Below are 72089 nucleotides of genomic sequence, written 5' to 3' on the forward strand. Positions count from 1 at the left end.
TGTAATTTTCAATCACAGTCCCCAGTCGGGGTAATGGACCAATTTGGTGTTTCCCCACGTTCAGCGCCACCAATCGCTGTAGGTTTCAGGTGCAACGGCGTGAAACCTGCAACGGCATCCAACACATAGTGATGCTTGCAGGCCAACTTAGCACCTTATTCACTGATGCAGGCACTGCTGGGAAGGATGCCAAACCGGCAGAACCTCTCATCCTTTCTTTATTTTTCAGTAAAATCATATCCGGATTTTAATTTTTACTTTAAGTTTTATTATTTTTAAAGAAATAGCACTGAAATACTTTTGGGCAGACTGTCATTAAAAATTGAGTCTGCAGTGCTACCTCCAGGGCTAAAATCTATTATTATTATTTCTGACATTTAAAGCTAATTCACAAATTTTAGAAAAAAGCTCTGCATCCAATCCACTCTAGATATTTTGACATGTGTAGTTCTCAGAACATCATTTGCGGCGACAAAGCGTCTGCACGGAAATTAAATACAGTCTCGCCGTGGCTGCCCCATCACTGCAGGGTGTTTTAATTAACGCAGCGAGAGCTTAAGTTATTCAGTCAGATAATTCTGTGTGATGTGCTACAAGGCAAGAAATTCGTACACAGTTCACCTGAGCAAACGTGCACAGAATAGGTGTTTATTCTGTCAGTGTGCGCGGATGGATGCACAGACCATGGTTTGACCAAAAAGGACAAACAAAACAGACCAACTGATGTTAGCTTCCAAGCGGTTTCCTTCACGCCATTAGCGCCCGGCTTGGAGAAAGTAGTCTTTGTTTGCGACCCTCCAAATCACTTTCCCCTCCTGGAGACAATCAATAGAAAGCTTTCTCTTTGCTTTGCAGCGGACACCCAGACACACAAAAGACTCACGGGTAATAAAACTCTTTCCCTGATGTTGCAACTCCAGTCTCTCAGCTGCTAATAAATGCTGTTGATAAATATATAAAGACGCCAATCCTCTTTGTGCAGGTCAAGGGGCTGACTTTCATTAATTTCATTCTTTCTTTTTTTAAAACAAAAAACAGTCAACAAATGTGATTGCCTGTAGAAAAACTAGATCCGCGTGGAACAAATATGTGCAAAAAGCCTGAATGTTAGAAGCATCCACTCTAGATTTGTCATGTAAGGTTTTCTACAGAACTCTCTAGCCTTCACAATAAAAGTGCAGTCTCCTCTATTCTTAAAGACGCTCAAAGGCATCGTTTCTGTCATGAATCTAAAGATCTTTGTTTTCCATTTATCTGTACTGACGCCCAAGGTGCTGGAAAACAATTTCAAGATGAGTCCTGTTTGATTTCTTACACCCCTTTCTGCTTTCTAATAAAAAATGCCGTAAAAATAAAAGCTTCTTTACAAACCCTTATGTATGTTTGATAGCACTTTTTGGACTACAACTTTTTTTTGTCATTCTAAATTTACACAACAAAACAAATCTGAGAAGAAAATAGTAATATATTGTATTGTGAAAATCCAAGAAATGTTTTAAGAGCCTTTTTTTAAACTTTAAATAAAAACGCATAGTGTAACTTTGAAAATATGATGTGACATTTTTACAAACAACAAATATATATGCAGCTTTTTACATTGAAATGTAATCAAAGTTACAGGTGTTTTTGTAATGACAATTCTAAAACAGATTTCAAAATAAAACCTTAGTCAAAACTGGACATGGGCTCTCTGTTGGCGAAAAATGGGCAAACCTGTAAGACTTTCACAGATGTATAACAAATGAACCATGTTTAAAACCATAAAAGAAGTGTGGATAAACCACACAAAGAACACAAATCAGTTTAAAATCCAAATCTGGTCCAAAATTCACGTGTCAATTACATAATTTTTAAGTGTTTAAAATGATGTGCGCCGTCTACGCAACACAAGTTATATACACCAGGGGTAGATGCACGAAAAGGACAGACCCATCGGCTGACTTCTTTGCAGTGTTAACTTGATTTATCGCGTGGACATGTCACATTGAGTGTAAAATAACATTTGATAAAGTATTACTCTAAAAATACTAATCAATTTTGAAAGTGAAACCCGTGTTTCTCGTTTCTCCAGCTTTTTGCTGCAGCATGGACACGTCAACGGACTGGAGATAGAACTCCTGCGTAAAGCAGGGACAGATGTGAGATGCAGACGTGACGGAGGCGATGTAAACATTCTGATTGATTAATGAACATTCGCAACAAGACGCAACACAGACAGACCAGTGAAACCAGCCTTTGGTATGAACTAGACTGCACGATTGCGATACAATCAGTGCAATTCGATGGTTAATCGCTCTAAAGTAGAACTGGGCATCAAGGTGGTGGCGCACGACCCACCTGTGCTCCCTTTAACCCTTGTGCTATCCTAGGCACTTTAACATTGGGAGTTGGGTCATCTAGACCCACTAGACAGTGCTCTGAACCTTTTTTTCTTCAATGATTTGATCATCACTGGTGTCCATGGATTACATGAAATCTTTCCACCTTTATCCACCTTTGTCATGGTAGGGAAAACACGTCAATGTAAGGGTGGGGTCATCTAAGATAGCACAAGGGTTAAGGTGCCGCCACTCCTCTTTACGACCCCCTATAGGCCTTGACTATCCAAAAACCTGCAGCATCCATACGAGTCAAACCTCATATAGGTGCTTTGGACTAAGGCTTAAGACATATACAAATCCATTGAGGCTCCTATCAAAAAACACAACCACATCACGAGCAATTCCTGGTTCTCATTCTGACTGTTTGATAGTACTGTCTACTTTTTGCTAGAGCTCCTGATCAGTGATTTCTTTGTTTGTTGTTGACAGACTGTGTAACTGCATGCATGCTAACATAATAATGTTATTAGGACGCCATTAATCAGCAAGTCTCTCCAGATGATTCATTGCCACAACGAGAGAATTGGTAAGTGTGATAGCGAGGAGCTCACTGTAGGAGGAGGTTTCTGCCAGAAAATGCCTCATGAAGTTGAAATTTTAGTCAAGAATAAATGATTTTATTAGTGGATTAAAGTACACACACAGGTTTTTCTGTACTGAGGAGCATGCATTTAAGCCTCGTAAGGCTAACCATAACAGATAAAGTGCTGAGTTATGGTTATTAACTTTTTGAATTTGCTTTCACTGTATCATCCATCTCCTGCTCTGCTCACCAGCTTTATGCTCACCAGTCCAGGACTGCACAGTCAAATCCTCCAGCTCCAGCTTTAACTCTTTTCTACTGAGAACAGCTTCTCTGTTTTGGATCATATGCTTCCATGACGACAGCGTTTGTTTTAATGTGTGTGTGTGTGTGTGTGTGTGGGGGGGGGGTATGTATGTATGTGTGTGTGTGTGTATATATATATATATATATATATATATATATATATATATATATATATATAGTGATTTGGTATATAATAGAGCTTTGGTACAAGAACCAAATTTTACCGTAATATACATTAAATATATAGATAGGATTCTGTAGGTACCCCTTACATTTAAGGATTGCATTTTGTGCATGAATAGCTCATATCTTTGAGCCTGGGGCAAATAGAAATCAAAAACTTTAATAAATATTTAGTGTATGGCCGCAATATCTGCAAATGGTCACCATGTTGGATTTTTCTTGTGGCTAACATGCTTTTCTAAAAGACGGGATGCTTGGGTACATCCATTCCAAATTTGGTGCTTGTACCATAAAATGGAGAATCTGTCCGAACCTAACCGGCTCTGCTTTAAAAAGTTCTTTATAAAAGTAATATGTTAACCAATGTACAAAATATAAAAATATGACAAAATAAATCGGATAGATGCCAGTATAAAAATCATCAAATGATAATCTGATTTCTCTTTATCAGATAATTGCTGCTATAAGACAGAGGCAATAGAATGATCCAGTTCATTCATCTATCGTCCAAACCCGTTTAATCCCTTTTGGGGGTCACAAAGTTGCTGGAGCCTATCCCAGCTACTGCTGGATAAAGGTAGGGTCTTCAGATGACACTAAAAGTCAGATTTAGTGGATGCCAAATGATGTATGTTGCTATCAGCCTACCTGTGTCTCTCCAGGCTCTCCTCAGAAGTCTCTGCAGGATTCCGTCAGTTCTGATTCTTCTCTGAATTGTCAGTTGAGATCCAAAAGATTATTTTTGGGGTCCTCATTCTTGTTGGAGTGTCTTTATAACTGCCTGAAAGCTTAAAAAAAAAAAAACACAAAAAACACAAATAAGGATACAAAAATATTTGGTTACTAATCTAGGAAATTTCCTCAGAAAGAGGAACGTTTTACCTGGGTTCAGTGATAGTTTTCTTAAAATGGGGCACGTGTACCCTTGGGAGACTTAATGGTCTTTCAGTGGGGAGGGAATTAAACAAATTAACCTCTTGACAACTATTGACTCAAATATGCATCAAACAACTTTGGCTCCAAAATTACTTTAATTAAGAAGATACTTGTAAGCAAAAACACAAGTGATTCTTTTTTTACAGCTGGCAATAAGTCCTGCATTAACCCTTGTGCTATCTTATATGACCCCACCCTCACTTTGACGTGTTCTCCCTACCATGACAAAGGTGGATAGATTTCATGTAATCCATGGACACCAGTGAAGATCACAAATCATTGAAGAAAAAAGGTTCAGCGCAGTGTAGTGGGTCTAGATGACCCAACTCCCAATGTTAAAGGGCCTAAGATAGCACAAGGGTTAAGGAGTTAAAAAGGAAAAAGAGACTCACTGGTTTATCTTGAGCCACTTCAAGGGAATAGAAAATCCATTTCCGAAATGGAACAGGCCGGGTATTGAAGTGGAATATTCCACTCTCACCTGCTGCTAATTGAACAACCGCGCCCCCATTTTTGAACTCAACCCATTTCAGGCTCAAATTTGACATGAAATAACAAAAATTTACACGTTTGAAAAAATAGAACTTTGTCTATGTTTAGGCAATTTTATTTGCCCTGAGGTGTAAACAATACACTCATTTTCAAGCACCTAATTATACCGTTTGTTTTTTTTTAAACTTCACATTTAATGGATTCAATGTGTCAGTTAATGTATGTATGAGCATACATATGTCCATTTATGATATAGTGTAATTTTAATGGCATAATTCACATTTGTATCTGGATGAGATTTATATACATATGTGTATCTCTTTTACTTTTTAATATCTATATATATGTATATATTCATAGGTTGTCTGAAGTAACCTACAAACTTACAAAATAATGATAACTGCCTGATTAATTAGCCACAAGGGGGGCCAAGTCAGGGTCTCCCTGTGCTGGTCCCCAGCCTGAATAAAATACAGGGTTGTATCAGAAAGGGCATCCAGCACCCTGTGGTGACCCCCAAAGGGATAAGCCAGAAGGCGAACAACAACATTACTCTTTTTGGGACAACATTTAGAATTAAATGGTTGCAAGAATCTCTTATTTTGTGAGACATACAATGTTTCCAGAACAGATGTTATCAATACCAAAATATATTCATGTGGGCAAAGAAAACCTTTTGAAACAAACCTTTAAGTCTTTGTTATTTTGTTTGTTTACTTTCTGACAACAAATCATTGTGGACGTGCATATTTTACATTCATGAGCTGGTAAATATGAGGACATGGCATAAGTTTTCAATCTATGACCACATGAAACATGTAGGATAGGATACCTGAAGGATCCCAGCAGGTGGAAGAAATACTCAAGTGCTATAAAAATGTTCAAATTTAATAATTCAAGGTAAATATCTTGGCCTGTTATTATTATTTCTAATCCAACAAAGCTAGTAAACAACCTGCAGAGCATTATCCTCCCTGCAAACCAAACCTAAAGAGGATTTCTGTCGACTTTTTCTCAAAAACATAAAAGCTGAAGGACACTTTCGAAGGAATCACAGACAAAAAAAGAGGCCATTTTTGAAAATACAGTTTGTTTTATTTTGAAATCCCACTTTGGTCCATTTGTTTAACCCAAACTTGATCATCTGAGAGGTCATAGAACATCTAGCTAGAGGAGAATCAATAGTAAAAAAAAGAAAGAGTCTGGATGTAGATTAATAAACAAAACAAAAACAGTTAAAAAAAATATGTACGAATGCAAAAAACAGATAACACTAGAGGCTATCAGCACATTCTTAGCTATCTAACAAATGCTGCTTTTGGAAGATTTAATATAAGCTCTTTGTTTTGATTAAGAAAAGTTGTAAATATTGAGACAATTTTCCTTCCAACAACCCGGTCGATTCTTTAACAAGAAACAAGCCTTTCCTGCATGGAACGATTGGCAGCTTAATTAAAATAAAAAGCTGCTTTTGCTAATTTCCCTCATGACGTGTCTATTGTTTCTATTCAAATCTGAGTAAAAATGAACAAATTTAAATTCCTAAACACTTCCTTGTGTGGTAGAAACAAGAATTTGGAGGAATATAACCATTGGGAAAAATTGGTTTCCTTCTACGTTAAAAACCCACTCCAATGAAAATGGTGTTTTTTGGTGATTTAACATGTTCTTGTAGCATTTCTCTGATGATTGTTGCCATTTATAAAGAAAATTCGGTGTAAAATCCCATTCCTGTGTGTTTTATTATTCGAATCATGGTGAACCAGGGTCAGACTAGAAAATGCTTTTTGAATAAGATCGTATTTGTTACATAGAAAATATGATGGGAGGGCCAAAAAGCTCCTTGCTTTGAGCTCTCAGCAACTTAGAGGGGAAGGGGGGTTGGGGTTACTCCGTGTCATCAGTCCCATCCACAACTCATAGGAGAATTTCTATTGAACCACTGCCTCTCTGCAGAAAATATGTCCAGGTTTCTTTGTTTTGATTTTGATGTGAGACTTCCCCCATTACAAAAAGCCCTCCTCTGTATCAGCTTCCCTCCTGTGGCCTGGTTTTTAGGAATGCTGGGATACCTTTGGCATTAGAAAAAAGCGCAAAGAGAATACATTAAAATGATAAAAGCTACGAATTAATTGTTTTGCTTTAGAAATTAAAAAAAGCAGTGCTGCAAGTGACATGTTTTACATTGCAGCTGCCTTGCATCACTGCATGTTGCAACATTCCTTAAGCATTTGGGAACTGACACATTTTATTTTGGAGGCTTTAATGTGGGTCATAGTTGTTGAAGAGTATCTTAATTTGTAGAGAATGACAGACTTGTGAACCTGTGCTGCTTCACCAATTTGAAGAAATTTCACTTAAATTCATCCTAAATGACTAGAAAAGATCTAAAATGGCTTCTTTTAAACAAAACTTTTCAGCCATTTTTGATGTAAATGTCTGATTAGCAGCTAAAAGTGGCTAAAATGAGGATCGACCATAAAAAAAAGGCTTCTTATGTATATAATGAGTGGCTTCACCTTTTTGGGGGATTTATGCATCCTGGTAATTTTTTTTGCTTTGCTATCTATAATGGCTCAGTTCTCTGTCTGCATTCTTGCTGTTGCTGAACTGCTTCAGGGTTCACTTTTGCCAAAAAAACCCGAGCTATCGGCTTCATTCAGACCATCTTAAGCTGTGTGCACACCAAAGACGATTCGTGCATCAGTGCTTTCCAGTTTCAATGGTTAGTCAATGTGCAGACACACTCATTTGGGCATCATGCCGCGATTTGGGCAATGTGGCGCTCAGAGTTCAAATTTCTTACTGAATTTTGTACTATTTTCATTCTTTTTGTCCTGTTTATGTGTTTTTGGCATTTGCTGTTGTTGACAAACCAACAACATTCAATGATGTGATCATTACATTTTTTTTTGGTGTCTCAATCTGCAGATCGTAAGGTTCTTACTATATTTTATGACTACTAGTTTCCACTTATTCACACACAGCAATGCAGTATTTTCATATTCATTTTGACATAAAAGCTAAAGGCATGCAAGCTGTTCTTTCGTATGCTTATCCGTTCATGGTCAACCCACCCCCCCACCCCCATTCCTCGAGTTTTTGTGTCTTCTCTTTTCTTTTGCAGCCTGGCTGGCTGACAGCAAGAGCCAGCAGAGGGGCTGCAATCAAAGAGGCTCCCGCCAACCCCTCCTGGAGTTCCTCTGGCTACACACACAAACACACACACACACACACACACAGAAAAGAGGAGAAAATGAGTGCATGGCCTTGCTTGCACTTCAGTATGGAAATTCTGAAGACCAGGATTTCATGGACAAATGCAAAGTCACTGATAAATGCCAAGATATCTTGTCTAGCTTAGGGTATGATTCTGGTTTGGCTCTTTTCACTAAAGGATCCCACTATTATATATATATATAAAAACGTCTGATTTTTCTACTGGTTTTTCTCTTTGCCTCTGGAGTAAAGTCGTGGCATGAATTCAGAATGAACTGCATGCAGTGTGGCTTGGACCAGTTTTCAGACTGTAAATTTGTTCATCAGGGGAAATGAACTCTGGTTCACTTTAACCCTTTGTGCTATCTTAGATGACCCCACCCTTACATTGACGTGTTCTCCCTACCATGACGAAGGTGGATAAAGGTGGAAGGAGTTCATGTAATCCATGGACACCAGTGAAGATCACAAATCATTGAAGAAAAAAGGTTCAGCGCACTGTCTAGTGGGTCTAGATGACCCAACTCCCAATGTTAAAGTGCCTAAGATAGCACAAGGGTTAAGTGTACCAAATTTGTACAGTCTGGATACATCCTTAGTGACATACAGCCGTCATGAAGAGGTTGGCCCCTACTGGTGCATGGGTCGTTGAGAAGAAGCGGCCATACCTCAAGGGAAGCGCAGGTGTGTCTTCCAGTTCTCTTGAGGGTCATGCGGCCACCTCTACGGACATTAAATCAGAGCTTGGCAGAAAAAACAACACAACGTAAACCTTTGCACAGAAGAATAGCCGTCAGCCCTTACCACCCTTCAAAAGTTTTACACCCCCTGTCCCGCCCCCATGAAAAATATTCTAGTTCCAGCTCTGTCATCCAGTAGCCCACCTAGCACCAGCACTGCATCATCTACAGACAATTTGGAGGCACCATGGGAGTCTACAGAGAAACGCCGCAGGGCGCTCGTCTTGAATGAATTCTCTATGACTTATTCTGTTTAATAGATTTTTTTGTTCAGGTGCCGCACACAACGGCTCTGTCTTCATCTGTTCCCCAAATCCACCCAAATCTGCAGAGAAGCTGCTTCTGTACTTCAGTTTGGTTTGTGTAGTTTTAAACTCTATGCAGGAGTGTCCTTTATTGAAGTTCTTGTGTGGTTACAAAGCATCCTCCCTGAAAATACAGGTACATTTATTTTATGACTGGTAGAGGTGGCATGCCATGAAATGGGTATTTCTACATTATATGGTGCTAGTGCTAGACCTAAATATGGAGATAATACTGTTATTTTATTATTATTATTTATTTTCTTTAAATTGCATTTTTAAAATAAAACAATTATAATGCAAATTAATTGGTTGCACATATTGAAAAATGTGATTTTTATGGAAATAAATTTTTATAGTAATTGTTATTGGGATTCGGTTATAGATGAACATCTGGATCACACAAAATTGTATCAGTTATTAACTTGATTTTATAGCCTCTAAAATGAATTAGCTTGCTTCATAAATTCGTAGCAGAAGTTTGTCTGTATCGCGGTTTACCTTTCGCTGTCTCACATTTTCACTGATTTTCTCTAGTGCAATTTAAATGGCCTTTTTCTGCATCCTGTTTGGCTGCAGAGGATCCTGATTGGCTGCAGAGGAATGTCAATCAATCTGATTGGTCCTGGGTCTCCTGCACAAAAGAGATTTAGTTTGCAAAATTTACATAAATATTCAATCACGATCAAACTGGACTTATTTTTCTGTGAAGATTCGGACTTTGAGAGTTTAAACAAGAGTTTCAATTTCACCTATCGCAGGTTATTTTTTAGAGCATAACACCCACGATAAACAAGGGAACACTGATATCAAAGTGTACTGATATACAACTTTGTTTCTGCTCTTATAAACTGTATTTTGGATTTTGATATTTTTTCTCAGCTCAAGTTTATATAAACCTTTGGAGGTGGGGCTCCACCATCAGGTCATCTTGGGCTACGGACACAGTTCCGCCTGTATATGATGCCCTTGGTATCTTCCTTTCAGAGCCAGTTTGTAGTGTTTTTTTGTTGTTTTTTGTTTGTTTGTTCCAGCCTGTAAGTTTAAGTCAAGTCCACTATGTTGACATTTCTATTATCTTTCCCATTTCAGCCCCATTACCAACTTGTCTTCAACCACACCTCAACCCAAGCCTGCGGCCAAGAATACATTTACGATTGTTCTCCAGGTAAAGCCTAATTTTATTCCTTCCTTTTGGACTCTGCAACAGTCTGGTGACTTGTCTCCTGACAGTGGATAGGACCAACCAGGGACTATAATTTGTTAGCATCTTTTTCATAACACAAGAGTTCCAACTGTTTCAAAATTGATCATGCAGGAGAAATTAATAACTGCGATTTGTATCCAGCCAGAATATTTGACACAGAGTCTTCCATATATCGGAATAGAACTGTGAAAAAAAAAGTCCTGGAGAAAGAATTGCGAGATTTGCACCACTTCAACATTTTGCACCTACACGCCGTTCTTCTCCTCCTGCCACCTTCTTTGGGAGAGACGCTGTCCTCAGTCTGCCAGTATCCTGTTCACATGTTTTATTCAGGATCACCAAGTAAGAACTGGATTCACCCAACTTAGTCCTTCTACGTTTACTCTCAGTAAACTCTCATATTTCAGTCTCCAGTTCTTCCAGCAGAGAGATGGGGTTGTTGTTTCATCCATCGCTCTGTCCAGTTTACCACCATCATCCTTCAATAAATAATTGAATTCTTACTTACCCGTACTGAAGTTGTTTCTGGGTCGTCTATTCATTAATGGCATTCTGAATGTACATTAAATATTGAGATGATCTGAGTGTTTGGTCATGTGACCCAGCTCCCTGGCTGTTTCCACTTTTGAGATCCATCAAAGGTCTACATCCTGTAATATGTCCAAACCATACAGCTGGACTAAACTGGTCAAATAGGAGACATGCAGTTTTTTGGAACATACTCAGTTCTAAAACTGTGGATTTGATGGTTACCTGGAAGTCATAAGATCTAATAGACCAATGAAAAATAAAATAATGACATTTGTGATATCTTTCTTTTAAATATACATTTCTTTAAAATTGATTTTCTTTTTTACATAGAAAATGTAACCACACAGATAATGCAAAAAACATTTGGAAACTTTCCAAATATGTCTGTTTGTTGTACATTTGCAGTATATTGTTTTGTATTTGGTATCTGAAACAGTTTTATGCTTTCATAAAGGAGGATTTATTTATTAAAAAATGTGTACTTCTCACTAAGAAACATAGAAAATGAATTAAACTGCTATTTATAAAAAAAGAAAGGAAAAACGAGGCAAGAAAGTCCTCATAGATGTTTTCACGAGGCTAAAAAGAGTTTGTGTTTTGCAGAGGTATGTCAGTGCAACGATCCTACAGGGTTTAACCTTGGCTGACTCGAGAAGACATCTGGTCCTCCAGATGTGCGGTGAGAACAGAGAGGCTCATCAGTTTCAACAGCTCTGCAAAGTCCCGTCCCGTCCCGCCTCAACCCGACTGTGACAACACACTTAATTACCGAATCGCCGATCCCACGCAGACCGCTGACAGTCTTGTTAGCCCCCCATTTACGCTTTTAATTAAATCCGGCACCTCTGAATCATCTCCCTCATACTAAATATATCTGACTGCTGTTAATAACCAGCTGCTCAGATAGATTTCCAAAGAGTTTAAGAATAATTCAGATGTGAAAAATACAAATCCGGATTGCTGAGCGTGGTAATCCAAGCTGGTTTCGTAAAACAGCATCGCAGGGTTTAGGTGAAAATGGGGCCAAGACAACAATGGAACAAAGCGGCCCACAGAAAATACACTTAAATCCTTTATACGCTTGTAATCTTGACCTTCACTTCACAAAGCGCCATGTGTGTAATAACCGATGCTTCGAGGTCTTCATGGCCTGACCCCACTCCTGCCTCTGCTCATAAATCCTTGCCTAGAGTAACTTCAATTCATAATCTTTTCCCATTTCTGCTTGAATTTCATAATCTACTTTTGTTGTAAGATAACATTTTTCTGCTAACAAAACTTTTACTTCGTGGGGCAGCGAGAACCAGACATGCTGAAAATGCTACAATAACAAAACAATAAAAAGTTGTGTGTTCGGTCAGATAAGATGAGCTACATGTGATAAGATGAACACACCCCAGCGGCAGGGCAGCTTCTCCAGTGTCTGTTATCCCCCATCATATTAACCCTTGTGCTATCTTAGATGACCCCACCCTTATATTGACGTGTTCTCCCTACCATGACAAAGGTGGAACGATTTCATGTGATGCATGGACACCAGTGAGGTTCACAAATCATTGAAGAAAAAAGGTATAACGCACTGTCTAGTGGGTCTAGATGACCCAACTCCCAATGTTAAAGTGCCTTGTCTGACATCATAGTGTTCCGTAGTGTTAAAAAGGTTGGGGACGACTGCCTTAGGAGACATTAACGCTTCTACAATATGATCAAACAGGTCTTTTGTCTTGCAAAGACACTTCTTTTTTTTATTGTTTTAGGTAAAGTGGAAGTTTTAGGAAGGAGTGCACTCAATGCTGTGAAGTCCCCCACACCTACTTTGCCAATTGGGACTTTTCCGGAACACCTCCCCAGGGAGACGTCCAGGACGCCTGTACGTCTCATGTATGAGACAGTTAGTTTCAGGTGATGGTTACTAGCACCCCCGTAGTTAGTATAGTCAAGTTTTGCTTCACCCAAGCCTACCCATGTCTCTGACCACAGAAGCTGTTCCAGTATCTATGAACACACGCAACTTCAACTGGACAAGAGGTGTATTTTCTTTGTATGCAAGGTCAGAAATTTGAAAGTCCTTAAGTTGACACCCTGTTTTAAATGTTGCGTTTTTATTTATGTGCTTCTTCAGTTGATTAATTTTCTGTAATTAATTGAAGAAATAAAAAACACCCCACACAGAATTATTACAAGGTGGCTCCAAAATAACAGCACTATTTCCATCCCAAAACCCAGCTATGGCGAAAAACGAACAGAGCAGAGAAGCAGGGAATTGATGTTTCTGCATGTATCTATGCCAGTGTGTGTGTGTGTGTGTGTGTGTGTGTGTGTGTGTGTGTGTGTGTGTGTGTTAGTGAGCGCGAGCTGTGGTGTCTGACTCAGCTAATCCACATGGGCCTCAGAGGCGGCTGACTGATTTATTACCTAATCCAGTTTAAGAGATGAATCCGGCTCGTAATCTAATGTTCTTCTAAATGATTCATCCTCCATACATGAAGCCCTGACCTTAGCTTTTAACTGTAGCTTGTAGGCCAAAGGAATGAATCAAAGTGCACCAAAAGCCACCATTTAAATGCTTTTTTTCAAGTATATGTGACGCTTACAAATACAGCATGGGCTATATGTGAAAGATTTAATTGAAGGTTGGTAATGTTTGTGGGCTTGAATGAATGAATCCGAGGGAATGAGCTTGAATCCTTGGCTTGAAGGTTCGGCGTGGTTTAAGGGATTCGGGAGGAAGATTTCCAGAGCGGCGAGGCAGTTGCAGGCGGCTAGACATGGAATGAGAGCTGACCGTGGAGACCAGGTGGGTACCCGAGGACGAGTGACCCTGTGGGCGAGGCGTAGCGAGATTAGTGAAAGCAAAAGACATGAAACTAGATCGAAAAACTAGACCAGACTATGCACCGTGTAGGAACAACGAACTGGCGTTGAATACTGGCGATAGATCTCCTTAAGAAGCAGCTGCTGATTAGATTGAGTGGAGTCAGCTGGTCACGTCCGGAAGGAGCAGAGGAGGGAGGGGGGAGGAGTCTGACAGAGGCACCATGACAGAAGTGTCTTTTTGTTGCTGTTGTATGTTGCTATAATTGTAAAAGATAAATTAAAATTAAAATGACATACTGGGAAGTAAGAAGCAGAAATTTGTTGTTAGCTTTATTTCAAAACTTTGCAATTTAAAGCTGTTTTACATAGGATAATGCACTTAAAAAAACATCCACACTTTAGTATATTAGTTTTATCTCATACAAAAACTTAGATCAATGTAGGTTTTTGAAACAAACGGTAAGTGTTTATACAGTAAGTGTTTCGAATTAAGAACTGACCTGTATGAGTAACCAGCCACCTATTTTGTTCCATGAACTGACGGTGGTAACCCTTGTGCTATCCTATGGGATCAAGACTTGAGACTTGACCTCAAAGACTTGAAACTTGACCTCAAAGACTTGAAACTTGACTTGAGACTTGACCTCAAAGACTTGAAACTTGACCTCAAAGACTTGAAACTTGACCTCAAAGACTTGAGACTCAACCTCAAGGACTTGAAACTTGACTTGAGACTTGACCTCAAAGACTTGAAACGAAACTTGAGACTGTTGTTGTGTCCAAATACGTTGTTTAAAAGTAGTTTAACAACAATTAATAAGAATGAAAATTAATTTTTACTACTATGTTAGGAGACTAAAGAACTGACTTTGCATATAATTTCACGTTTTTGGGGATAATTGGACTTGCAAAAAAACCTGTGAGGTTTCCCTGATGGGGGGACAAACAAACCCACCAGGAGTTACAGCACAAACAAGAAGGCCTCGCTTGAGTTAACCACTGAACAATAATCTTCTGTCTTAGTAGAATATTAATGAGCCATTCGCAGTTTCACTGTACCGGCCGTGTGTACTTACGTACTTGCATGGCTTAATCTTTGAGACAAGCATATGCACCCACATTTATCAAACATAATCATTTGTGCAACATTTGTTGTCATTGAATAGAAAAAAAAAAGAAAATGCCTGAAGATTCAGGTCTCCGAGAGGTTGTTCTTGGGGGGGGGGCTGCAGTTTACGGCACCCTGCCCCCAAGCTCCTCTCATAATGTGAATGCTAATAAATTCTCTTTTAAGAGAGTCCCCAAAGCTTGCGCTGTGCAAGCAGCCCTGAAGCATGACGCTGGCCAAAGCACAGCTTTAAAAGACAAATTAAGAATCCAACAAAGTCTTGAAGTCATCCAACCGTTCACTGAGGCTAACAGAGGCGAAAGCCCAGAGATCACAGTTCTCATAAATTGTCTGCTTTTATTTACTAGAACAGCTTCTTCAATGTTGATAGCAACTAAAAAGATGGCATTCATTCATTTTCTATACCGTTTTATCCCTTTCGGGGTCACGGGCTGCCGGAGCCTATCCCAGCCACTTGTGGGCGAAGGCAGGGGGGACACCCTGAACAAGTCGCCAGTTTGTTGCAGGGTAGAATGTCCTCACTCACACACCCATTCGCTCCCGCACTCACACCAAGGGTCAATTTAGAGTTGCCAATTAACCTATGAAGCATGTTTTTGGATGGTGGGAGGAAGCCGGAGACCCCGGAGAGAACCCACGCATACACGGGGAGACCATGCAAAGTCCACACAGAAAGGTCCCCCATTGATGTTCTGTTTTTCATGTCCCCCAGCCGGGACTTGAACCAGGGGCCTTCTTGCTGTGAGGCAAGAGCGCTAACCACTGCGCCACCGTGCAGCCAAAAGGTGGCAGAAATGCGGTTTTTACAGAACTGCATGGGATCAAATCAGGATCAACTTTAAGTCCCACTCTGATATAAATGGTGTTTTAACATGTTTTTGTGGTATTTTCTGTTGATGGAGGACATATAGAAAGAAAATGTAACTTCAGATTGCATTTCTGAGTATTTCCTTATTCAAATCGTTGGGAATCAGGAGCAGATGAAGAAATGCCATTTGACAAAGACCGTATTTGTTCCATAGAAAACATGATGGGAGGGCCACGAGTTCCTTGCTTTGAGCTTTCAGCAACTTTGAGGGAAAAGGCGGGTCGGGGTTGCTCCGTGTCATCGGTCCCCTCCGCAACTCAGAGGCGATTTTATATTGGAACTACTGTTGCTCTGCAGAAATAATGTCCAAGAAAACAACACAGGTCTTTGGATTTTGGCTAAAAACTGTATCATCCTAATCAAAAGACCATTGGTAATGATTTCACAACAGATCAAAAGATGATCGGAGTGGGAATTTAAAGTGAATGGAAAACCCCCCAAAAAAGTGAAAACAGTTTAAACTGAAAAGTAACAGATTGTAAACTTAAAAGAAATGTAAAAAATTTTTAAAAAGGAATATTTGAAATAAAAATTTTAAATGATAGAAAACACTACAAACTTGAGTGGAAAAAAAAAAGATTTTGCCACATCAGAGGAGGGATGAGATGGACGGTGGCAACAACACTCACTGTTGTGTAGCGGGAATTCTGTCACCATTTTCCGGCTCAAAGCCCCACCCCTATATAAAATTAGGGTTAACTTTAAAAACAATAAGTTAAAATTGAAACTTTGAAATTAAAACGCTAGAGACTCCATAAAACTGGCTTCTTCTTTTACAGTGAAGCTTTAACCCAAGGGTGTCTAAGCTTTTTGCAAAGGGGGCCAAATTCAGACTACAGTCAAGTATCAACAGGTGGCTACCGCTGGCATTTGTTTTCGGGAGGCGGCAGTCACATTTTACGACGCAGCACGGCGGCCGCTATAGTTTTAAGAAAAAGTTCGAATTTTACAACAACCGGACAATTTTTTGACATGGGTCAGTGGCCATCCCGACACTTTTGGAGGCGTGCGATAGATGTCCAGTGAGTAAATCATCTGATGATCGGCTGATTTCAGGCTGCCTTCGATCCCGTCCACCGTGGGTCCTGCATATTAATGGGGAGACGGCATTGATGCCCCATTGATGCCCTTCATCCGATGAAGACTCCTGCTGTGGCTGGACCGCTTGGACCTAGGCTTTCTAGGGCTTTGCCTTTTTTTTGGGAGGCATATTGTCTAAAATTCTGTAAATTAACACTAATATAATGCGAGCTCACAATCTGAGTTGGCAATGGCCAGTGGTGCAGCGTGGCCTGCTTTTTACATATGCTTGGTACACTTGATACGGACGGCCGCCGTTCTGAGACAAAAATCGCCCAATCAAAGCCCGATTTCTCACCGGCGTCACCCACTCCTGGCTGACGTCTACATTCATGACCACGCCTATAAGGATTTACAAAGAATCGGGGGTGTCTGATGCCTCGCCATCACGCGGTGGCAGTTGTATTTTGGACTGTAGCATTAGTGAGGGGATAATATCCAAGACTCAACCTTTGGGTCTACATGCTTCAATAATAATAAGCTGCAAATGAAGTTTGTGATGACATTTTTCTTTGCAATTGGATACTTTTTTTTTTTTTTTTATCTAGGGCAAAAATACATTTAAAGACATTTGAACCAAAATAACTATGATTTTCATATTGAGGACCAGAATTAAAAATTCTGGATTTTTTCCCCCGTCAACTTTTAATCTTTGTTCATATAAAATATATATCATTTACTATTAGATTAAATTTTGTGAACAGAAAATAACACAAATAGGTATTTTATTTAAAGGAATTGTAGATTTGATCATAGAACCAAAAAAAAGTTTTCGTTTCGTTCGGCCCTTAAGGCTCTAAAGGTCAAGTAGGCACAGTTTTTAACATCATTTACCCAATTATAATCAAGAAATTGTACACACAGTTCTTAGAAAGTGCTGGAGGCCGCCTATGATCAATTTTATTTCCGGAGCCCACTGGCCGGACTTTGGACACGCCTGCTTTAAAAGAATATTCTGGAATGCAAAACACATTGTTGTTTTGTAACTTTATTAATTAAAGGATTATTTGGGCACATACAAATGTATATACCTATAAAAATACTTTGGTGAAAAGGCTTCTTACAATGCAGCATCAAAATGCAGCTAAGAAGAACTGACTTTTCTGCAAACCAAAATGACTTTCTTAGCTTAAATGAACAAGATGACACAGAATGTGGATTTGGTCAGTAATATCAGTTTTTCTAAAAAATAAAATAAAAGGTTAGCTGCGATGAAGACCTTTCCAAATCTGAATTCATGTTGCAGAAAGAAGACAAGAAAGAACTAAAGGTGATGGCGCCAAGAGGCAAGGAGCAAGAAAACATAGAAATAAAGGCATTATGGTTCAAAGGTCAAATGCCTTATATGAGCAGTACAAAAGGCAAAAACATTTGTAATATTTACCTTTTCTTGGAAAACATTAAAACTGAATCTACTCACATGTTGTTCCCAGGAATGCCTTTGTTTTCTTTACTCTGTAAAATAGATTTTTTTTTAGGCTTGATTGTGCTTCAGTTGTACTAAACAAAGTCCTGAAGCCCAAAAACGTCTGAAGCATCTTCACAGTCTACACCAAAAAGTGGAGAAAATGGAAGCGCCCACCTCTAAGATGCGACATTTCTGCATGTTTTAGCTGAAAAGTTAGACTTTTGTAATCAGTCGAAACACACATTTTTTCATCAACTAGTTTTATTAAAGGCTAAAAAAAAAAGTGCAAATACCAAGGAATTTTGAAACTCAATACTAAAATATGTTATATCTTAGGTTTTGATTATTTATTGCTTTTTCTCAGTAACTTAAGAGTTGTGCGACCCTCTTTCCACGTCCTAGATCCCTTTATAAACAAAACAAAACAATTATTTTAAATTATGATGACTTATTAATGTAAAAACAATGTAAAATCTGTGAAAATAAAAGTAAAAGAAACAAAAACAAAAAAATAGGACCTTTTTCTCAGAATCTTCTTGTACCCGGTAACAAACACGTAACATTTTGGTTTCATCGTCTATGACTGCACCAGCTTAATGCCCTGCCCGATATCCAATACCGCTGGAGGAAACCAGGCGAGCTTACACCTCCTGAAGCAGCGCAGGCACACACTGCACACCAAGAACAGGTTGAGGCCGCAGCACCAGTTTGACAGGTGCACCAAAGGGTATGTGGCCTTCGGGAAATGGGTCTTCCAATGCTTGGCGACGTCACTTCCGGTCGGAAGGTGAAGGGAGTAATCGCTCCATCGTTTGGACACGCCGTACGAGGCCACCACTGTTCTTCCCTTCTCCGACCACTGGGTGTCGCCGGTCGAGTTGCAGTTGAACTCCACCCATTCGGCAGTGAAGTCGCCAAGCAAGGGGGCGTCTCCGGCCTCCGGGTCGACCCTGGAGTGGGGAAACTCAGCCCCCTGCACCGCCACGTAGACGCCCTCCATCCTGCGGACTTCCTTAACCCACGGAAGGGAGTTTTCCGTGTCCAAGACGATGATGAGTCGGGAGCAATGGTCGGCGTTCTTCTCCTTCCAGATTTCGATTAACTGGGCCAGGTGGAAAGCCTGACCTTCTGGAGAGGGACGGGAAGACGGGAAGGAAGAAAAGGTCAAAGTTTCATTTAAAAAAAACAAAAACAATTTAATCTCCGTCCAATCAAGCTTTAACCTTTTTGGCCGATGACATCTAACGGCTGTGTCACACAGTCACTACATACATGTTGCCCATTTCCCACATTTGAAATTTCTATCTTTCGTGTTACATGCGTGATTTATGTAATTCATTACGCTGCTCTGCAAATTCATTTGCATTTTGACTCAAAAACAATATGGTTTATTACAATGCAATAGATTTTAAGTTACTTTAACATTAATTTAAGGCAAATCATGTGTTAAAATCTCATTTGTTAATATTTTATAGTACATTGCAAAACATTTTTAAAACGAAAGGTCATTGAATTGTGAAATTGTAAAATGCATTGTCATTTAAATTATGACATCAGAAACAATTTTTTCAATTTACAATGCAATTGATTTGTTTTTATTTAAATTTTTGTTTCATTGTCATATTGAATTGTAAATTTTTATATTGAATGCTAAATTGCAAAATATATTTTTGTATTCCAGGCCTGAATTGCATTTTAAATTGTAAATTGAGAATTGCATGTTACTGTGAATTATGACTCAAAAAAACTTCCATTAAAGGAGTTTATTATATTACTATGCTAAAGTCATGGAATAGTCTACTATTGGATATATAGAGCTTTCTTTTCCCTGGCTTATAAACAACTCTGATTTCTGTAATGTTTTCATGTAATTTCCCCCTTATCAAATTATTTATCGTTTTATGCAATTTTGGTAATTTTGTTAATTGTTGTCATTGTATTGTTAAGCAACACTGACATTGCGATACAACAGAATACGGAGCTTTTGCCTTCTGTCGATGCATTTCTTTACTTTTGGAGACAAATCTTGAGAAAAGCCATGGTAATCGTCTGCACCAATCCCACTGCACATGAGTTTATTCATGATAGACGATTCGCTTAATTGATACAAATGTTATTTTCTGGGAAAAATCACAGTTTAATCACTAAGGCTACCATACATCACCATGATCCTTCCAACAGATTGAACTTGTTCTTCATCCTGTACTTTTATTTTAGAAGTTGGAAAACACACAAATGCCATTCTCAACCTAGATGTTTTCTCAGCAGACTCTTGGCCAATGAAAATACTTCCTCATGTAACCCTTGTGCTATCCTAGGCAGGGCTCCAGACTAACTTTTTTCACTAGGAGCACAGTGGCCCCTAACTGAAAATTTTAGGGGCACAACCAGAATATTTAGGGGCGCATACCGTAAATCAACATGCTAACCAAATCTACTAATTTCCACTGTATTACTAATAAATACTTTAATAATAGATGCAGAAATTACAATGTGCTGTTTCAAATTCAGTGTCACATTTTATTCTGCACTTTTGAAGATGCAACAAGAAGGTAAACTGACAAAAGCATCGCTGTCATGACAGTACAAAAAGTAAAGAAAACGGATGGAAATTTATCTTTGTGACACCAAATAGGTGCAACCAAGATGCACAATAACCGTGTTTGAGATCACCCAGGTGAACTCAACGCTGTGCAGATCACCTGGTGTGTGACATATATTTTTGTTTTTGCTCCAACATCAACTGTCAATCATCACAAAAATATCGCGAGAAAGGGGTGGGAGCAAGGGGCAAACCTACCCGAACACAGCTGGAAACTGAACTGACTGAAAGCTGCCCTACAGACTACAAAACAATGCATTATGGGACATGTGTCCTGATGGTTTTTGTAGTGGAGGGATTAATTAAAATAATTTAAAGTACCAATTCATTAAAAAAGGCTACATACATCACAAAAAATTAAAATAATCATAACATATATAATAACACAGATCATACTAAGGGGGAGAAGAATATTAAAACTAAATTGAATGTTAAGGACAACTCCAACTTCCTGTTCTCCTTCAGTCTTGCTGCAGATTCGCTTTCATCTCACAGCCCCCCCCGGCCTGGCCTCCCCAACGATCCAGGCGAGGTGCCGGTTCATCTCAAACACGTCTATCGTTGCATTTTCCCCACGTATTTTCAGTGAGTCTAAAACTAATGTTGTTTTTGCTCGAGCGGGTTTAAAGTTCAAGCCCCGTTAGCTGTCACGCATGTACGTGTGGGACATTTATTCTCCTCAGCTGACCAGACTCCCGCGGGACGGGAGCGGTGTGCTGCCGTAACGGCCGTGCATAACCGTTTGATGCTCCGCCGTAACCGTAACCAAAACCTAAACCTTCCTCCGGTTCTGTGCGGCCCAGAGAAAAGTTCAGCACGGACTGCATGTATTACGAGCGAATAAATACGTTCTAAAGGAAAGTAAGGAACTCCTTAATGTGGTCCGGGGAGGGAGGGGGCTGTCAGGTGTCCTGCTTTCAAACCCTGTCATTGTCACGCCCCCCAAGAGTCATTTACCCCACTGTGATTGGTTGGTCAGCTCCGCGCACGACAATGAAAAAGTGTCATTCATACAAACTGGCGGGCTGCAGTAACATTAAACCTTCATATTAAGGCGGGGGCCGCAAAATATCATCTCCGTTTCCTTCCCACAGATGTTTACGTGCACTCGATTATCTCTAGGCCCCTCCCCCTACACGCATTTTAGCCACTCAGTGGCTTTCCCTATTCTTCTCACACGCAGTGGCCGCCTCACAGACAGGTATCACGCGAGAGTGTACGTGCTCGCGTTTCATGAGTATGTCCGCGAGTGTGTGTGTCTGCCTGCGTGCGTGTGCGCTCGCGTCTCATTGATTACTTCATTGATCATTGACGTGCCCCTTCCACGTTTAATGTATAAAAAAATACGAAGGGTGGGGGAGGCAAATTTACTGGTCGCACATGTGCGACTGGATGTAAAAGTCAGTCGCACACTCTCAAATTTTGGTCGCAAAATGCGACCAATTGCTCGCAGTCTGGAGCCCTGCTAGGCACTTTAACATTGGGAGTTGGGTCATCTAGACCCACTAGACAGTGCTCTGAACCTTTTTTCTTCAATGATTTGTGAACCTCACTGGTGTCCATGGATTCCATGAAATCTTTCCACCTTTATCCACCTTTGTCATGGTAGGGAGAACACGTCAATGTAAGGGTGAGGTCATCTAAGATAGCACACGGGTTAAGGAGTTCTGTAGCCAATCCACCTTCTTTGCTCCCAAAGCAACCCTCACAAAAAAGAAACAAACTAAAGCTTTGGACTGAATGTCTGTTAATGAAAATAAACTACTGCTTCGTAAAATTATACGAAAAATGAGAAGCGATGCCGGTCATTTATATCCAAGAAATGACGGTCATTGGTCTGAGTCACTCTGAGTCATAGTCAAAGTGACTTCTCGTGGGAAAACGAGAAGGGAGGGCTTGAGCTGTCCATTGCTTTCACAGTCAATGGTCTAAATACCTAACCTGAAATCACGTCCAATCTGGATTTCTGCCAAAACAATCTCACTTTCTCCAAAACATGCACAATTATCCAAAGCCTGAAAGCTACCCGCTTTCTCAGGAAGGTAATTATGTTTCAGGAGGGATTTTTTTTCTTCTTCTGTGTTACAGAAAGCAATCTCCATGCAGAGAAACTGAAGCTGACATGGTTATAACCTACTGTGATTGTCTTTTCTTAAGTGGAAAGCATCGTTGCAGACTTATCAGAGGTCCTACCCGCCCTCAATCCTTTAAATGTATTGTTTGTAGCGCCTTGAGCATTATAACTGCCTTGCTTGGCTTGAACTGGATTGGTTTGGTGTAGTGCAATTGCTAGACATGTTTGACATTTGATACCTTCTTCTCCTGTATCACCTCCTGAAAAGAGCTTGGCATGAGCCACAATGAAAAGGAAACTGCTAAAGACTTTATGCTTTACAAGAGATGCCACAGAAGAAAAGGCTGTTTAACATTGACTTAATGGCTTGTTTTCAAATGTCAATATTAGCGATCTAAGTGCCTTGGTGTGCAAAGCCTCAAAGAATGTCCTAATACTGAGTTCACACCAAATACAATTTGCGTGTCAGGGGTAGCCGGTTTTAATGTTTTGTCAATTTAAAGGCTTTGTCACACAGCCACTGCGTACGTTTTGCACATATTGCACGGATAAAAATTGGTCATATGCGAATATACGTGGAAAAAGTCAGAAAAGTTGAGGTCTTTACGTGAAATCTACACACATGTATCACAAATGAACCACGTTAAAACCACAGAAGAAGTAAGAATAAACAACTCAAAAGACACGTAAATCAAAGTAGAAGCCGAACCTGGCACAACATTCGTGCATCAGTTGCGGAATTTTAACGTGATGTGTGATATGTTTAACGCGATATAAAAGTTATACATCGGTGGCATATAGGGGGGAAAAGTCTATTAGACATACGTGGAACGGTCATGGAAAGCTACAAATTTGCGGATGCATCTCGCAAAAATAATGCACAACTGCGTAAGATTTATGTAATAATTGTGTATGTTCTATGTAAAAACTGCGTAATTTCTCAACAGACCAAAAATTCTGAACAGCTCAAAACTGAATTCATGTAAAGACCTATCGGCCGAAACCCTCGAAGGACATTTGCGCACATCGACGAACGTGTAACACGCATGCGTCACAAAAGACCAAAATGTCATACGTTGGAAGACTAAACAACTGAACTTTGGCAATTATTTCCATCAGCCAATCAGGAACTTGGTTTTGGTGGTGACAAGTTGACGTTAACAATGCATAAAAACTATGATTAACATGGAAAAAAAAAGCTTATTGCTATATTTTGTGCTTGTCGCAAGCTTTACGACCTTTGTTTAAATTTGTTTTGAAACAAAAGGAAGACAACCTTTATTCTAAATATTTTGGTATATGGAATTATGTCGGACGGGAAGATGTTAACTGGACCACAGAGAGATGGAATTCCCCCTGAAAGGGTTATCGATCTCATCAGAACTCAGAAGCCTCTCTGAATGATCGCGTAAACCCAGACATGCTATCCCTCACCCAAGCTATTCATGCACCATGCCTTCAGTAACGTAGCAATGAGCCCCCGACAAAAAGGTTAACTTTGCTGGACGCAACTTTCTGATACTATCGGCAAACAGCCAAAAAGGAAGCGGCAGAAGCAAATTTAACGCACAACTCGCTCGCGTTCGATGTGATGACTGCAAATATATTTAAACAACTAATATCTGATGCCGACAAAGTAAGATCAACATTTGGATAACTTAGATCTAAACTCCAACAGAGACTTTTTTCAGTTCTGTGTACATTTGCGTTTTGTTGATCGTGAAATGAAGCATTCTTCACTGGTTGTTGTTTTTTTGTTTTTAAGTTTTGTTCTGCACAATGACACAAGGTTCTTCACAGGTTAAAATATGTATATATACATATAAAAATATAAAAAAATAGCAGTTTATATCCTTCAGAAAAACTCTGGTTTCATGTGTCATCTTATTGCAGTGAGAGAAACGACCTCAAATCTGACTTCTTTAGAGGAGCTCATGATTGACACCATGACTGCACCAACCTTTGACCCGTAACATCAAAACAACCTTAAATCATCACTCATCCACTCCGTCCTTGACAGTTTGTTTTTGGGGTTAAGACTAAAAACAGTCACTATTTTCTACTGGAAGCTACCATTATACTGTAAGTCTTGGGGGTCGCATCTCGTCTGAAGTGTTAAATTACTTCATTTTTACTGTTCTCATTCATTTTTTTTTTTACTTTAATTCGCAGTTTTATTCCATTAACTGAATCCCATGATAACTGAGACCCCCGTTTGATTTTTTAAAAATTGTTTTAGATACAATTACACACATTTGTGGGCCCTCTTGATATTAGGATGGCTTGAAGGTACACCTGTATCTAAAAAGTAATTATTTACCCCACTGCCGACTATTACTTCATAGACGATCAGTTAGCAAAAAGGTTTAATTAAAAGAGAAACTGGCAGTCACAAAATATTGTGGTTTTTGTCTATTCTTCTGAGTATAAGTCGCAGTTTTTTGCATAGTTTGGCTGGGATTGAGACTTAAACGTGATATTTGTTTAAAATAAAAAGCAGTATTTCATACTGAGAGCAACGCAGAAGAAGAACAGTCGCTCAGTCTGGCAGAATTATTCAAAAGTGACACAAAGGATGAAGAATTTGATGCATTTAGTGATATAAAGTAATATAAAAAGCGTAGTATACTTGTTAGCATGTACTTTATACTATGGTTATCTTAACATTTATACATAGTATGTACATACATAGAATCCTCTTAGTTTTTATTAATGTAAATACAGTTATGTTAGCAAAGTGGGCAAATATTCAGTCTATTGTCATCTATTTTGTTATTATGATACACGTTTCAAAATGAAATGTTCAATCTTGTTCCCGAATTTTGTTTAATGTCTTCTTAAAGTGCAACTTACATATAATTTTTTCGTCTTTATTGTGTATTTTTTTAGCCACTGCAACTTATGATATCAATTCATATTCCAAAAAACGCCATACTTTAGAAAATTAGCAAATCTTTTGAGTGAAAAAACAATAGATTACACGGTGTAGGCTGACTTTTAACACAAAGGGGTTGTGGTGTTTCACTCTCACCTGCTAGAGCCCAGGCTCCAGAGTTTTTGTTTGTGTGTCCGCTGTAGAAAATCAGATAGGTGTCGTGCCGCGGTCCGTCCGCTGTCCGAAGCTCTAGGAAAGTGCGCAGCTTGTTTTGCACCGACTCCAGAGTAACGCCACTGGTCGAGTAGTCGCAGCCAAAAGTCTGGATCATGTGGTGCGAGAAGAGTCGCTGGACGTTGTTGAGCATTCCCGTAGAGCGGAGATTCATTTCCTGCACGTATTGGGGGGGTAAAGGCGATGGCTGGCCCCCAGAACTGGTCAAAAAGACAGATAATAAACAGTCAATATAATAATATAGATTAGTTGGCTTGTTGTAGGCAGGGATAGAAGAGATATTAGGACCGGAAAACAAGTGAAAGATGAATGGCTTGGAGGTTCTTTTATGTTATTCCGCTTTTGGTTTGAGGGACGATGATAGATTGAAGGGTGGAGGAGCCGTCACCCACACGATAAAGATAGAAAAAAAGAAAAGAAAAAGAAGGGTACGAGAAGATAAAAGATGAGGAGACAGAAGGAGGAAGAAAGGGGAGAATGATATTCTAAAAAAAAAAGAAAAAGGATATCAACGTCAGGAGTGACAGCAGAATCTAAATGAAAGGCGGTGACAAAAAAAAAGGTGTAAAGGATCAGAGAATAACAAGAACTGAGGCAGGAATCCTGATGTTATTTATTAGAGAGAGAGAAAAAAACATGTAGGAAAAATGGGATTTTTGGCTTCAGCATCTAAATAAACAGATGATGAGGTACAAATATAAGTCAAGACCATTCACAGTTCCATGCAGCCATATTGATTTTTTGTTCTGGTTTAGATGCACTATTGTTAACCGAGTTATTTGGATAAGAGATAACCTTGAATTATATCCTGTTGTGTTTTTTATGTCTCAGAAGGCTATATCATGATGTTAAAAATCTACATTTTTTGCAACACAAACATCTTTATAAGCACCAATAATTAACTTTGCAGAGTTTCCAAGACGATGAAAAAATATTATTTACTGTACAGAATTTTTTTTGGTCACATTTGCTTTAGTTTAGGGATACAGCCGAGGCTGTTTCTTCATTCAAATGTGACAAATTCAAGAATGTGAATTCACACAAAGACTTATTATGCAGGAAATGTTTTAAAACTACCTATTGAGACGATGAAGATTTCAACTGAAAAAGGTCTGTGGTTAAGATAGATGAAAGTCAGTTCTTATTAGTAAAGAAATACACGATCAAAGGTTCAAGTACCTTTGATTCAGATCTTGTGCATAAGTAATTTGTTCCTCCTCTCCTATAACCATAGTGCCTAAATTAACTTTAGCCCTTAAAACACCAAAGCTTTAGCTCCAGTGTTGACATTCTTTCGACTACCATAACTCCTCAATTGTTTATGCAATTAACATGATTCCAGCAGATTCTGAGTAGCAGTGAAGTGTATAAAAGTGCGAACAGCATTCCCCCCGTATTTGCAGGGGTTAAGGACCAGAGACACCCGTGAATACGGAGATTATTGAGCAATTACAGTAGTGTACTTTATAAGGCACATTAGGAGAGTCACTCTGTGCCTCAAAGCCAGGAGCCCGTACTTCCTCCTTCACCACTTAGGTGGGAGAGCGCATCTTCTTCCAGAAGTGGCCGGTTTCATCCATCATTTGTTCATCCGAATGATAATTCTGCATTAATCTTCCTAAGCGTATCATGGGCACTTCTGAGTTAGCTGATGCCTTTTCTTTATGCAGGGGCACAAAGTTCGGGAGGTGTTGGAGCCAGATGTTGCTCGCTGTGAAATATTCTTTAGCAGCCGGCGGAGAAGCAGACGGGCCGGCGTGATCTTTATCTCCGCTCCCCTCCTTGGAAAAAGTTTCATACGACCGTCTTGGGTTGTCTGAGCTTTTGTGATGAACCGGAGGAGTCATGTGACTGAAAAAAAAAATGTGTGGGTACGTGAAACCGTGAATCGTGAAACCCGAATATGCGGGGGAACACTGTATTCTGATGAGATGAAAAGCGGCTGTGTGCCGTTATTAAGCTAGTAATGTGTTGCATATTGACATAAAGCTAAGTTGCAAACGTCGGTCCCTACTGGAATTATTTTTAAAATAGTGTCCAAAAGTTACGGTTGTTCAAAGAGCGCGTTATTATTTATTACACTTTAAAGCACTAAAATGTTCAAGTAAATCAGCTGAATTTTTTCACAGAGAAAATCGAGTTTGCACTATTATGCAACAGTTAATATTTATACAGCGTAACACATTGGTGCTTCATGTTGCTCCCGTAAACTATCGAAGATTTACAATATGTCAAAAAGTCAAATTCTTGAATGCTAAAATGCAGATACCTCTTTTTATTCTCCTTTACACCTATTTTTATTTCTCCCTAAAGAAAAAAGACATGCCAGACAGCATGTAGTTAAATAAACTCCCCCCTGACTGGGCAGCTGAGATAACATACAGCAAGTGAGGCGGGAATCAAACCTGTGATGTTTTATTCAAAGGGGGGCCGCTCTACCTCTGCCCCACAGCTGCCTTATTAACACAAAATTCTTCCCATGAAGTGGCATCAACAAAATCTGCAGAGTCTGCGCTGTGAGATGCACTTGGTCAGAAAAAAACGATGCTGGACCTGACAGTCTTACTATTCCCCTAAAGCCGTTTAATCTTCTCAGATCGCATGGTGCCGATGGGAGCCACTGCTTGCAGCTTGAGATTCTCCCCACATCTCTCTCTGTGACACACTCCCTTTCATCTCAAAAAGAAAGAAAGAAAAAATTCAGTCCTTTACCACAGCTCTCACAGAGCTCCACCACTCCCTCATTTTTTTCTAAAACACCCCCGTCTGTCCCTACTTACCTCCAACTCCATCTTTTCTCAATATTAACAAGTTCATCTCTCACTCTGTATTGGCTGTTTTTTTTTATTATTCTTTCTGGCTCTACTTTTAGTCTCAACAGAGTCCCCAGTTTCTCTCATCTCCCAGAAGGGATGTCTTGATTGTGAAAACATGATCTTTGGCCATCATCAGCTGATTATACATTACTGCATTCCCATCATGCACTCAAGTCCTCCCAAAGGAACCTGCAGACACAGTCTTGCATACAGAGTGTCCGCAACTTCAGCGGGACGTGGACTTGAATCCAAAACCACCTGGAGAGTTAAACACTAGTAGGAATGTCATGCCTTCTGAAAGCTGAACCAGCAACCAGCTGGAAGGCTCAACACAGAACAGTGAGGAGGAAAATCATTTCAATTCTTGACCATTCCCAAACAACAAAAAATGTCAGATTTCTTTAAAAGTGACCTGCGATAAGAAATAAAAACGTGTTATAATCGACTGTAATAAAAAGAGACCATCACCATTCAGACAATATAATGACACCATCTCTTCCAACATGATCAGAGGCACGACAATCAAGCCCGACTGGAAACATTTTGACTTCCTGTTTGAAGCTACTTTGAAAGCAAAAGTAACTCAAGTGACCAACCCACCACTTTATGGCTAGCTACGCAAAATTAAGTGAATCCTTCAATTCCCCTAAAAAAAACACAAAGTCTGGTTACAATAACTTTATACCTGTGAAGATGGGTTTTATATTTATGAAAAATGTATTCTGGCTAGATTTTTAGATTGTTTTTTAAGAAAAAGTACACTCCAACCAGGGTTGGCCTTTTCAATGACTTGCTTAATTTCCCTGCTGAAGAGCAACCTAACTGGTCACGTTCCAACCTTCTATTTTCAGGTTTGAAACAAACCGGCAAGTACCACAAGTTGCAGTTCCTAAGATTACCACTAGAGTATGGATTTCAACCCGAAAACAACTACGTTTTATCAGAACCTTTGCATCACTTTGATCCCACCGTGCCCCGCTGTCCATAGTCAACGCGCGAGACCCCCTTTAACTTTCCTTTGTTGTTGAACAGAGTCTTTTCAATGACCTAAAACATTATAGAACCAGTCTACTGATGTCTACAACCACTTATTTGTCCCACCCACCCTCCTTATTTGGGTAAAAACTCACTCTGAAGAGGTCCACTGACTAACACGACCGCAACTACAGAACTTTCAGATAATCCCAATACAAATTAACAGGTAAAATCACACACATGCTGTTCATTAAATAATATAAATAGTGTTTTTTTGGGCCATGATGTTAGAACAACAAAGTCTACATAATACTGTTGTATAAGGCTGCACGATATGAGGAAAACTTGCGATATGCGATATTAGTGATCAATATTGCGATAACGATAAATTTGCGGCAAATAAACAAATAGAAAAATAAACAAAAACATCATTCCCATTTCATTGCAACAGTTTAAAAATTATACTCCAATTGACCCTCATCGACATGGGGGACAAACATCTAACATAATAGGCCTCCATCTGATTGGTCAACAATGGGAAGGCGTCCATCTGATTGGTCAAAGCATAAAGGGATTTATTTGATTCGTTAAATGCTTCAAGCTGCTAGAAGATTGTTTTAACACATTTTGGGTTTGCGATTTATTGCGATATTCGCCGTCTTTTGCGATATGCATATTGCAGAGCTGGATATTGCGATAACGATAAATTTGCGGTATATTGTGCAGGCCTACTGTTGTACATAAAGAAGTACCAGTCAAAAAGGTAGAACATACTAAAAAAAAACAAAAAAAGAAATAGCACCACCTGTACCTGGAGTAAGAGGTAGGTATGACCAGAGCGTAGCCGACACAAGTTCCTCCGAGGCAGCGGCCCAGTTCGTGGAACAAACTGTGAGCCAGAGACTCCAGCGGCAGCACAATAAGCAGAGCACTGAGGAAGAGACCGTTGGAAGCCTGCAAAAAAAGAAAAACATGTCTAAAAGTCCTTAAGGCTGTGTCGCACAGCCACTACGTACATTTTGCGCATTTTCCACAAATACAATTTTGGTCTTTTATGATTTAATTAACTCATAAGTGTTTCTTGCGTTAGACATTTGTCGATGTGCGCCGATGTCCGTTGAGGTGTTCAGCTGATGGGTCTTCACATAAAATCAGATTTGAGCTGTTAAAAAATATTTTAGTCGGTTAAATATTACGCAGTTTACGCATATTTTACGTAGTTTCTACGCAAGTATTGCATAAATCTTGCACAATTGCGACTGATTTTTGCAAGATGCATAAAAGATTTTGTGTCTAGCCATGATCGTTCCACTTATGTATAATGGACTTTTCAAACAAGTACCACCGATCTATAACTTTTATATCTCGTATACGTTGCACATATGTTCAAATTACGTAATTGATGCACGAATAACTAATGAATTGAAAATAAACAGCACAGTAATCACGCACGGTTCATGTTCTACGTTGATTTACGTGTTCTTTGCTTGGTTTATTTCTCCTTCTGTGGTTTTAACGTGGTTCATTTGTGATACATCTGTGATAATTTCACACAAGACCACAACTTTTCACACTTTTTCCAAGTATATTCACATATGACCAATTTTTTTACATGTGCAACGCACAAAATATGGCTGTGACTTGGCAAAACACACCTCCGTTCCTCCTGAGATGCAGCTACTCCTCTCTATGACCCTCAAACGGCCGGACAACCCAAAAACTGGCAACACCTACACAGATCAACCCCCATGCAGGTGCATGAGACTAAGGCTTTTAAAGTCTCAAATCTTCTAGAGATCCTTCATCTTTCTGCATGGCTCGGAGTTGAACTTCTTCTTCATCAGACGCCCTCAGACGGGAGGGTTCATCTCACCACCCTGTTCATGAACCGCAAAATAAAACATGCCATGCTAACCATGCAGGCCATGTCGTAAGAGATTAACCAGAGGGTAACATGCACTACAGAAAATCAATGCAGTAACTAAAAATCACACAAGCCCTGGTCAAAATCCCTGTTATAGGAACTGGTGCTGAGTTTATTCCAAAGTGTTTCCCTCTTCACTAAGCACCAGTTAGTTCTCCCTAAATAGGGTAGTCACAGTTCATTACTTATGCCCCAAATCAAGATGAAGTAACATCATGTAATTATTGGATTTCTACTGTCAGGATTAAATGACACAACAGATTTGTGGAGATTTTTTTTTATTTTTTAAGGCCGGACCAGAAGGGCTTGAGTGAAACGTAGCAGCTGCTTTAATACGGAGGGATTTTCTCGGTTGTAGGTGATTAATCTCGGTGGATTTGTAGATTTGTATATGAAAGTTGCAGAGCCGACAATCATCGCATCTGCAGATGTGTGGGAGGGAGTTATTAAAAAATGTATTAACGGATGATGGATGAAAATTTCTCCCCAGTGGGAAAGGCCTGAAGAACGTAATGAACTTCTCCTTCAGATGAACTGTAGAGATTTTTTTCTTTTTATGAATGTGGGTTAAGATTCACTTAAAGAGATTCTTGGTTTGATTCCCTGTTCTTGGAGCTGTATACTATACAGTTACAGTAACTTATACAGTTACATTTTATTGGTTTATTATTTTACTCATAATATTAACAGTATGTGACCTGTATACGATTAATATGAATATCTTCCAAACATAAAGAGATTATTAATGTATTTCTATACAAATATGTCTAACTGTGTAAACTGTGTAAATTCAAAATTGAATTGAATTGAGTGGATAGAAAGACTCATGTATCAAATCAATCCAAGCTCTGGTGAATTGAATCGGATTGAATCGATTCTCGAAATTATTGGTGACATCCAGCCCTAATTTTTACGTCTAAAGCTTCTTTACAAAGTAAAAACTAGTAACACGTTCGTCTTAACTTTTTAAAGAAGATGGATGGATGAATAGATTGTTGTACCGGTAGTTCTTTTTAAATTCTATAAAGAATTCTAAAACGATTTTTGTTTTGAACCGTTTGGATTTTGTTTTTACTTTATTTTTCGTATGAAATACGAGACTTTTTTTTTTTAGATTTTACAACTGATTTGGAAAGTATTAAGTCTTTAGCATATGATGCAAAACTGATAAAACAAAACTTAATCGAAAACAATTTGGCAAGAAATGCAGAAAAACAAAATTGTTTTAAATTCTGTGTCAAATAAGAGACATTTTGGGGGGGATTTTACAACTTCTTTGGAAAAAATTGAAGTCTTTTAAATGTGTGTAAAAAAGAAAAAAACAATGAATCGAAACAATTTGGTAACAAATCCAGCAAAACGGGAAAAAGAAACAACAGACCCACCCTCTTTTCAAACTAAAATGTTATTATCTCTTTAATAGACCAATATCTCTGTTTGGGTACGAGTAATAATGATGTTCTAACAATGCAACATATTTAATAACTCTTTAGCAATAATTTTATTTGTTCAATTTATTTTTTTAGTTTAGTTAAAATGCGCGTATAATTTTTACACCTTCACTCTGAAACCAAAAATCCTTTTTTATGGTGTATTTTGTAAGTATAGTCATAAATAAATCACTTCATGGCCTTTTTTTTTAAAAGAGCTTTTGCAAAATTTGAAAAATCTCTTTAAAAAGAAAAGCTATTTCAACTTCTAAAACCAGTTTTTGTTAATTGAAACAGATGCGTTCGTCATGGTTTGGGTTTCTTTGTATTGGTTGTTGCTCTCCCATTTGTTTCTCTCATGTTTGAGTTCTGTTTCCTGTCTTATTTTGGAAAGTTTCCTGTTTTGTCATGCTTTCGAGTTTTACTTCCCCGGTCCCAATCTCTCCTGATCATGTTCACCTGTGTCTTGTCAGTCCTGTTTTGTATTTACGTCTTGTCTCTGCCGTCCTCTTGTGCTGGTCCATTACCGTCTCTTCCCTGACCGTCTTCTGGCATCTTTTCATGTTTGGGCCACAGTACGTTTAGTTTCGTTTCCCTGCTCTGCAGCACTTTTTGTTAGTTTAATAAACCCCTTGCCCTGGAACCGTGTGCCTCCCGTCTCTGCATTTTGGGTCCTTCATGCCTACCAGCCCTCCCAACCTGACACATTTGAAGTGAAAAAGTGATGTTTCATTTTATGCATTTTATATTGTATTTTGGTCTAATTCTTTATCAAAACAAACAGTGAAGAGATCGCCTTCAATAAACGTAGAACAGAGGCACAACTGGCTGATCCCTTGATGATTGTCATGGTGCTTCCAATGTCACAGTGACCTGATAAATAAATAAATACTAAAGCATGTCCTTGAGAGCAGCTTTACTCGTGTGCAGATAATCACCCATCCAATGGACACAAAAAGGACATGTATACAACATAGATAAACAGTACAGTGGTGGTAACGAAAACAATTGAACGTAATAGAATTTATCCTGCTATAATTTTCACGAGTTGCTATATTTTGAAGCCATTTTCTAAGTTTTTTGAACAATATGACACACTAGATCTTAAAGCTAAGTCACAGAGCCACTACGTACATTTGCGTATTTTCCACGTACGAACTTTCGGTCTTTCGTGATTGTGAAGAAACTGGATTTTCTAGAAAGGACTGTAAAATAGGAATATTTTTAGGTTCGTTACCCCGTCAGTTTCTTACACACAGAAATAATGAATAAGGACTCAGAGACAGTTACTTAGCTTTTGTGGAGGTTTTACTTCGCACAAACACGAAGGGGACAGACAGATGAACATGGTACATTCAAAGTCCGAACCAACGAGCTCAGGGATGGGCTTTGGTATAAAAACCCTGCATTTGCATATTCAGAAGATCGTCCGATGGACCTCGTGTGAAAATCACGCCCACAGGTTACTGCTGGAGAGAAGCTCCAAGGCTAAAGTGAAGATAAGTCTGAGGCCTGCTCAGCAGAAAACATGCACAGAAAAGAGGGAGTATGGGAAGAAACTGTTAGAACAATAGTTTGGCTGTGCTTTCTTCAAATGTAATATAATTTTGAGATGACAATACATGCTCAGTGAATTAAGTTTAACCATTAGTGTAATAAAAGTTAAAGGCAGTTTCTAACTATTCTTCACAGTGATAATTCTGCGTTTCTTGCGCTCCGTCATTCGCCAATGTCCGCAGATGTCCGTCGAGGTTTTTGGCCGACGGGTCTTTATGTGAATTTGGTTTTGAGCTGTTCAAAGTTTTCAGGTCGCTTGAGAATCATGCAGTTTACGTGTATTTGAGGTAGCTTACTACCAAGTAAATCTCACACATGTGCTGGAATTTGTGGCTTTCCACGCCGCTTCACGTATGTACCACTTATATATAACTTTTATTCTGCGTTTACGGCGCACATATCACGTTAAATTGTGAAATTGACCCACGAATCACTAATGAATTGCATATAAACCGCACTAAAACACACATTACATGTTCTACATTGATTTACGTGTTCTTTATGTGGTTTATTCTTACTTTTGAGGTTTAACATGGTTTATTCGTGATGCATCTGTGAAAATTTCACATAAAGATCACAACTTCTCCCTTTTATTTCCACTTAGATTTACGTATGAATAATTTTCATCCGCACAATATGAACAAAATGTACTTAGTAGCTTTGGGACACTGCCTTTAAACACATGACCTGAAAAGAGCACTATCATGCGTCACTATATTAGTTTCTACAGAAAACCACACAAAAAAAGGAGAAAAAAAATCTAGATTTACCATCAACTTCTGACAATAAAGGTAACATTTCCTTTACAATAAACTGAAACGTTAAGCCGTGTCTTTTTTTCAGGGGGGTCTCTTCACTAAATGGTAATGCAATCAAAAGCTGACTTCCAAAAATTAGAGGGAACACTTTTGTCGGTCTTATGAAATCAATGCTCTGCTCCTTCATCACTTCAAGGATTTTTTTTAAACAGGTACAAAAGAGTCTTGAAGTCTGAAGCCTCACTTTCAAGATAAAATATTAATGAAATCGGATTTTTTTTGTAGGTCTTAAGAACTGGTGATAGGAAGTATAATTAATTGATGGAAGACCTTATATAAGGTTAGCAAACTTTACTGGAATGGAACCCAAACCCCCAAAACTTCATTTATGCTAGTTTGTTTGTTTGGTTTCATTCCTTCCTTCAAAATATTCGAACAAAAGAAACTACCTTCACCCGACTAATAGTAATCTTAAGAACTACCAACTATATGAGAATCAAAGGACCAAATAGTTTTACAGAGGCATCTGATCGGTCAGTTTACAACTTTAAAAACTGGCGCTAAGGAAAAAACTAGGAAAAAAGGAGCAAGAACAAGTTAAAAACATGAAGTAGAGCTAAATTTGTTGTTCTGACAAATATAACTACTAGGGGAGTGTATTGGCAAGAGTCTGGCAAAACGATATGTACCCTGATACAGGTTTCACGATACGATACTGCAGCGCTTCACATCGTTCTTATCCGAGCCGCTACAAAGCACCACAATCTGCTTTTTTATATGATACTGGCAGCAGCGTTGCACAGAGTTTCAGTTCGGTTCCCATCCCAAGTAAAAACTGAGTAGTGCATAACAATAAAACAATAAAATAACAATAAAACAAGCTGCTTCTCGCTGAAATCTTGTAGTTTTGTGTGGCGTAGAGCTGCTCAGTGGGTGCTGCTGCCAACTAGTGGTCTGGGGTTTAAGTGGAAAACAAGAGTCGCTCATAAATAGTTAAAGAAAGATCGTCCTGACAGCATTTTAAAATCGATACAAGTATCGCCAAATGAAATATCGGGATATATCGCCGAATCGATTTTTCCGCACACACCTAAAAATTAATGAGTAATAATTAAATCATTTCTCTAAAGACGTCTATGGAACTTCATGGAACCAGTGGGCGTTAATGACTAGCACCAGGGGCACCTGTTGACCCCTCCCACATCCCAAAGCACTTGGACAGTCGATGGAGGCTCTCGGAGGCAAAGGGGGAGGGGTCAGTCAATGCTAGAAACATACCCGAAAATTTGCATTGCTTTTGTAAATTAGCTTAAACATTGTAACTTAAATTTCAATAGGTGTTCTAAAGGTATATATTTTTAGGGCTTGGCTGGGACCAACCAATAACCCTCAATAATAATATTAGCCCAAAAATAAGACTTCCTGAAACATTTGTGGGTTTATTCATCAGATACCCAAAAACATGCTGCCTTCCTTCTCAGCCCAGTTTGCATCCTGACTCTAGAAAGCGTGAGAAATAAATGAAGACTCCGGCCCGACTCTCGCGAGGCAAGCCTCTAATAATCTTAAGTGAGTTATTGCTGCTCTTCATGCGAGTAGATGGGGAGGGGGGATATTAAGGTAATTACATTCATTTGACGAGAGTGGGAGTGCATCCGCTTTAGTGGCGAGCTCCGGACTGCGCGCCGCCGCCCGTGTCGATTCAGAAGCAGAATGACGGTGAAGTGTAAAATGTTGACTTTATTTCGCTGAAGGTGGTGGGTGGGTGGGGGTGGGGTGGGGTGGGGCGAGGGTGAAGTACAATGAAGCTCGCAGCTTTGATTTTTTGTTCTTTACATTTTTTGTCGCCTGCACAATAGTGCTCAGTGGAGGCGTAGCAGCTACATTGTGACTTTTTTTCTCTCGTTTTGCTTTTTCTGTGAAATATTAATAAAGTTTTTTTTTTTTCAAAAAGTGTCACCGCAAATAAAAGAAAAAGAAAAGCAGGAACGCAGACTCTTACCTGCCAGGACACGCCCCCCAGGATGACCGTAGACAGGAGGCTGAAGAACACCAGGCGCTCAGAGATCAGGCAGAAGTGCCGGATGCCTCGGGACGCCATGACTTGCTCCAGACTTTGGCTCCTGGCGCGGTGGGCCCGCCAAGCCTTCTGGCACTCGCTCAGCTTGGTGTGGAAGCCCCAAACGGTTATCAGCAAAATGACGTGGCAGATGGCCCAGAAAAGGCCAAAGATGCAGAAGCCCGGAATGACCAGATACCACAGCTCCAAGCGCCCGAGCTGTGAAGTGGAAATGGGAAAACAACAGAGGCTTTTATTTTTAAAATACCCATCGACGACTTTTCATCTTTTAAGACGGAAGGGGGGGGGGTCTGCAACCTGAAGCTGCACCACCAGCTGCTGCTCGCACCTTTTGCCCCTCCCTTCCCTGCTTCATTGGGCAGCGGAGAGATTCCTTACAGAGCCAAATATTTGCACACAACACCAGGATTTTTTCTTGTGTTCTTTAAATTTTTGTATTTAAACCACGAAATGGTTCACATACCTAAGTGCGTAACAACGAATGGGACTTAAAACCTTAAACTTAACTTTATTACAGTGTTGCTTTTGTTAACTTTTGTTTTTTTTTTTGGCTAGTGATGTTGTTATTTTATTACTGCCTTTATTTTAAAATATATATGTTTGTGATGCTATTTTTTTGTTCCATTTTTGTTATGTTATTGTAGCTTTTTTTTAAATGTTGCACTAGTTACTGTTTACTTTGTATTATTATTTTATTATGCCGTCACTAATATACGTGTTCTATATTTAATGTATGTGCAATTCAGATTGTTGTAATGACTTAAACATTTGTATTTGCCAAAAGTCTCTGTCCGGTGTTTTATTATACACTTAATTAACAAAAAAATGCTGTAGTTGCAATGATATATGACAGTGATTTATGTCCTCCATCATCAGAAAAATGCAGCAAGAAGATGTTAAAAACACCATTTTCATCAGAGTTGCTCTTTATGTGTTGAAAGTTGCAGGCCCCTCGTTTTCAGAGAACATTTGGTACCTTCAAGGCAGCAAAGACGAAGAAGGCCAGCTCGGTCAGGCACAGAGGGAGCAGGGACAGCCTCCTCCACACTCTCCCCAGCGAAAACACCGGCATCCAGCGATCGGCCGGCCCCAGCCCGTTGAAGTACAGATCCAACACGGGCTCACACAGCAGCCGGCTCAAGAAGCAGCTTAAGGCAAACGGGTTCGCCGGAATGCCCAAAGCGGGAAAAAACACAAGCGAGGTCATCAAGGTAAAGGCAATCAAATTGAGCAAAGATAGGAGGGATTTCATCCTCAAGTCTACTATTAGAGCCCCCAGAGCCACAACCAGGCCTATTATGGCCACCGACTTGTGAAGAAGCAGGGTGGTACTGGCGATGGCAAACCCCAGGAGCTCCAGCCACTCCACTGTCGTCAGCAAGGTGGGTTTGTGGTAGAAAGTGCCGCAGATGCGCTCGGTTACGGCCCACACCGCCTTCATGGCGGCACTGGCTACGAGGAGATAGTTGGCCACCAGTTCCTTGACGTTGGAGCTCAATGTGGGGCTGTTGAGGAAGCACAGGAGTCCCAGCAGGAAGCCGAACCACAAGTGGAACAAGCTGAGGCTGGCCTTCTCCATGGCAAAGTAGTAGTGGAGGATGCTGGCGATGCCCAGCACAAACAGGCCGAGGATGAAGATGACCAGGATCGTGGGCTCGTCGGTCACCTCCCAGCGGACGTACATGCCCACGCACACCGCCACCAGGAGGTTGACGCGGGACAGGCAGCCCAGGCAACACACGGATGTAAACACATCCGTCTCCCTCTGGCTCCTTTTTACCGTCAGATCTTCTTCCTCCTCCTCCCGATCCATGGCTGACTTGAAATCCACCTTTTCCAAACACAGATTAAGCCTTGGGAGCGCTCACCAACTTCCTGTCATCCTGTCAATCAGCTGGAGGACAGGATTTCTTCATAGTCAACCCCTGTGGGGAAATGGGGTTGAAAACATAGGTTTTCAAAAATAAAAACAGCGTTTAGTCAGGATAACCCTTGTGCTATCTTAGATGACCCCACCCTTACATTGACGTGTTCTCCCTACCATGACAAAGGTGGATAAAGGTGGAAAGATTTCATGGACATCAGTGAAGATCACAAATCATTGAAGAAAAAGGTTCAGAGCACTGTCTAGTGGGTCTAGATGACCCACCTCCCAATGTTAAAGTGCCTAGGATAGCACAAGGGTTAAAAACTTAGTGTTCTCTTTTTTGTTTTGTTTCTGCCAAACACTTATTGACACTACGTTTGCTGCAGAATCATGAGACTGACATAGGTAGAGTTACTTAAGGCTTTTGTAGTAAAGTAGAGAGGGGAAAAGTTTTTTGTCGCAAATCTACCTTTTTTTTGTATGATTTCTTCGTGTTATTTGTCGTTTGTCCGATTTATTTAAAGCCGGAAAGAATCACAGATAAAAATCGGATTTCTGCACTTTTTTTTAAAACCAAAAGTTCAGCACAAAAGGCTGATTTTTCTCCGGTTGGAGTGACGTTAACTGTCAAAGCGCCGATGTGGCATTCTAACCAACCAAGTTTGCTAACTTACCCCCGAACTATCAAGTTTAAAAAACAGTTTTTATGAAGTAAGAGTAAAAAAAGAATAAAATTATAGCAGTTTTTAGAGTAGAAACAGTCGCAATACAACCTTAAACACGATATATCTATTAAATATTGCTTACATGTTGTTGAAGTCCTCTAGTACACTTCCGCATTCGATTTATAGCATCCCGTGAGGGTCAAAACAGTCCTGCTCTCGCTTTTGCGTGTTCAATGCAAAAGAAAATGTAAAGCAGTTAAATTGGTTTTTAAAGATCACTATGTACGTAAATGTGAATTGTTAGTTAAGGAACACGAGACACTATATATATATATATATATATATATATATATATATATATATATATATATATATATATATATATATATATATATATATATATATATATATATATATATATATATATATATATATTCTTTTTTGATAAAAAAAATGATATAAGGCTTTATTTAATCTTGGCAATTTTGATTATAAGTCAAAATAGTAGCACAACAATGAGCTTGAAAATAAAACAAATAAACATACAACAAGTATACAACAAGTATATTTAGTTTATGCTAAAAGAAAAGCTGTATACTTTAAATTTACTTTTATATACCATCTATATAACCTAGGGGTGTCAAACTCGATTGCTCAAAGGGCCAAAGGGCTTCCTTCCACTCCCTTTCAAGCAATATTTATTAATATGTCTAATTATCCTAAGTTTGATTAGTTACTGTATGAATGTATAACTGATGATTATATTGCTGTTGTGTATTATTTCTACTTAATTGCTTGAAATAAACCATTTCAAATAAAAAAAATCCAAAACCGAACAGGATAAACTTTTATTGAACACACTAAAACTAAACATTTCAATAAATAACTTTTTTTACACAAATATACATATAAATATAGACATGAAATAGTATTCCAGAACAATTTAACCTTAACCTTAAATAACTTATATTTATCTTTCCATAAAAATATGTCTTGTCAAGATTATACAAGTTAGAAGAAAAGTACACATTAAGAAAAACATTTTTTGTCATCACTTTACTCTTATGTCATTTTATATGTAAAGAAAATGAACTTAAATTTAAATATACCAAAATATTTCTTTCCATAGAAATATATCCTGTCAAAATTAGACACATTCAAACGAGGAAAATGTTGCAAAACATAAACAAAACCTTGAAATATGAATAAAATCTGTGCTTTTCATCAATAAATCTCCTTCTGTTTTCTTTGTCCTTGTGTCATTTTGTCAGAGCTGGACGCCTGGCATCATTTTTTGTTGGTTTGTGTTTGCTGTGAGGTCCTGTGTTGTGGAGATTCTCAGTAAGGACTGCAAGAGCTCATCAGCGACACGACACCTGTCTGATGTTAAAGTTCGTCTTCTTCAGGCATCTTCAGGGCTAGCGTACGTGTTCTGCTGCATTATGGGATTTGTAGTGAATATGTTACAAGAGCTAGATTTCGCCGGCCGGAAACTAAAAATGATATAAAATGATCTCGCAGGCCGGATAAAATGACATGGCGGGTTGGGAATGACCCGCGGGCCTTGAGTTTGACACATGTGATATAGTCTATTGCAAACTAGAAATGTTCCAGTTTATCTGAAGTATACTTCAGATAAACTTCTTTAGACATGTGGTCTACAGTAGAAAATTTATATTTATACTCAAATACTACGTTTTAAACAGGAATAATAATATATAAATTAGCTTAAATTAACCACTTTATATGATGTTGATAGTGAATAATAAAACACAATTAATTCAATTGAAGTAAATAATTGAAATAATTTGCTGATTTGTGACATGGAGTTTTGCCATACTTTTATTTTGAAAATTTGTCATAAACTAAAAAGTCACTAGCTGATAGGAAACATGATATTTTACAGTAACATGTCGCTTGTTTCTTGTATTTTATGGGTCGCAATCTTCCGCTCTGTTTTGTTTTACCGGTTGTGTCTTGTGTGCAGGTCAGCTGTAAGTTCTCCTGGAAGGCTCCGCCCCCTTACCTGTGGCTCTCCATGAGTGCCGCACTTATTTGTTTGAGCTCTATTAAACCCTTGTGCTATCCAAGGCACTTTAACATTGGGAGTTGGGTCATCTAGACCCACTAGACAGTGCTCTGAACTTTTTTTCTTCACTGATTTGTGATCTTCACTGATGTCCATGGATTACATGAAATCTTTCCACCTTTATCCACCTTTGTCATGGTAGGCAGAACACGTCAGTGTAAGGGTGGGGTCATAGGATAGCACAAGGGTTACGCGTGTCCATTTCTTCTCTCAGTGTCAGAGTGTTGCTTGTGTTCAGTCTGTTCGTCCTGGGTTTCTTACCTGAGTCATGGTGTTTTTGAATCCTGTTACATTTGTGAAGTTCTTCCCCACCTAGTGTGGTGTTTTTCTGTTATTATAAGAACTCTGATCTTCCCTCAACCTTGTAGCCTAGTCTTGCATCTGGGTCATCCTGATACACTGTGACGATATGCTTTGTTTGTCCTTTTTTTTTTCTTAGAAAGGGACTACTTTTGCTAGATTAAAAAAAATCCTTCATAGGGATTAATAAAGTTTAAAACTGGAGCAGTTTACCATTACAATACAAGATTCATGTCTCCCCAAGGAGTTAGTACAAAAACCTACTGTCATAATTTATAAATGATATGGGAAAATGATCAATTATATTATAAGCATCTTCATAACAAGTCCAGTCTCCTGTTTCTGAAAGCTATTTAAACAAAACAAAAAAAAACATTTGTTCTCTAAAACTTTAATGTTCTGAAATGCTAAAAGGTTTACTTTAAGCTGAAATGTTCTGATCAGGAAATTTACTCCTGGATCGTCATAACTGTGCTCTCTCTGTCAAGAACGCAAAGGAAAACTAAATATAGGAATGCATGCTAAACTGGAAAAACATATTTTAAATAGAAGTGATTGCCTCATCTAACCAACATTCACAGCAAATTTGACATTTCTCTCAGCTGGTTTAACAAGCATTTTCACCCTGAATCAACAACCATGACTGAGCACACGAAGGTCAGAGGGATTCAAGATGAAATGTCTTAAAGGAGCTTGAAGGAACTTCCTGTACCATCTGATATTTGAGAAGAAATATGAAAAAGGAAAAAAAATGTCAATACTTAAAAAGACCATGTAGTGGAGTACTCTAAATCTGCACAAATATTCTTATTTTTGTAATACTTATTTCCTTGTGCAGTTTTAATTTCTCTCTGTCATTAAATGATTTTGCTGATGCCATTATTGTGCTACATCAGTGGTCGTCAATCACATCAAACTTCAATCCTACAGCACTTTTCCTAGAAAACACAAAGTGCTTCACATTACAACAGTTATCCTTGACTTATCACCTGGTATTTTTGTTTTCACCGGCACATACTCTCAGCCACTTCCGATGAAAAGTTTATGTTTCGGGGTTTCGCGTTCAAAACTCGCACGTTCACGTGTCATGACACAAATTCTCAAGTCCGTTGTCGGGATCTACGTACAAAACAAGCAGCCATTGATCGCACATCGACAGTTAAGCTGGTTAAACTTTGCAGCAATCAGGGACTCGGATTTGGTAGTGCTGATGGATGGCGCCCCCTGTAATTCAAGGAAGTCCCAACTTTTTGAAAATTAATCATGGCAGAGAAATTAATGATTGCGGTTTGTGCCTGGACTGAATGATACAACAAGTTCTTTTATTTATTGGAATAGGGCTGTGAAAGAAAAAGAAAAGGGAAGATTCACAGGATTTGCAACATTTCGCACCCAGCCTCTTCTAACTGTAGGTACGTGCCCTAGTCTCGGGTAGCGACAGTCCAGCGTGAATGCAGAATGCTAATAGCGTGTTCAATATCTCGTTCAGGTGAAAGGAAAAAAACATCTTTATCAGACGGGCACTAGGGCTCATCCACTGTCAGTTCTCTGGGTTCAATTCAACCTGCTAACACTGCTTCATTGCTCGTCGACAGCACAGACACGAAGCACCAGAAGGGAGGCGGAGATGGAAGACGGCATTTCATGCTCCAGTCAAAGGTAAAGGATGGTTTAACCCTTGTGCTATCCTAGGCACTTTACCATTGGGAGTTGGGTCATCTAGACCCACTAGACAGTGCGCTGAACCTTTTTTCTTCAATGATTTGTGATCTTTCACTGGTGTCCATGGATTACATGAAATCTTTCCACCTTTATCCACCTTTGTCATGGTAGGCAGAACACGTCAGTGTGAGGGTGGGGTCATCTAAGATAGCACAAGGGTTATAATACAACCTTTGGAACAAATTATTAAAATAAAAAAAAAGAAGACGATCCAATGGGGCCAGGTTCTCCAATATTCTGTTTGATAGTGACTTTAACCTGAAAACCGTTGAGGTATTTTTCATCGGGGAGAACATACACTTATAATATAACTACCAGTTGAGCGCAGTCAAACATTACCAACCTAATTTAGCCCTTTGCCTGAGATCACCAAGTGAAGCGGCAATGGCTTTTTAATAACCCAACCTGCTCAGTCCCACTGAGCTGTGACGATGAAAAGTCTGATTCATTAATTGTGCCAACAGGGAGAAAAAATTACGTTTCACATAATGAATGTGTTTTGCCACTTTGAAAAAATAAATAAATAAATAAAAACGGCGCACTCTTTTTAGCCTACACCTCCACAGAAGGGATTTTCATGATCTCGACAGCGGAACGATAAAGGCTTTGTTCATTAAACACAGTTTTGCAAATGAGGGATTTGACTTCTATCTCTGTCTGATTAACTTTAATTTGCTTGTCTCGACGTAATTGGCCTGGATTGGTCCATTCGCTGTCCCCTTTGGAAAACTGGACCGAAATGCTGTCACCAGGTTTTCCCTGCTCCTACATCACAATGAAGCAGGTTAGTCGAGGAAAGTTAGCCAGAGAAGAGGAAGGGAATTCAGGAGTCCTGCTGTGTTTTCTCAGGTTTAACAAATCGGCATCTGTTTTTTCCAGTCTGCGTGCCAAAACTCACCCGTTTCAACCTGAAAGAGGATTGTGAGAGTCCATTAATCAGGAATCAGCACAACACAACACGATTCATTTGCAGAAAATATGGGACACAGCAACAAAAATGTTGATCCTCACTCAATTATCTTTAGTTTTGGAAGAGAAATGAGAAGAAATCTTTAGACCTGTCAGTGTGCTGTCATTTATTGATCATCGTTAGATGCCTGTAACACAAATATATTCCTTTAGCAAGTAAATATTGATTTAGGCAAAATCTGTGTGGTACAGTTCAAGATTCAAGAGGTTTTTATTGCCATATTCTGTGTAGCTACACAGAATAGGAATTTGTTTCGGTGCAAATGTGCAACATAAAACAGAAGAACAGTAAGCAACAAAATTTTTACACAATGGACATAACAAAAAATATAAATAGAGTCAGTAGTGCAAGGAGTGTCAAAACAGTGCAACTGAGAATGTTCAAGGTGCAGGTAGTGGGCTGGTGACTGGTTGGACATTGACGTGAAATTTAGGGGGGGGGTTACAGGGCGTTTAAGAGTCTGACTGCAGAGGGAAAGAAACTGTTCTTGTGTCTGGAGGTTCTGGTCCTGATGGACCTTAGCCTCCTGCCTGAAGGGAGTAGTTTCAGTAGGGAATGTCCAGGGTGGGAAGGGTCGGCAGCTATCCGGCCTGCACGTCCCCGGGTTCTGGAGACATATAGTTCCTGGACAGATGGGAGGCTGCAGCCGATCACCTTCTCTGCTGAGCGCACAATACGCTGTAGTCTGTTAATGTCCCTGGTTGTGGCACTAGTGTACCACACGGTGATGGAGGAGGTGAGGATGGACTCAATGATGGCCGTGTAGAACTGCACCATCATCTGGGCCGGCAGCCTGGCTTTCTTCAATTGCCGCAGGAAATACATCCTCTGCTGGGCCTTTTTGAGGAGAGAGCAAATGGATGGCTCCCACTTGAGGTCCTGCGTGATGGTGGTGCCGAGGAAACGCACAGAGTCCACTAGGGTGATGGGAGAGTCTGACAGGGTGAGAGGGGGTGAGGGGGCTGTGACTTTCCTGAAGTCCACTATCATCTCCACTGTCTTCTGGGTGTTCAGCTCCAGGTTGTTGATGCTGCACCACGACACCAGCCGGTCCACCTCCCTCCTATAGGCAGACTCATCATCATTAGAGATGAGTCCGATGAGGGTGGTGTCATCTGCAAACTTGATCAGTTTGACAGAGTCATGGCTGGAGGTGCAGCAGTTAGTGTACAGGGAGAAGAGTAGAGGGGAAAGTACACAGCCCTGTGGAGTTCCTGTGCTGATAGATTGGGTGGTGGAGACATTCTTCTCCAGCCGCACACACTGCCTCCGGTCCATGAGGAAGTCAGTAATCCACCTACAGGTGGAGTCAGGCACGTTGAGCTGGAGGAGCTTTTCCTGGAGCAGAGAGGGGAGGATGGTATTGAACGCAGAGCTGAAGTCCACAAACAGGATCCTAGCATAGGTTCCCGGGGAGTCCAGATGCTGCAGGATGAAGTGGAGGGCCAGGTTGATAGCGTCGTCTACAGACCTGTTGGCTCTGTAGGCGAACTGCAGAGGGTCCAGGAGGGGGGAGGTGAAGGATTTGAGGTGGGGGAGGACCAGACGCTCGAATGACTTCATGACTACAGACGTAAGTGCCACAGGCCTGTAGTCATTGAGGCCAGTTATGCGGGGCTTCTTGGGGACAGGGATGATGGTGGACAGTTTGAAGCAGGCTGGGACGTGGCAGGCCTCCAGGGAGGTGTTGAAAATGTCTGTGAAGACCGCTGCCAGTTCGCCTGCGCAGTGTTTCAGGGTGGCAGGCGAGATGCCGTCCGGACCCGGAGCCTTCCGTGGGTTTTGCTTCCGGAAAAGCTTAAGCACCTCCTCTTCTGTCACTGAGAGGACAGTGGTGGGGGAGAGGTGGTCTGGGGGGGTCATACTGTCCTCAGTGATAGTGGTGGGGGAGGAAAGTGGCACCAGAGTTGTTGAGGAAACCTGTTCAGTGAGGGGGGAGGAGGAGGGTTGTGGGACCTCAAACCTGGCATAAAAGGTGTTAAGCCTCTCAGCCAGTTGTAGGTCGTCAGCAGCATGTTGGGCTCTGGGCTTGTAGTTCGTGATTTGCCTAAGCCCTCTCCAAACAGAGGTGACGTCGTTGACAGAGAATTGGTCTTCCAGGCGTTTATTGTACCGAGCTCTCGCCTGTTCCACCTCCTTTGAGAACTGGTACTTAGCAGCCTTATAGCTCTCTTTATCTTTTGCTCTGTAGGCTGCTTCTTTCTCCTTCCTCAGCTGTCTCAGTCTGGGTGTGAACCAGGGTTTATCATTGTTATAAGTAACCCTGGTTTTTGTTGGGATGATGCTGTCCTCACAAAACTGGATGTATGACGTCACAGTGTCTGTGTAATCATCCAAACTGTCTGTGGCAGCTCTAAACACATCCCAGTCCGTTGTGTCCAGACACGTGCGAAGCTCCTCCACAGCCTCGCTGGTCCACATCTTGGAAGTCCTCACTGTTGGTTTGGAGAGCTTCAGCTTTTGTCTGTATGCGGGGATGAGGTGAATCAGGCCGTGGTCCGAGAAGCCCAGAGCCGCGCGGGCCACGGCTCTGTAAGCCCCGCTGACTGTTGTGTAGCAGTGATCCAGCGTGTTCTGCTCTCTTGTTGGGCATTTGACAAACTGTCTGTATCTAGGGAGCTCCTTGCTCAGATTCCCTTTATTAAAATCCCCGAGGATAATGATTAAAGAGTCCGGAAAAGTTCGTTCCACACAGAGAATCTGCTCCGCGAGCGCGCGCTGGGCCTCATGCACGTCCGCGCTCGGCGGGATGTAAACAGCGGCCAGAATGAATGAAGCAAACTCGCGTGGGGAGTAGAATGGTTTGCAGTTAGTGAAGATGTATTCCACCGAAGGAGAACAGTGCGTGGAGATTACAGTCACATCCGAACACCAGGCGTTGTTGATGTAAAAGCAGACACCTCCACCTCTGGACTTTCCTCCCGAGAAGTCCCGATGTCTGTCCGCGCGGAGAAGCTGGAATCCCTCCAAATGAAGCGCGCAGTCCGGGATCTGCTCATTGAGCCACGTCTCCGTGAAGCACAGGGCACAAGAGGAAGAAAAGTCCCTGTTCCGACGCATCAGCAGTGCCAGTTCATCCATTTTGTTGCTGAGTGAGCGAACGTTGGAGAGGAAGATTCCAGGTAAGGGCGAACGTGCGCCCCTTCTCCGGAGACGCACGAGCACTCCCGCGCGCTTCCCTCTCCTCCGGCGTCTCACTTTTGCTCTTAAAAAGTGGACTAAATCTGCCGCAGCTGCCAAAAAAACCGGTAGTAAATCTGACGGAGTTGAAGTTCTGATGGTAAGAAGCTCTTCACGGGTGTAAGAGCACGCTGACACACGATTTACGAACAATAACAATAACGCAGAGCACACTAGCACCAGGGCGACCATCCTCGGCGCCATCTTGGTTACCTGCAAGTATTAGGGACACAACGGTTAAAGCCACGTGAAAAAATGAAAAATCTTCATGTATCTTAGAGCGTTCAAGTAGTGTAAGATGTGGGAGGGGTCAATTGGTGCCTCTGTTGCTAAGCATTAACTGCATAAAAGAACTGGACTGAGTGACCCTCTCAGGAAGTAGCTGCTAGTTCCAAGAGGCCAAAATCCCAAAGAGTTCTATAGAGAAATAAACAGCTTTTACTCAGTAATTATGTTGGTCAGACTGGCCATTCTTGCTCTGATCCCTTTTTATAACTTGTTCTTGATAATCCTCTTTTTTCTAAAACATTTTTTGCTGTAGTGAAGTTATTCAAGTGATAAACTGACCAATCAGATGCCTCAATAAAAGTATGGGATCTCACGTCAAACGTTCAAAGCATTTGATCCACATATTTCGTGTAGCTGGCTTTCAAGTGGGAAGGGTGTGGCCCTCCAACAAGATCACTCCTAATTGGTGGATTAGTGGTTGTCATGGAAATGTGGACTCAGACCACACCGTTTACTGACGATTTCTGGTTCCAACATCTGTATCCATATCTTAAATAAATGGTGACTGAATTTTCTTCATTTCGTTGGAGTGAGCCGTTTTTGGGTGACATCACACTAACCCAGTCCAGTTCTCGTATACAGTCAATGCTGGTACTTGGGATAGGTAAAATATTTCAATCACGCATTGTCCACAGTTTCTCCACTAGAAACCGGAAAAGTTATTCAACATTTCAAAAAAGTATGTCATCTGCCTCCAACATGGCAACATCCGTGTCGTGAAAAAAGGCGACTCAATTGACTTCAGTTCAGTTCTCTTATACAATTAAGGATTCCTGTTAAAAAATGTACACATTACTGACAAAATAGGGAAGCTTTACCAAAATGTCGCACATGATTTCTTAAAGTAGATGGTAACATTAGAATGAGCCAGTTTAGCTCGTGCTGGTTTGCGGCGCCCTCCGTCCGTGAAACCCGGGTTCGACTCCAGGCTGCTCCCTGTTCCCTTCTCTACCTCTGCCGGTTCCAAGCCCGGTTAGAGAAGGTTGCGTCAGGAAGGGCATCCGGCGTAAAACATTGCCAAATTTACCATGCGACTTGTTCGCTGTGGCGACCCCTGATGGGAGAAGCCGAAAGTGGAAGAAGAAGATGGTAACATTAGAATGGTTATGTAGAAGGCTTTTCCTTCTAAAACTAAAAGCTCTAATATAGCTAGAATAACATTTATTTATTTTTAAAGCGCTTCTATTGTTGTAGAACATCTTAATAAATGGGTTTTTCCACCTGTAGTGGAATATGAAATACACGTGACTGAGTTTTGCTCTCTATCTCCTCACCAATAGACAGAGCTTCACAGCAAATGCCATTTTTGCCTGATTGAAGTCTGATAACTGAGCAATGATTGACTCAAGTTTGAATCCACCAGCTCAAACAGAGTCTGATGTGGCGTTCAGGCCGGCTGGTGAACACGACTACTACTTGTCTGACCAAATCGCACAAACATAAAACGGGATCTCCAAAACAAACAGCCAAACATCGAGCGCTTACTGCCTGAGACGGAGCACATTGTTGATTTTGTGCGCGCCCACTTGTTTTCCAGAACTCGTAAAAGTGCGAGGCTTAAGACGCCGTCTGTGCCGGAGCGGGTGATTCACTTCTCAGCTGCGGCTTCACAGAATCGACTTGCATCACGCATCATCCCTCTGCCTTTTTCAATCAGCCTCTCTCCCCTTCATGGTGCCACTCTTGACATTTCTGTGTCACTTCTTCTCACTTGCATTTCAAATGATTTGCTCTATCTCTCACGCCGTCTTCGCCGCAGCTCTATCATACCCACATCCTCACGCAAAGTCAAGGTGAGTAAGTCAAACACTTTCATGCATCATTAAAGCAGCAATAACAGCTCAGGACCGCCTGTCTATGGAGACGCCTGATTGACATGACAATTACCTTCAAAATATACTTACATTAAGGGTTTATTCGGGGTTAAATGTCACATGTTTATATGAGCACACTGCAACCATCTTGAATATGAGAAACAGTAAGTAAGTCAGTTTAAAAGCTAGTAAAATAAAAATCCCCCTTTGGCCTTCCGTAACTCTTTGATCAACGTGAATCAGCTGATTCCAAAGCAGAGGAAAGTGACTCTTCATATCTGCTTTGCACTGATATGCAACACATTACTAACGGGAAGTGTTGCATAACGGCTGCTTTTTTCTGCTTCAAAGTCAGCTGATTGATACTTCACTACTGTCAAGTGTTGCAAACTGGCGCAAAACCCCATTTCTCAACATCAGGGTGAGCTGATTTGTATTACTTTCGTAAAAACGCCACTATTTTGAAGTGTCTTATGGCAGCGCAAACCAGATCAGAGCGAATTTACGTCGATTGCATAAACAGTTCATGTCGCATATCAGCCCAAAAGCTGCTTTTCTATGCTTCAGAATCCGCTTTAATTAAGTAATTTGTGAAAATGGTTAAAGGCTTATTCTAGTCAAAAGAATGCAAACACTAGTGCTAAAGCTCTGGTGCGAAGAGTGTAATATTAATACATAAAGGAGTCAGTAACAGTTGAAATGATAAAATATGTTTTTGTGTCCTTACTTAACCTCTTTTAAAATCCTAACTGAAAAATTGACAGATACATTTAATTAAAAGTCAGAAGTTTTTCAATAAGAATCAAATATTTGCATAAAAAGAACAGACTCCCATAGCCAAAGAGAGAACAAACATGCCAAGGATGAAATAATTATTTGTTGACAAAAGCCTTTATGCACCGAGTCTGCATAAACTGTTGTAACAAAGAGTCCTCTCATCTTTGGCCACCGAATACGAGGTCCATCCCAATCACAGATGGAGCCAGTAAAAAGTGCTGCCATCCACTTCATTTAATTAGTTGCCACCATTTGTAAACAACTCTGGAATTTGCCAATAAATTACAAGCTGATCCATTGAGTTGCTGAAAACCGAGTTTGTTTTAACAGTTCTAATTAAAAGCATCATTAAAAATTATTCGGCCTAAACTTCTGCTTGTAATTAGGATCAGGTTGACACTTTTTTGTTAGTCTGAGGCATATTATTGAACTCAATAGACTCAGTCTAGGAAGACCTCTGGCTTTAGCGCCAGTGTTTACATTCTTACTCTTAACCCCTTGTTCTATCCTATGGAGTTAAGATGACCATTGACGTGTTCTCCCTACCATGACAAAGGTGGATAAAGGTGGAGAGGATTTCATGTAATCCATGGAAACTAGTGAAGATCACAAATCATTGTGGGGTCTATTTGACCCAACTCCCAATGCCAAAGTGCCCAGGATAGCACAAGTGTTACACTGTTGACGCAATTACCCTCATTCCAGCAAATTCTGTAACAGTGAAAAGCAGCCTTGTGCTGATAAGCAACACTCTGCAGCAGCGACATGCTTATGCAATCGATCTAATTCAACTGAATCTGTTGCAAAGAACAGCAACTTTGCACCATAACGAATACAGTAATGTTCCTTATTGCTGCAACGCTGAAACAAAAAGCCACCTTTTTGGTGTCACAATCAACTGATTCTTTTACAAAAACTGTCATAGAGTCATGGTCTATTTTTTGCATCAGTGCAATGCAACAGACACACCGCAATAGAGGTGCAACGGAGACGCAACGGAGATGGACCAACCTTTAAGGCTGAATTACACCGGTCCATCTGAGGTGCGTCTCCATTGAGTTGTGCTGCGCCTTTTTTTGTGTCTCTGTTATGTTGACACAAATTACAGAACACTGATTATTTTATCAGAATGCTTACATTGCCTCCATTTCTGCATCTGATGTCCGTCTCTCCGCTGTGCAACATAAGCTTCATGCAGGAGTTCCATTTTCAGTTTGTTTACGAGTCACTATGTTGCGACTGACGGACAAATTGAAAGCAGGTTCTGGTTCAAAATAGAAAAACTTGTGTTGTACTTTCAAAAAAAACCTTTATGAAATGTATTTTCTATTTAAGGTTATGTGTCAATGCAATAACGCTCTTTAACACCACGGATAACATTCTTGCTTTGGACAACAAAAGTTAAACTTTGGAAACACAAAAACATAACATATGACACAAAATGACACATGCATTTTACAAGGGCTCCATGAGAAGGAGAGGGCATGGGACCTCATTGCCAAAGTTTTGGATGAACTACTCGACACGGGGGTGAAAAAAACCACTCCTCCAGAAGCCAGGGGGAGGAGGGGGGCAAACTAGAGACCCAACAGAGACAATGAAAACTGGCTCGACACGCATTGCAAGGGAAACACAGTCAGTTGCACAAAACTAAACTTTATTTGAAACAGCTTCATTTTCAGGTGTTCTTCATAGAACTTTGTTTCCTAGAGCTGGGTTAGGAAGTTAAAAAAAAAACATGGGAGATAACGGAACAGGCTTTCAAAGGAAATTCTGAAACAGTCTTGAAAATCTTTTTCTTTGACAAAATTTCAGTTAGTCTGAAATTAAATTGAAAAGAGCCGAGTTGACCTCAACCTCCATGTTTTTTTTAACACATTTTTAATTGTGTTTTTCTTTTATTCAACAGCTCAGACATGGATTGGCATTAAAAAAAATCTACCTCTGCACTGACTAGCCTCATCGCCATGGAAACACTGCACCTGTTTATGGAGAAAAGCTTGCATTTTTGCGCATCGACAAACCTCTCATTTGAACGTGTTTCACCTCGTCTTTATGTCATCCTCATCTATTATCAACTGAAAGCATATTTGCAGAAGATGCTGAAAGTTGAATGAATTCAGAGGAGATCTGATACACAGAAAGATCCAGTTTATTCACAGAAAAAAAAAGATTTATCTGGTTACAGGAGAAAAATGGCAAAGAATATAAATAATGTTTGCACACAAACAAATTGTTGGTACCACTGTAAAAACGATTAAAAAAAGTTTATTGGAAAAAGAAAATAAGAAATTCATTGTTTTCAGAATTATTTTATAAAACAAATTAAATGTAAATCGTCTCCTTGGACTGTTTGATAAACTCTGTCAGTTCAATGAACAGAAATTCCTCTTTCAACACGGCAGAACACATTAAAATTAAATTAAAAATAAATTACTAAAATAGCTCAAAAGATTCAAAATTAAAGTAAAAAAAAATTCTAAAAATTGTAGACTGCACCACCCACATCCTGATCACTGATCGGCTGTACAGGTTCACTGAGAGGGGACTGTTGTGTTGGTTTGGCGGCCTGATTAATTATTTTTGGGAGATTGTTTTTTTGCGTGAGGATGAGAAAGTTAAACCAGGAAGAAGTCTAAGACAAGACAAGAATTCTATTTTTGAGGGTTTATTTGTCATTTTTTCTTTACAAAATCATCCTGATGAAATAGTTCTTCTTTTCTACTCTTACATTTATTTGTATTTTTACAATACGTCAGTTGTATTTTGAAAAATTCAGTGGAAACACTGTTTGCTTCACTACACAGATTTCCAGAATAGGGAGCCAATTCTAATGAGGTAAGAGACACACATCATTTAGTGTTTTCTCCCTAGTGGTGTCATTTTGCACTGTGTAATGTGATCATTAATTGGGGGCAAAACCAAAATTACCCAAAAGAAAAACCTTTTCCATGTGGCATCAATTTTTAACATAATTTGGATATGAAAATCAAATCAAATCTTTGACTACAATGCTTGAAATAAATCAATAAAATCAAATCAAATCTTTGACTACACTGCTTGAAATAAATCAATAAAATCAAAAAGCGGATTTTGACAATAAATCATTCCAAGTTCATCATTCAAACAGCCATGAACACACAATGTTGATTAATGGACACTACGTAGACATAGCGCACCTTCCGGTTGGCAGTAGGTAGTCAGATGAACTTGTCTCAAAGTATCATCCGCAAACTTGCATCGAAACAGAACTACTGGCAGGGTTTGTGACTGACCACAACCGTTATCAGTAACTAAGGACAGATGCACTCAGAATGAAATCTCCATCTCCACCACTTTGACTTAAATGCCAGACGACCGTTACAGGTAGATCCACTGACACCAAGACACTGTTGTGAACGTTTGCAGTGGACACAAGACCATGTGACCTGGACAAGGCAGCAATGGTTCACCATCCTATTCACTGATGAATGTCGGGTCACCTTGCACAGATATGATCGTCAGCATTGCTGGAGGAGCCAAGGTGAGCGACACACCCTGGTAAACATGGTCCTCAGGGTTTGGTTTGGTTGAGGAGGTGCAACATTCTGGACAGGCATCACCAGTCAGTGGAAAACCCATTTGGTTCTTACCTCAAAGACATCATAGAACCATCATCGTCCCCCAATTCCACCAACAAACCCTCAACTTTCCTTTTGTGGATGATAAAGCTCCACCACATGGTTTCAGAAGTGACTTCAGGAAGTGGAGTGCCTCTTATGGTTTGACCAGCATTGACCCTGAACCCCATAGAGCACATCTGAGACCACCTGAAGGAGAGACTGCAGGATCGTACCCCACCCCAAAGTGACCTGCATGTAGCACTTGTAGATTGCCTCAGAACAGCATCATGAGGTTAGTGAGGAGTGTAAGACGTCACTGTCAACATGTCATTCCAGCAAATGGTGGAAATGCCCGTTATCGACATGGTCAATTTCGTTATTAAGGGCTGTCTTTATTATTGTCTTAATTTTTGGAGTAATAATTATCAAACTACTAAACCTAATATTGATGATCATTTATTAAAAGTTATGTCAATTTGAACTTTTACATATTTCATTAAAATTCAAAACAGATAGGAAAATAATTCTTGTAAATAATATCCTTATTTACAATTCTCAACAACTTCTTGTGAGTACTGTACAGTATATCTACTCACAAGCAGATTTTCTGAAAATAAAAGACATCTCATTTTAAAATATATAACATTTTCCACTGTTTTTTGGTTCAAAAGAGTCAAAATCAGTAGACAGTGTGGGCAGATTTCTGCCTCAATGCCCGACACTCTGTCCTTCAGGAAAATGACTGAAGTGGTCCGGAAGGCTTCCTAGAAATCTTTTCTTTTTTTGTAGCTCATCTGCTCTTCGCTCCAGTGGAAGAATGGCAGATTAATGAAGAGGAACTTGAAAGCGATATCAGGGATTTCATCATCTTCCTTGCATGAGAAGAGCTGAAGATGATATCTCCGACATCAAGCTGGGCACCGACTGATACCACAGATCTGTCCAGGAAGTTCCATAACTAATGTAGATGGACTGATGAAACAGTGAGGCAAGACCAACACAACAAAAAAATGGGGGGAAAAAGATTTACTTTGAAAACAAAAAAATCAAATTTTTACCACAAACAAAGAATTTTTAAGCTGTGCTTTCCATTGTTCTTCTATCATGACTTGATTAAAAGATGACTTTTACTTGCTTTTGTAAGTTTCCTGGACATGTCTTTCTCTCGAGGGCGAAATACATAAAAGAACCACAAACCTGATATGTTGCAACGCACATTCAAGCAGCCACTTCCAATGAAAAGTCTATGTAAACATGTATTTTGGGGTTCCGTGTCCAAACCTTCGTGTTCACACAAGGTCCAAGACTTTTCTGGCTCTATGTACAAACGCACGGCCATGAAACGCATTTTGAACGTTAAACCAGGTCCTCTGGATTTGGCGTTTTGTCACTTCCTAGAGTCAAAACCAGACAGGAACAAGCTACATTTAGCTTATATGCTTCACAGGTCTGGAACAGACTTACAGAAAGCCTTAGATCAACCGAAACAGTTTTTTTAAATGCAGGTTGAATAAATATTGAAACGTCTGTCTGAAAAAAAAAAAAAAACTTCCGTTGACATATTCATATAAAATGTTACATATTGGTCTACATATTGGGCTGCATGGTGGCGCAGTGGTTAGCGCTCTTGCCTCACAGCAAGAAGGCCCCCAGTTCAAGTCCCGGCTAGGGGACATAAAAACACATCAACGTGGGACCTTTCTGTGGGGAGTTTGCATGTTCTCTCCGTGCATGCGTGGGTTTTCTCCGGGGTCTCCGGCTTCCTCCCACCATCCCAAAAACATGCTTCATAGGTTGATTGGCAACTCTAAATTGTCCATAGCTGTGAGTGTGAGAGTGAATGGATGTGTGATTGAAGATATTCTACCCTGCGACAGACTGGCGACCAGTCCAGGGCATCCCTTGCCTACACCCAAGTGGCCAGGATAGGCTCCGGCAACCCCATGACCCCGAAAGGGAAAAAACAGTAAAGAAGATGAATGAATGATGAATGAATGTTACATATTCAAGAAACCATACACACAGTTTGTGAAAGTGTTATGGATTTTATGACAAGCGCCTCCGGGCCAATAGAAATTTACATACAGGCCGGACTTTGAAAATGCCTGGTTTAGAGACTAAAAAAAAAAAAGGCTGAATCGGAATTCCCGATTTGAAGGGGAAACCTAAGCAGCGGAGGGCTCTGTATCCCTCTAGGCGAGGGTGAAGAAAGGCATTTCTTCATGTGGGTGTGCTCTCGAGCACATAACTAGACATGAAAATGAAAATAACTTTTTACGTCATCCAGCGGAAGTCTCATCAGAATTTGAAGACACTTTTTTTGCATAACTCTCCTTTAGGAGGGCTAAATGTCGGGGTAGGGAGGAGCCATGGGTGAAGAATTCAGATTCGGCCACAGAGACAGGAGGCAGAGATGAAGTTGTTGAGGTTCTCTTTGGGAATGATGACTATGGATGAGATCGGGAAAGAATCCATGAGAGGGAGACGTCGTGTTAGATGTTTAGGAGATGAATGCAAGGAACCAGATGAAGAGGGTTTGAGAGAAGGAACAGTGATTATGTTTGTAAAACAGGAAGGAGGCTGGTTGGCGTGAATTTGAAGGTGCAGAGGGCAGAGGCGGATGAGTCGCGACCCCTAAAGGAAGCAGCCAAAAGGCAGAGAAGAAGATCAAACCCTCCTTTGAGAAAAGCTCGTCATCAGTTCTTAACCGGGCAGAAACAAATTTTCCCGTCCAATTAAAACTAGAAATATTTCAAATTGAAACAGACAGAGTTATGAGGCAGGAGGATTTCCAGAGAGGAGATCATTAAAAGGCACATCAGAGGACGACACAGGATTGACACCCAAATGAATATGAGTTTAAACAAGTAAGACTGTGATAAGGAAGAAAAAAACTTTTTAACACTTTCATCACAGTGTTTCCCCATTTATTGCGGCAGTTAGGTTACAAAAATAACCTGCAATAGATAAAATCAGCAATGTAGGATTATAGAGGTTTTAAGGCTGCACACTTATCTCCGACAGACATGAAGATTTTCACACTTTTCTCTCCTCAACTCTCAAAGTTCAAACCTTCATAGAAAAATAAGTCCAGCACTAAAAAAATAGAAAATAAATAAAAAGATCTTTTTATTTTTTATTTTTTTTATTTTTTTTATTTTTTCTTCAACTTGTCCTGTCCAACAGCTAGGCAGACAGATGAGAGCTGAGGGCCTCTTGGGTTGGACATACTTTACTTTAACAAGAGGGGTTATTAATCTTCAGACAAACCAAAGGTATGTCTGAATAAACCCCTTTTGTAATTGAGGCCAAACTTTATTAATTTCAAACATGTCTGAAAATCTTTGGTGTTGGACCGGACGGAAAAGGAAAGAGGGGAAGAAGAGAGAGGGACGTTAGAGAGAGGGGGGGTAGGGGGTGATAATAGGAGGGGAAGGGGGATAAGACCATGAAGCAGCATAAAGCAACAAGTTTACTGGTTGTTAATCATTATGGTAAGGTTCAAATGTAAAAAAAAACAAAAAAAAAGGCGGAGCCTGTCCACACACACACTCAAATGTTATAAACACACCTGTTAGTTGCAAAAATGTCCACCTGTCGACATGTACACAAAACAGATAGTGTTCACACGCATACTTATGCCTTAAAACCAACTAGTGTGAAATATTTCAGTCATTCAGTCTGTTGAGCTAACACCTGTGCTCAGGTGAGTGTTTGTGTTCTTCTAAAATGGATGGTGGAACGTAAAAAGAAGGAGGGAGAGTGCCCAGCCATCCCCACCCCAAGACCCCCACCGCACCAGCAGCGGCAGCCGGAATCCCCCCAACGCCACACGGGAACCGGCAGGGAACAACCGCCGCCCGGGCGACCAAACCCGCCACCCAGGCCAGGGCCAGCAGGGCCGCCGCAAGGCCCCCAGAGCCAGAGAGCAGGGAGGCACGGAGGGAAAGAGGGCGCCGCCCCAGCCCAACCAGGAGAGCAGCCCCCCCGCCGCGCCGGGAGAACCCAACGCAGGGCCCCACCGGAGAAGGACGCCCACAGCCCCAGACGAGCACCCCACCACCACCCAGGAGTTCCGGGCATCCCCCCGCCCCAACCCCAGGTACGAGCCAGGACCCCCCAAGGGAGACCCACTCCGCACTCCAGGCAGCCATCCGCCCGGCCCACGGTTGGTCCAGGGAGGAGCGAGGCAGGGGCCCGCCGCCCCCGCCCAGAAGGGGGGAACCCCGGGGAAAAAAGAGGGCCCACAAGGGGTGTTGTAAATATGGCCCGACCAGGCTCTGCCACAGTTGGAAATTTGGCGGGGCCCAGCACTCAGGAGCAAGGACCAGAACCCACCCCCCAGGGACACGAACACCCCCGGCTCAGATGTAATGTGAACCCCCCACCGCGCGGAGAGAGCACCGCCGGGCCCAGGAAGCCGGCACCCCGGGGACACAGCCGCCGTTGCAAAGGGGCCCGTACCCCCAACCAGGGAAGAGGCAGGGGACAGATGGTCCTAGGTCCCACCTTCCTTGCAAAATGTGTGTGCGTGTATGTGTGTTTGAGAGAGTGTGTGTGTGCATGTGTGTGTGTTTATGTTGGGATGTATATATTGAGGGGGGAGGGGTGTGTGTACTAAGGGGGGTGCGGTTAAAATTGGCTGGTAGGGCACTAAGGGGACGTCTCCTGATTACTCACAGTGACGTCCCCTCACCCTCCCCACCAAGGGGCCCTAAATGTCTAAGGTGCGGTTAAAATTGGCGGGTAGGGTGCTAGGAGGACATCCGCTGCTTACTGGCAGTGATGTCCAAGCACCCCCCCTACCAAGGGCCCTACATGTCTAAGGTGCAAATAAAACCGAAAGAGGGGGGGGGCACTCCATACGGCAACCACAGGAGGGGGGTCACTGCCTAGTAAACCCCCCCCCAAGGCTCATCGCAGGCTAAGCCCCCCACCCCCTCACCCTATTATGAGGTTATATGAGGAAGGGGGTAAGTTGGGGACAGATGATAGACTGTCCCCCGGTGGTCAAACAGCCGTCCCCCGCCCCCCCCCCCAGCAAGGGGGCCAGGCCCACCCAGCCCCGGGGCCCCACCCCCGGAGGCGCAGACACCCCAGGCCCAGCACCACCACCCCCACACAGAGAGAGGGGAGCCAGAAAGCGCCGGCCCCCCCCGGAGCAAGCCCAGGCCCCCACCCCCAAACGCCGGCCCTAGAAGAGCTCTGGTCAGGCCTCGACGGGACCGAGGCAGCCAACCGGCCGGGGAAACCGCCGATGGCCTCAGCGGAGACCCCGACCCGTCAACCCCCCCTGCCCCGTACCAATAGTGGCCCCCCCCCTCCCCCAGAATGCCCCCCCACAGGACAGGGCCGACAAGACCCCCACCCCACCCCCAGACCCCGCAGCCGAAGCGGATGACACCCAGAGCGACCGGGGGCCCCAAGAGGGTTGTCCCGTCCCGCCCCAGAGCCAGGGAAGGGCCGATCCCAGCCCCAGGTGTAGACGGGAAGCCCATCCAGCGCCGCTGGGCCCCCCCCCCCCCCCCCCCGAGCAGCGCCCCCCGCCAACCCCCCCCAGCACAGGCAAAGGGACCACCCCCCCAAGCCAAGCCAGACCACCACCCCACCCCCCCACCACGCACCCCCACACCCAAGCCCAGAGGACCACGCAGCGCCCCAGGCCGCCCCACCCAGGCGCCGGACCCGACCCCCCGACCAACGGAGCCCCCACCACCCCGGCCAGGCACCGGAGGCCCCGACCCCCACCCCGGCCCACGGCAGAAGGGCAAGGAGCAGCGACGACCATGCCCCCCCCACCCCCTAAGTCACGGAGTCAGCTATGGGAGACCAGAGAGACCGAATTCTTTCAAAGTTACTTGAACTTTGGGCTGACATTTTTTCCAAGCTGATATGATCAAGCAGCAGATTTCTGTGTTGACTTATATTTATATTTTTTTTGCTTTTCCAATTTATTAAAATAGTTTTTTTTAGCAATGCAAAGAGTTATGAAAATTATAGAGCCTAATCCTCCTTCTACATCGATGGCACTCATGTCACCAAGCACACAAAGTGACGGTGAAGCTGTGATTGAAACCTTAAGCCAGACTGATAGATCGGCACATACCTGCTGCCAGAGAGCCTGGACAGGCGTGCAGAACCATTGTGCATGCATGTAATTGTCGGGTAGATTACTGTCACAGTGCTGACAAATGTCTGAGTTACTGAGACCCATCTTGAACATCCTCTGTCCAGTGTAGTAAATTCTGTGAAGAGTTTTGAAATGGATTAGCTGCAGATTTGGATTTTTTGTCATTTTAAAGGTGTTTAGACAAAGTTCTGACCAAAAACTTTCATCTGTGCTGATGCTCAAATCCGCATCCCATTTTGTTGTCGGAAGTGAAATATTGTTATCTAAATTACATAAAAGTTTGTATATTTTGGAGAGAGTTTTATTCATTGAGAAATTGATCAGAGTGGTAACTACATCTGGTAGCTTTAAATCGTTGTCTCTGTATTTAAACTTTTTAGTAATAATTGATTTAAGTTGCTGATATTCCAAGAAGTTATATATTCCATGTTTGTCTTGAAGTTCCTGGGGAGTTATGAATCTTCTATCAATAATTATGTGCTCTAGTTGTTTTATGCCCCCTGCTTGCCAAGCTGGGAAGTGGATAATTTTTTTGTTTATGAGGATGTCTGGGTTGTTCCAGATGGGTGTCATTTTGCACGGTTGAATTGATGATTTTGATATTTTGAGAAATTCCCACCAGGCTGTTAAAGTGGCATTTATATTAATACTTTTGAAACAATCCTGTTTTTTAACTATTTGACTAATAAATGGAAGATCTGACAGGTTAATCTTTCCACATAACGCCTGTTCCAAGTCTAACCATGAGTTGGTTTCTGGATTATTTTTTAACCATTTTAAGATGTATTGTAATCTATTTGCAAGAAAGTATTTGTGGAAGTTAGGTAATTCTAATCCTCCACAGCTTTTTGCAGATTTTAAAGTTTTTAGACTAATTCTTGCAGGTTTATTGTTCCATAGAAAGCTTGATATGGATGAGTCTAATGTTTTGAACCATTTTAATGGCGGTTGTGTGGGAATCATTGAGAAGAGATAATTAACTTTGGGTAAGATTTTCATTTTAACCGTGGCTACCTTGCCCATAAGGGACAAAGGCAGGTTGGTCCAGCGTGTTAGATCGTCCTGTATGTTTTTCAGTAATGGGGTGTAGTTTAGCAGCACCAGTTCTGATATTTTGGGGGAAAAATAAATACCTAGATATTTTATATTGCCTGATTTAACTGGTATTGTGAGTCCTTGCTCCGCATTACTGTTCAGTGGTAATAAAACAGATTTATTCCAATTAATGGAATAGTCTGATATAGAAGAGAATTCATTAATGATTGTTGCCGTTTCATTTACAGAATGTATATTACTTAAAAACAGTAATATGTCATCTGCATAGAGACTAATTTTATGATGGCTGTGTTTGGTTTTAATTCCTTTAATACTCTCATTCTGTCTTATTGCTGCAGCTAGAGGCTCGATAAATATTGCAAAAAGAGAGGGGGAGAGTGGGCAACCCTGTCTAGTTCCTCTTCCAAGAAAAAACCTGTTGGAAGTCTGTTTATTAGTTCTAACTGATGCATTGGGGTTGTGATATAATATTTTGATCCAATTGATGAATGATTCTCCAAACCCAAACTTATGGAGGGCAGCAATGAGGAACTTCCAATTTACTCTATCAAAGGCTTTTTCAGCATCCAGTGATAGTATAGTCATTTCCTGGTTTTTGATGGTGGCAAAGTCTATTATGTTAACGAGTCTGCGGACATTGTCATCCGAGTGTCTGCCTTTGATGAATCCAGTTTGATCAAAGTCAATTATGTGAGGAGTGACTTTATCTATTCTCTGTGCTAGTGCTTTGCAGATAATTTTTACATCTGCATTAATTAAAGAAATGGGGCGATAGCTTGAAGGACTCGTGGGGTCTTTGTCTGGTTTTAGAAGAAGGATAATGTTGGCAGAGTTCATGTTAGGTGGTAGAGATTGGCTTTCATTGATAAATTTTACCGTTTTATAAAACGTTGGTGCCAGTTGTTCCCAGAATTCCTTATAAAACTCTGCAGGAAAGCCGTCAGGCCCTGGTGCTTTACCATTAGGCATAAGTAACAGAGCTTCATGAAGCTCAGACAACGAGAGCGGAGAGTCTAAATTTGTGATTTGATCTTCGTTTAACTTGGGCAGGTTTATATTGTTGAGAAATGAGTTGATGCTTTGTTCTGATGGATTGATCTGTGGAGTGTATAAGTTTTGATAAAAGTCTTTAAACGCATTATTAATTTTTACCGGGTCATGGGTGACATTCCCTGTTTGGTCCATAATAGAAGTGATTGTTGATTTTTCTTTATTAATTTTAAGCTGATTAGCTAGAAATTTGCCAGATTTATTTGAGTTTTCATATCTTTCCAGTCGAAGCCTTTGTATCTGGAATTGTGTTTGTTTATTGATGATGTCATTTAACTGCAGCTTTAAATTTTTCAGGTCCCCCAGTATGTGTTCCTGTGCAGAAGCAGCATAAGTAGTCTCCAGAGTTTTTATTTTATTTCCTAATTCTAATAAATCTGCTTTCTCCTTGCGTTTTTTATGCGTTGAATAAGAGATGATTTTCCCTCTCATGACTGCTTTTGCTGCTTCCCAAAGAATACTTGGTGATATTTCAGAAGTATCGTTGAATTCTAAGAAGGTTGCCCACTCTTTTTTAAAGAATTCAATAAATTCCTGGTCTTTTAACAGAGACGTATTAAACCTCCAGGTTGAACCCGAGGGTCTGGGTACTTCCCTTGAAATAGTAACAGAAACTGGTGCATGGTCACTGATAATAATTGGATGAATGTTGGAACTTTTAATTTCTTTCAAAAGGGAGTTACTGACTAATAAATAATCTAAACGAGATTGTGAATGGTGAACTGGAGAAAAAAATGTGAACCCCTTAGTGCTTGGATGACATGAGCGCCAAGCGTCGCAGAGACCCAGATCATTCATGTACTGCTTTAGAATACTTGCAGACTGCCATGTACGCTGGTTTGCTGCTGTGCTGAGTCTGTCAAGTTCAGGGTCCAAAACAAGGTTGACGTCTCCTCCTATAATGATTGTGGAGTCAGAGTGAACTGAGAGTGAGGTGAAGAATCTGTGAAAGAAGGAAGAGTCGTCAAAATTAGGACCGTATACACTCGCTATACAAAAGTCCTTGTTCTGAATGGATATATTAATGATTACAAATCTGCCTTCTGGGTCAGTAACTGTATCCTTATGAGTAAATGTAACATTTTTATTAATCAAAACTGCAACCCCTCTTTGTTTGGAGTTGAAACTGGCAGAATACATAGCTGGATACTGGATAAATAAAAAGATCTTAACGCGATCAAAGATTTAGGTAGATCTGACAAACTGAAGGCATCATGTACAGGAGATGCAACACAGATGAGATTGATTGACAAGTTCAACAGCCAATCGGGGTGCAGAACAACAAAAAAAGCATGCAAAATTATACTGAAAAAAAGCCATGAAACAGTGAGACTGTGAAAGTTTTAGCCAAGTTGGCACATTTTCAAATGCAACGATTTGATCCAAAGTCCTAATCTTGACTCTTTGAAAATGATTGAGGAATTTCAGTGTGTACACGAGAGTGTAATTACTACAAAACAATTGCTACCATTTAATTTTGTTGCTACTTTAAAACATGACTTTTTAATGATGCATCCAACTGCAAAGCTTACGAAATGCACTTGACCCTACATTCTTTTGGTATTTCTTTGAACAACATTACGCAATAATGTAATTCAGAAAAGCAACTGTGCTTGCCCTATCAGTTAATTTACGTTTACTGCATAATCACTTTACTATGGTGAAGTCTTGCATTGACTACTTTTTCTCTGCTTCAGAATCCGCTCAAATGACATTATTTGCGTTAACAGTTGAAAAGTTATGCTTCTGAAAAGAATATCAACACTAGAGCTAAAGCTCCGGTGTAAAGAGGTAAAACAGTCCTATGGAGAAGGACATGTTAAAAGAAACCTACCGAAGTTGTTGCACTAACAATCTTTGAAGATGATAAATTAGTCGGAGTGTAACACTCAGCATTAAATAACAGTACTTACAAAGAAAATTTCTTTTTCTCTTATTATACAAAAAAAAACCTCCCACACGACACAATGATGTTTCCCAGTCACTTTGTTATTTTTAAAATACACACATGTATAAACAACATCACCCTTAGTATAAACCACCATCCAAATACACCTAGTCTTTATATTATTTACACTCAGTTCTTTAAAGCTTCTTTGGCGTCTTTAGTCTCTCAAGACAAAGCAGTCTCAAAGATTTTGTAGGGCCTGTGGCGCACCGTCCGCGTCCTGATGGACAACGGCTTCTTACCAGATTCGTTGATTCTGATATCGTAACACTTTCCAAAAAAAGGAAAGACATTTTGAAGAGTGGCAGAAAGTTCCAGTATATCCTTCAACTTGTATCGAGAGAAACATCCGTTGTTTTTCAATCCATTCCTCAAGTGGCAGTGATAGCGTCACACAGAAAGTTTGTTTCGCTCTTTCCTCCTCTCTTGGCTTCCATTCCCTCCTTGCGCTCTAATTTACCTGTAATCCGCCACACACCTGAGAGACAGGAAGTCACCGCAGGAAGTCTATTGGCCGCCATATTTGTAGTTAAAAAAACAATCATTTACAACACAAACAGTCAAAACACAAATGCATAATAATGAAACCATAGTGTGCTCACATGATAAAGAAAATGAAATTCTGGACCATTAATGTTGGTGGCTTTGGAATGGAAGGCGTTTACCGTCTATTATCCCAACAGAAAATGACAATCCTAATTTTATGTGGCACTGCTACAAGAGAATTCCCACGAAATGGGGTAAAGAAACTTTGGCCGAATCCAAATTGCTTCCCTACCTCTTCAACTTTTCCCTATCCCTACATGTATCCGTCCAAGCAAAGAGATATGGAAAAAAAGTATCTTCAAATCTGGAAGTCACAACCGTTTGATGACATCATCAATAGTCACCGGTCTTTTACGTTAGCACGTAGCTGCCAATGCTCGGAAATTACATAACATCAGTTTTTTTTACTTTGAAAATTCATGCAAAAACAAATCTCAATACATACTTTTAAGTATAAACCTCTGCTTCAGAGCAGACCCACCTGAAGAAATGCGTTTCTGCTCCGTGTAACAAGCATGATGCGTGTCAACGTACCAGCGGAGGGATAGAAGCCCAGAGTCGCTACGGCTCCTCCTTAACCCTTGTGCTGTCTTAGATGAACCCACCCTTACATTGACGTGTTCTTCCTACCATGACAAAGGTGGGTAAAGGTGGAAAGATTTCATGTAATCCATGGACACCAGTGAAGATTACAAATCATTGAAGAAAAAAGGTTCAGAGCACTGTCTAGTGGGTCTAGATGACCCAACTCCCAACGTTAAAGTGCCTAGGATAGCACAAGGGTTAAAAAAAAGGCTTCAAATACCCCTACAGTTGGAGCAATTGTGGTAGGGAAGCAATTCAGAATTGGCATTTGAGTGTGAAACACTAAAGAAAAAAGTAAAAAAAAACAACAAACAAAAACAAAAGAAAAACCAAAAAGAAAGAAGAGAAATTGAAAAGCATCCAAATTGTCAGAACAAGCACATATACTGTTCCGATCGAAGTCATCGACCTTCACCCAGGATAACATTTAAACCTGAAGACTTATTGACCAAAGCTTTCCTTAAACTGTGTGATGGCTTTCATTCGTCCTTTGAGGATGAACATGATCCTCTACCGTCAAGCAATTACAAACGTATTTCTCCTCCTCCTAATCTTAAATTTAAAGTTTGACACAAGAAGATGTCGTTGTCATGCTGGTAGATGGTTTTTCATTGATTGTTGCCATCGAACAGACTGGATTCTTGTCAGATGTACAGTGAAACACAGAGGGAGATGTGTATTTCTATTAGGTATTGATTGGTGCCATGGAAGCTTATAGTGACAAATGTGATGCTGTGCAGCTCAGAGAGTCTCTACACAGCATCTAGCAAAGTCTTTCTAGGCTCAAGAGGATTATTTAATCCAATTTTCTTTGATATTTTCCTTCTTCGGCAACATAAATATGTGATGGCACATCAGTGTTATTAAAAACTCTCTTTCTTCTAAATACATTTTTTCCCCAAGAGCTCAGTTTAGTTTGGGCAGGTGTTAGTCAAAGACAATCTTTTGTTTTCTCTGTTAAGTCTAGTAAACAATGACATATTGAAAAAATAAAAAAATGATGTTTTTGGTGTTTTTAACATGCTTTTGTGACATTTTTCTGATGATGGAGGACATATATGCAGAAAATTAAGCTTAAATCGCATTACTAAAATGAAAAACTGCCATTTGAAAAATATCCTATATGTGACATAGAAACTACAGTGGGCGGGGCTGCAAGGTCCCTCCTCCACTCAATTCCAATGCATCTACTTGTAGACGACTAGAATCATGTACGTCTTTCCTCGTCTGAGATGCCATCCGGCTCAAAACTGTTGCACTGGTAATGTTAAGTTGGGGACGCTAGCAGGAGAGGCTGGAAACAGAGAGCTCTCAGCAACAGGAAGGAGAAAGGGGGCGGGGTTGCTCTGCACTAACAGTCCCCCCATAACTTAGAGGCGAATTCCTGATGTGAATCGCATTTAGCCCTATGGTGTTCATACAGAAATGTCGCTAATCAATGCTAGCGCATGTCCACAAGATGCTTGGTGCGAAATGCTGAAGCGGTGCAAATCTTTCACAAATGTATTTGGATATATTTGCGAAATTATCTATTTTTTCTTTGTGATCGATTTTCAAATGGTTGGCACGTCCATGAATTTACTGTAACCCTTGTGCTATCGTATGACCCCATCCTTACATTGACGTGTTCTCCCTACCATGACAAAGGTGGATAAAGGTGGAAAGATTTCATGTAATCCATGGACACCAGTGAAGATCACAAATCATTGAAGAAAAAAGGTTCAGCGTACTGTCTAGTGGGTCTAGATGACCCAACTTCATCTTATAAAGTGCCTAGGATAGCACAAGGGTTACAGGAACGCCATCCATACGTCACTACCAAATGTTTAGTCCCTTATTGGTCAAAGTTCAACCTGGTATAACATTCAATGCGTGCTCAATAGTCACTCCTCTGGTAAGAAGTGTGGAAAAGGGACGTGGAAGTTTGCATAGCTACACAGCAATGGGGACGAGAAGGGGGGACAGAGATGATCCCCGCCTACAGTCCCGCCCACAACTCAGAGGTGAATTTCTAATGAAACACTGCCGCTCAGCAGAAACTATGTTCTTAAAATTACAAAGGTTTTTCGACTGACGGTATAATCACAATTAAAACTTTGAAAATAGATCAGTAGATGATCGGAGTGGGACTTTAAATCTTTTACACAGCCATGATATTTTCACAAACAGCTTTAAAACCTAGATGTTTGTGCAGAAAAATATTCATGAGCCCATAGGAAACAAACTATAACGAAGCCTGTTCAAACTTTGATTGTAGGAATGTGTTTCTAACCTATTGTGCCGCCTTATTCATAACCACGGGTGGATTTATTGTCGCTTTGCATGCATAAACCCAGGGCGTTGAAATGTTCCCTTTTTTCCCCCCCAACATACATTAAAATGTGCAATTTGAACATTCAAGAGCTTTATTACCCTCTCCCCCACCACTGCACACACACCCCCTACCTGACAATGGCGCTTAAAAAGGAGACGTAAAATGTTTACTGTTATTAAACCCTGCTTCCTGTCACCGGAGCGTTAAACAAGGAGGCACCGTAAACATGCGACGGCTGACAGCTCAGACGGAAAAAAGAACACAGCCGCCTATAAATAAAGCGCAATGCATGCACAGCTTCTTGTAAAGAAGAAAAAAATACATTTTTTGCCCTGAATGTCAAGTTAAAGGAGTGACAGATATATGCTGTGCAGCTAACCGAAAATAATTGGTTCTTGCCTGCTTTGTGCTTTGCTGCTCACCTATTACTAGATTAGACGATTAAAGAGGCAGCCGGCTGAAAGGCGGTGAAGAGCAATGTCTGTTTTATTGAAATTTCTCAGATTTATGACTGTAATTATGATATTTTAGTACGGAAAGAAGGAAAAAAACAAAGTTTGGTATTCCTCTCCACGGTGAGTGGGTGTTTTGTAACAACCAACAGGTTATTCAGTCACACAAGGTCACTTTACTAGAGTGAATCAATGGTTAGTGCTTGGAATAATGATGTTTAACCGCTTCATGCCTGAATTTATTCCCAACTATTAGAAAAAAAGATGTTCTTCGGTGGGTTTTTTCTGTTCCCGGTGATGCTAAATTAATTTTGACATATTTTCAAAGCCTTCCTAGTGGTCTTTTAATCATGATGATGCTGTTTTTAGCCAAAATAAAAAGAAACCTGTGTCATTTTCTAGGACATAGTTTCTGCAGAGCGGCAGTAGTTTATTAGAAATTCACCTATGAGTTGTAGGCGGGACTGTTGGTGCGTAGTACTCCTGCTTTCATTTCCCATCATCCTTTTGTCTTCAAAGGGATGCTCCATTACCGGCGCAGCAAAAACAGCAAGCAACATCAGAGCCTACCAGATGTATAGTTTTGAGCCAGATTCTAGCTCAGACAGAAAACAAAGATATACATGGATCTATTCAACTACAAGTGAATGCATCAGAATGAAGCAGAGCACGGAGCTTGTGCTTTTCCGTGTTAACGTCTACATAACACTTACAAGCTTTTGTCCCGCTGCATGTTTTTGCCTGCTCCTGACTCACGGTGATTTAAACAAAACAATACTCAGGAATGCAATTTTAAGCTAAAGTTTCTTTAAAAATGTCCTCCATCATCACAAAAATGCCACAAGAACATTTTTAAAATGCTATTTTTCATTGGAAGGGGTCTTTAACCCTTTGACCCCACCCTTACATTGATGTGTTATCCCTACCATCACACAATCATCACACAATGATTTGTGATCTTCACTGGTGTCCATGGATTACATGAAATCTTTCCACCTTTATCCACCTTTGTCATGGTAGGGAGAACGCGTCAATGTAAGGGTGGGGTAGGATAGCACAAGGGTTAACAGATTTCGTGTAGCCTGCTTACAGTGGTAGGGTTACCATAGTAGTAGTTACCATAGAAATGTTGACTCAGACCAATCACTGATTACCAGCGATTTCTGGTCCCAACATGGCAACATACCTATAGTGAAAAAATAGCAACTGAATTGACTTAATTTGCTTTGAACCGGAAACAAGTCATTTTCAATGGGTGATGTCACGATGATTGAAACTATGTAATATTAAGTGTATATTTTGACTTATTAACATATGAGTCAAAGGTAAATTTGCTCCGTTTTGCAACCTGCCTCTAATAGTCTATTAAATACACAAGCATGAAGTAATTTCCTGGATGGCGACCAGTTTTGGTGGCAGAAGGTGGGGGTGAAATCCATTCAAGTGTTACTACTGTTCTATTTGTGGGAGTCCTCCGGCCAAAGAGCACCATGATTCACTGAAGGAAACATCACAGGGGAGCTGGAAATTCACCCACATCTGACTGCACAGCAAGGACTCACATGACTCACCTACACTCCACATTCACAGGTTTCCGAGCCACATATGGTCATTCCATGAGCAGCGTTAATCCCAATGTGTTCTGGCAATTCTGAGGGTCCACCCACTAAATATAGTTCACCTTCGTGTGGTTCACAATGCCGATGGTCTAAGCCAGGGGTGCCCACGCTTTTTCAGCATGTGAGCTCCTTTTGAAACAAAAATGTCTAGCTTTTTGTATACACAACAAAGTATAAAATCATGCTCAGAAATGTTCATATTTATGTACTGAAGTACACAGATTATTATGAAAAGCAGGTTTTAAAGTGAATTTGACAATTACTTTATTATTACATTGTTGAACTAGACCCATGTGTTTGTAGTTGTCATGTCAATCAAGTAACAAAGGGAAAAAAAGAAATCCTCTCTTGCAATGCAGCGAAATATGTTTGTCACATAATGTCAACTTGGTCAACCTAGTCATTAGTTCATCGTATAAGTCATTAACTGCAAAATGGTTGACCACGTTGTCATAATGTGACAAACATATTTCGCTGCATTGCAAGAGAGGATATTCGCTGTGATGTGGATGAGAATTTGTGGCCTAACATACAGGAACGACAAGAGGTGTAGGAAGACCACACCAATTCCTACTGCACTGCCTGTACTGTTGGACAGAATATTGTCCTATCTTTTTTTTCCCTTTGTGTTACTGTTTGCAGTGGGTTTTTTCTATGTTGGTGTGACATGATCTGTCAACAAATTACAATATGAACAATAAAAGTGTAAATGTGAATCTTGTCCAGTGTCTTGCAATCAAACAAAAAAGGTGTAACTTACATTTTACAATAACTGTCATCAAAACTTTAGCCATAGTTTCCATCAGAACCTGCCTTTAAAGTATACAGTTATACTGACAATATGACTAAGTAATTTGACTGTCTTGTTCGTAGACAATGACACAAGGACTTGACATTCTGATGGCACTGATGTTCAATGACATAAAGACTTAGTTTTGAGAGATGAATTAAAGATTTTGAGCAAGTTACAGGCTTTTGCAAGAAATCCATAGTGTTTTGCTGTTTGTACAAATTGTTTTGAGAAATGCACACACGTATTTGCAAACTTCAATTCTGATCTGAGAGCGACTGAGACAAACTGTAATGACTTAAACGATGAACTAATGACTGGGTGTTCTGAGGAGTAAGACTATTGCACAGTGAACTGTATAATACATTTTGATCAACATGACATAAACAATTGATAATGTAGCAAAGAGCAGAGAATTGTACATAATCATTTGCATGGATGTACCAAAAGAAATTGCAACTTGTTCAAAGAAGTGAGAAACTTCTCATATTATGTGCACAAGTGACATCATGATGTGAAGATAATAACAAATAGTTTTGGGAATTTTATTCTGATCTGAGAATTGTACTAAAGCGACTGAGAAAAACTTTAAATGATAAAAAAGAAATCAATTGACCATCTGTCCTGATATGTAGGGTCAAAATTGTAGTGTATCATCTTCATGAGTAAAAATAAACCTATATAAATGTCTTTTTGTCAACACGTGTGGCAGGGAAATAAACATCCATATTGCCTGGATGTGAGAGCAGGCAGGCTCGCTCTGAGCGACCTTATTTAATTCAGCACATACGTCCAGGCGCTGACACACGAGCACGGCCGCGTGCAGCCACAGGGCGAGGCGCACAAACACACATTTATCAACCCCCAGGGCTGAGGAC

At 40.6% G+C, this 72089-nt stretch overlaps 1 protein-coding gene across 1 annotated transcript; it reads right to left on the reverse strand.

Moving 5' to 3' along the window:
- Positions 1-17684: 17684 nt before the first annotated feature.
- Positions 17685-40206, reverse strand: tmem168 (transmembrane protein 168). The gene is made up of 6 exons (XM_023952443.1): positions 40122-40206; positions 38424-39372; positions 37370-37645; positions 30510-30652; positions 25830-26107; positions 17685-19250 (listed from the first exon to the last, which is right to left on the reverse strand). Exons 2-6 carry the CDS (start codon positions 39258-39260, stop codon positions 18700-18702), a joined length of 2085 nt encoding a protein of 694 aa, XP_023808211.1. The 5' UTR covers positions 39261-39372; positions 40122-40206; the 3' UTR covers positions 17685-18699.
- Between the last annotated feature and the right edge of the window lie 31883 nt (positions 40207-72089).

Source organism: Oryzias latipes, chromosome 23, assembly GCF_002234675.1.
Source record: "Oryzias latipes chromosome 23, ASM223467v1".
In the NCBI taxonomy this organism is placed as follows: Eukaryota; Metazoa; Chordata; class Actinopteri; order Beloniformes; family Adrianichthyidae; genus Oryzias; species Oryzias latipes.

Excerpts from the sequence above, each read along its gene's own strand:
- tmem168 (XM_023952443.1), bottom strand. The coding sequence starts at position 39,260 with ATGGATCGGGAGGAGGAGGAAGAAGATCTGACGGTAAAAAGGAGCCAG. Across the intron at positions 37,646-38,423 it reads TCGTCTTTGCTGCCTTGAAG|CTCGGGCGCTTGGAGCTGTG; the intron begins GTACCAAATGTT and ends TCCACTTCACAG. Across the intron at positions 19,251-25,829 it reads TGGAGCCTGGGCTCTAGCAG|AAGGTCAGGCTTTCCACCTG; the intron begins GTGAGAGTGAAA and ends GTCCCTCTCCAG.